The 72089-nt window shown below is 37.8% G+C and overlaps 2 protein-coding genes and 1 long non-coding RNA gene across 11 annotated transcripts in view; 1 reads left to right on the forward strand and 2 right to left on the reverse strand.

The window, feature by feature from the left end:
• Positions 1 to 1610: 1610 nt before the first annotated feature.
• Positions 1611 to 39279, reverse strand: lig1 (ligase I, DNA, ATP-dependent). Of its 8 annotated transcripts, none has more exons than XM_049476514.1 (28): positions 39129 to 39279; positions 37552 to 37614; positions 37265 to 37442; positions 36699 to 36864; positions 35926 to 36069; positions 35319 to 35371; positions 34679 to 35174; positions 33907 to 34018; positions 32954 to 33052; positions 32794 to 32850; positions 31853 to 31911; positions 29233 to 29346; positions 27957 to 28123; positions 27727 to 27803; positions 26058 to 26149; positions 25706 to 25805; positions 24313 to 24398; positions 24104 to 24219; positions 21300 to 21395; positions 20161 to 20271; positions 17823 to 17894; positions 15491 to 15635; positions 11663 to 11745; positions 11342 to 11494; positions 9842 to 9895; positions 9508 to 9651; positions 7922 to 8014; positions 1611 to 1871 (listed from the first exon to the last, which is right to left on the reverse strand). In XM_049476514.1, exons 1-28 carry the CDS (start codon positions 39143 to 39145, stop codon positions 1797 to 1799), a joined length of 3222 nt encoding a protein of 1073 aa, XP_049332471.1. In that variant the 5' UTR covers positions 39146 to 39279; the 3' UTR covers positions 1611 to 1796. The 8 variants fall into 8 exon arrangements, with proteins under 8 accessions (XP_049332471.1, XP_049332472.1, XP_049332466.1 ...); XM_049476515.1 differs by having other exon boundaries at positions 32954 to 33049; positions 34679 to 35246; XM_049476509.1 differs by having other exon boundaries at positions 34679 to 35246.
• Positions 39280 to 45488: 6209 nt separating this feature from the next.
• Positions 45489 to 71373, forward strand: zgc:152670 (uncharacterized protein LOC557059 homolog). Its single transcript, XM_049478416.1, has 14 exons — positions 45489 to 45563; positions 51283 to 51379; positions 52961 to 53103; positions 54844 to 54981; positions 56621 to 56860; positions 58279 to 58424; positions 60027 to 60203; positions 61325 to 61392; positions 68870 to 68969; positions 69880 to 69930; positions 70004 to 70057; positions 70175 to 70243; positions 70365 to 70461; positions 71056 to 71373. Exons 2-14 carry the CDS (start codon positions 51288 to 51290, stop codon positions 71124 to 71126), a joined length of 1446 nt encoding a protein of 481 aa, XP_049334373.1. The 5' UTR covers positions 45489 to 45563; positions 51283 to 51287; the 3' UTR covers positions 71127 to 71373.
• A 191-nt stretch (positions 71374 to 71564) lies between these two features.
• LOC125801058 (uncharacterized) overlaps positions 71565 to 72089 on the reverse strand; it is a 1946-nt gene continuing 1421 nt past the window's right edge. Inside the window, exons 3-4 of one of the 2 annotated variants that reach the window (XR_007438541.1) lie at positions 71919 to 72089; positions 71565 to 71747 (exon numbers count right to left, since the gene is read on the reverse strand). The exon at positions 71919 to 72089 is cut by the window's right edge and continues 264 nt beyond it. This is a non-coding gene — a long non-coding RNA (uncharacterized LOC125801058). Of the gene's footprint in view, positions 71748 to 71834 lie in introns of both variants that reach the window. The other variant, XR_007438540.1, reaches the window with a different exon arrangement.

Here is a 72089-nt window from a genome sequence, read left to right on the forward strand (position 1 = left end):
AGCACATACTGTTGCTGAACCTAAACCTGCAGACCAACTGCAGCAAACCCAGATTAGAGCCCCGCCCCTACAGGCGTGTACAGTAGATACTTGGAATAATTTGGTGTACCATTTCACCTGTCTTTCTCCTTACCCTGATGCTCCATCACTCTGGAACAGGGTAAATCTGGACTCATCAGACCTTCACTTGACCTTCGTCCATTACTCCAGAGTCTAATCTCTATGCTTCCTAGCAAACTGAAGCCATGTTTGACTGTTAGCCTCACTGATTAGTGTTTTTTTTAAGGCTACACAGCTGTTAAGTTCCCTTCACTACATTGTGCATGTGGGAATGCTCTTACTTTCACTATTAAACATAGCCCTCAGGTTAATCAGTCTTTTGGTACACAGCTGGAAAACTGCCAGTTTGTGAAAAGTTAAACTTACTAAGCGTGATAACTGTTTAATTTATGAAAAATAAATAAAAACTACAAACACACTATTTTAATTACTGCTTACAAACTTAAGACTAAACAAAATGTCTGTTCTGCCAAGCAAACACCCACACACCCGAACTGGCTCCAACAAAACACTGAATTCTATCCATACACCCACAACCGCGACATACCACACAACCACCCACCCACACTCACAAAACACATTCCCAATGACCCACTGATCTGACACACCCCCATGACGTCACTTAATTCTCTATGGGATGAACACACAACTGTAAACAATCAGACCACATCAGCCAGGTTTCAGCATTACTGTAGGGCAGGGGAGTCCAAACTTTTTTTGTTGGGGGCCAGAAGGAGAAATATATTTGAAGTCACGAACCACAGACTCTATAATAAAACAAATAATGAAATATACCACTTTAAATAATACATTTTCCTGATTATTTCATTTACACACCATTTTACTTCACTTACTATCTTTATCTTTGACAGTGTTGTGTAAACTAAGATTTTTACAATTGATGTTTCATTTCATGATGTCTCTTAATATTAAACTCCTTAATTATGGCAACTTTTAGACTCTTTGGTCCGTTTTTCTGCGCTAGAAATGCGCACCCTCTCTGCTTTTAGACTCTTTGGTCCGTTTTTCTGCGCTAGAAATGCGCACTCTCTCTGCTTTTAGACTCTTTGGCCCGTTTTTCTGCGCTAGAAATGCGCACCCTCTCTGCTTTTAGACTCTTTGGTCCGTTTTTCTGCGCTAGAAATGCGCACTCTCTCTGCTTTTAGACTCTTTGGCCCGTTTTTCTGCGCTAGAAATGCGCATTCTCTCCGCTTTTAGACTCTTTGGCCCGTTTTTCTGTGCTAGAAATGCGCAGTTTCTCCGCTTTTAGACTCTTTGGCCCGTTTCTGACACCTAGCGTTCAAACTTTGAATCTCACATTATAAAATCCTGCTTAACAGCGGGACAACTTTCATTCTATTTCTAAAATACCTCGTGGGCTGCTCCAAAAAAGGAAACCGCAAATGGCCCGCGGGCCGTAGTTTGGACACGCATGCTGTAGGGAGTTTGGGGATAAAATACACTGAATAAATCTTTAATCAATGCAAGGCCTTCAGTGTTTTGTGGCTCCTCACAGAGTAGTTTAAAGCAATCCAGCAAACAATCAATCATTCATTAAAGAAATGTTTATTTGAATTCTCATTTCAAAGCCTATTTACAATTGCCATTTTCACTTTCATTAAAATCCTCGCACATACTAACAACAAAATGATTCAATTATTCAATCATACAATTTATTCCCAAATTCCACATCAAGAGCACAGGCAAGAGGTCAGGTGACTGCCGGAGTGCGAGGATCAGTAATAATCCTCCAGATCTGCCTTTTCCCCTTGATTTTGAATCTGCTGCTGCTTCTTATAGAGATCAGCAATCTGAAAGAGAAAGAGAGAAAAAGAAAGTAAGAGAAGTTGTCTGTAAGAACAGCAAATCAGGGCTATAAGGGGTAGATTTGAACATGCGTATATTAAAATCTTAACATAATATAAATAAAACCCTCTACTTCCCTTTGCTACCCCTATACTCCATCCTGCTACTGTAAACTCCCCTATATAACAAATACTCCATATACTCCATATTCAGCTGATACTCCATATTAAAAAATACAAGAATTTTATCAGATTTGTTGCAGAAGTCAATCATCCAGAAAGTTATGACACTAATAATAACGCACTCCAAATATCTCCATATATCCAGGATTAAAGTAAAATAAATGATACTGTACAGATATAATCTGTCTCTAGTAGATATATAATGGGAAATAAAAACAGCGTGAATTTTTCTTTTGCTAAAAACAGCAACAAAAAAAAAAAAAAAAAAAAAAGTAGTACCCTAAAGTGATAATTAGGGGTGGGTATTTATATATTTATATACGATATTTCAGGGATATGATGCGGCACACTATATATACACACACACACTTCCCAATATGCCCCATACTATACAATGCTCACTATGGCAACATACTTCCCTATATTCCCCTATAAAGTTTATACTCCAAAATTCTTCCCTATACTTTCCAATACTACCCTATACAATATTACGCTCCATACTCCCTATACCACCCCATGCACAGCCCATATATATATATTACCATATGCTCCCTATATTACTCTTTTCTACCCCAATACTTCCTTCAGCTACCATATACAGCTCTGGGAAAATAAGAGATCACTTCAGTTTCTGAATCAGTTTCTCTGATTTTGCTATTTATAGGTTTATATTTGAGTAAAATGAACATTGTTGTTTTATTCTATAAACTACAGACAACATTTCTCCCAAATTCCAAATAAAAAATATTCTCATTTAGAGCATTTATTTGCAGAAAATGAGAAATGACTGAAATAACAAAAAAGATGCAGAACTTTCAGACCTCAAATAATGCAAAGAAAACAAGTTCATATTCATAAAGTTTTAAGAGTTCAGAAATAATCAATATTTGGTGGAATAATCCTGGTGGTTTTTAATCACAGTTTTTTTTTCATGCATCTTGGCATCATGTTCTCCTCCACCAGTCTTACACACTGCTTTTGGATAACTTTATGCTGCTTTACTCCTGGTGCAAAAATTCAAGCAGTTCAGTTTGGTGGTTTGATGGTTTGTGATCATCCATCTTCCTCTTGATTATATTCCAGAGGTTTTTCATTTGGTAAAAATCAAAGAAACTCATCATTTTTAACTGGTCTTTTGTTTTAACCAGAGCTGTAGTTCTACAAGAACTCAGAAGTTCAGAAGTTTGTATTTAAATGTAGAAAAGAAAAGATTTCAAATTAATTCATGCTTTGATCAGACAAAACAGGGACCAAATTCTTAAAGGAGATTGACCTACATACTCTACCACCACACAAGTTAAAATCAACTCAACACACAAAACACACACACACACACACACTCTAAATGCACCAATCAATGTGGCACAGAACGCAGAGTAGCGGCAGGAATTTGCTGAACATCCAGTGTGACTCGTTACTCGTTTCCTTCATACACTGCAATCCATTAACCCCCGACCAGATACTCCAGTTAACATCCTTTCATACAAGACCTTCTAGTCAATAATTCCAGCCTTTCTTTTTAATTAGACGCTCTGAATGATCTCCAGCGCTCTTCAAGCTAAAACCACATGTAGTCACCTTTAACTACACTCATCTTCACAGTTCATCCTGCTGCTTAACAAGCAGAGCTGTGGGCTGACTGCTGGTGTATTTTCCAGAGGAATATATATATATATTCAGCTGATGCTTCTTTTAGGATGTAGTGAACATGCTTATCTATGAGACCCCAGCCGATATCATCTATATATTATATACTATGAAGCTTATCAGCTACAAACAGCTGGAGACACAACACCTTTTTGTGATTTCCTCATTGAGAAAATGATCCAACCCCTTAAAGATTACCACTCTTAAGAACCGAAGTTTCAATCAGAACAGAAATTTTTATCCCATTTTCTCTCCAATTTACACGTCCAATTACCCAACCCACTCATTAGGAATCCCCCTTTCACTAGTGATGCCCCAACACACCAGGAGGGTGAAGACATGTGAAGTCAGACTCCGTCTCTTTTTGAACAGTTGATGATGCAGCACTGCTGAAAAGCATCATAGCGCACTCGGAGGAAAGCGCAGCAACTCGGTTCTGATACATCAGCTCACAGACGCAGCCTTGCGCTGATCCACATCACCCTAGGAGTGATGAGGGGAAAGAAAGCGTCATTTACCCAAACAGAGAGAGCGAGATCAATTGTGCTCCCTCAGGGCTCCGGCAGATGATGGTAAGCTGCATAACCAGGATTCAAACTGGCAGCTATTAGGCTTTAGATTTTTAAAAAAAGTCTTAGATACTTCAGCTGCTTCTAGAGAGTTAATAGTGTCTTTGCATCATGTTGAAGTCCAGGAGATAGCTGAAGAAGTGTAAAGAGGAGGTAACTGCTCCTTATAAGCAAGGATATGGGTATAAAAAGATAGCAAAGACATTAAACATTTTAAAAGACTTTTAATACCAGAATGAAAACACCTGATTTCTGTTTTTAAGAGTGGTAATCTTTAAGGGGTTGAATAATTTTGTCATTGAGGAAATCACAAAAAAAGACATTTGTTGGTATATTATACCACAGTTAGTTCCGACCCTGCAATGTGATTGACTGAGAGGTGTTCTTTAACAGTTCTGTAACAGGTACACATACTCATACAGGTAACCTAGCAACGATGCAGCGCTTACAAACCAAACAGTGCAGCTACAAACAGAGCAGCAATGGAACTGTTTTAACTGGCGGAGTGTTTATAACCAAACAGATCGTACTATCTTGTCCGGTTTAACTCAAAATCTTTTAATAAACAGTGATAATGAAACTTTGGTATAATCGCAATAATACACTCGAGGTGCGTGCTATAGCGTGTCATATTGGCACTGCTGTGCTGCTTAGCATTCACCTTGCCAGCACTTAGAAAATTCTTAGCAACCAACATGGCAAACGCTTAGCAACACCTTAGCAACCACCACAGACACTATTGCAACACCATAGCAACCACCGGGCAACACCTTGGCAACACCTTAGCAACCACCACAGACACTATTGCAACAGCTTAGTGACCACCGGGCAACACCTTAGCAACCACCATGGACACTATTGCAACACCTTAGTGACCACCGGGAAACACCTTAGTGACCACCGGGCAACACCTTAGCAACCACCACAGACACTATTGCAACACCTTAGTGACCACCGGGCAACACCTTAGCAACCACCACAGACACTATTGCAACACCTTAGTGACCACCGGGAAACACCTTAGTGACCACCGGGCAACACCTTAGCAACCACCACGGACACTATTGCAACACCATAGCAACCACCGGGCAACACCAGTGAATACGAACTGTAACAAATTAAAGAAAAAACAATGCAATTAAAATAAAACCACATCGGCTGTTTTTCCATTCCAGCATCCAGTTCAGCCCTCAGTGAGGAGAGAACGAGACAAACACAAAGAGCTGGACTGCACAAGGACAGGAGGCAGAGACAGACGAATGCAATCAAATGTGTTCTACAAAATGTTCCACGATGTCACAGTTCTGTCAAAGCGCTCCTGAACAGTGCAGACAGCATCGAGCAGTGAGATCAGCGGCCATGACCAAAACATTTTCACAGAGACTGAAACGAGTACAGCACTTGCTGCTGCTGCTGCTGCTGCAGTCACTCACCCGTGTGAATTACATCACCCTGCCTACCTGCACATTATACACCAGGTTCACTCTACCCCACTTTCAGAGAGTCCACACACTGCTCAACCTTCACCACTACACCACTACACCTCTCATAACGAGGGAAGATTTCAGTGGGTGTGGTTTTCACTCTGATCACGACTGTAATACACAATCTTTCACCAGGAGGAACTCTGCAAAGCGTCTGCCTCCTCACCAAAATCACGCTTTCTTCACAAAAAACAAAAAAAAAAAAAGAAAGTACTAGTAGTGGAAATCACTGGGCGTATCTATTAGTACCGACGCAATACTGTGAATTCAGTATCAATACACAAACAATACTTTTTTTCCCCCATAGCTTTCTTTCAACTGTAACTAGAAAAAAAAAAACGATAATTATTCTAATAAAGCCAATTTATTTATTTCACTCTCGTACTCCATCTTTCTGGATCTTGTCGGAGCAAAGTGAGCATGTTTGTCGCACTTTATTAAAAGAGAGAGAGAGAGAGAGAGTGTGAGACCGTGCTAGTGAGAGAGAGAGATAAGGCGCAAGTGAGAGAAAGAGAGGGAGACAGCGTGAATAAGAGAGATGGAGCGAGTGAGAGACAGCGAGTAAGAAAGGGACACAGCGCCAGTGAGAGAGACAGTGCGCGTGAGACAGCACGAGTAAGAGACAGAGCAAATGAGAGAGACACCGCAAGTGAGAGAAAGAGAGAGACAGCGCGAGTAAGAGACAGAGCAAATGAGACGCCACGAGTGAGAGAGAGACAGAGCGAGTAAGAGACAGAGCAAATGAGAGAGACACCGCAAGTGAGAGAGAGACAGAGCGAGTAAGAGACAGAGCAAATGAGAGACTCCTAGAGTGAGAGAGACAAGTGAAAGAGACAGAACGAGTGAGAGAGAGAGACAGCGCGAGTAAGAGACAGAGCAAATGGGAGAGACGCCACGAGTGAGAGAGAGAGACAGCGCGAGTAAGAGACAGAGCAAATGAGACGCCACGAGTGAGAGAGAGAGACAGAGCGAGTAAGAGACAGAGCAACTGAGAGACTCCTAGAGTGAGAGAGACAAGTGAAAGAGACAGAACGAGTGAGAGAGAGAGACAGCGCGAGTAAGAGACAGAGCAACTGAGAGACTCCTAGAGTGAGAGAGACAAGTGAAAGAGACAGAACGAGTGAGAGAGAGAGACAGCGCGAGTAAGAGACAGAGCAAATGAGACGCCACGAGTGAGAGAGAGAGACAGAGCGAGTAAGAGACAGAGCAAAAGAGAGAGATGCCACGAGAGAGAGACAGAGCGAGTAAGAGACAGAGCAAATGAGAGACTCCTAGAGTGAGAGAGACAAGTGAAAGAGACAGAACGAGTGAGAGAGAGAGAGACAGCGCGAGTAAGAGACAGAGCAAATGGGAGAGACGCCACGAGTGAGAGAGAGAGACAGAGCGAGTAAGAGACAGAGCAAATGGGAGAGACAACAAGTGAGAGAGAGACAAGAGTGAAAGAGACAGTGCGCGTGAGAGACTGCGCGAGTAAGACAGAGCAAATGAGAAACAGTGCGAGTGAGAGAGTCTCCGAGAGTGAGAGAGACGGCGCGAGAGAGAGACATTCATTTGAATATAGCGCCTCCATGTGGAGTAACGAAGCAGTAACTTTAGTAAGTCAAAATGAGGCGTGAATTTTGGGGAGTTTAGAGATATAAAATATATATATATATATTCTCTTGTGAATAGAATCATATGATGCCGCATATCTATATTGATATGCATCACAAACGAAAATCATACAATATATATATACACATATATACACAATATATCACAATACAGATATTCTGTCCCACCCCTAAGGAGAACTAATGTAATGCCACACATGAAAGATGTTCATTGTTAATAGCTGTTTATGACCTGATCTGCAGCAAAAACACACTAAATTACTGGCGCTGCTATACTCCTGAATATATATAAAACATATGTGGATGTATTAAGACTTTTTAAATTGGTGGCCCCCCCTTAAATGTGAGTCTTGAGTCTTTTCCTTGCCTCCGCGCTCACTGGGGCTTCTGTACTGTTTATATTTTATGTTTAATGTTTTGCCTGATTCTTTGTCTTGTGATCAAATTTGTGTAAAGATGCTTTGAGAGAACATTTCAGGAACGTTTCAGGATCATCTGAAGCTCTGACGCTGTGGTGTATTGTGTATTGTGTGTCCTGTGTTCTGTGGGGTAGATGTTACCTGTGCTCCAGTAGTGGCATCCTCTGGCTTCTTGTCTTCTCTGATGTGGAGGAATCGTGGGAAGCGTAGAGAAATTCCTTTCTCTGAGTCCACCTGGTGGACAAAAACAGCAGTTCGACTCAAGTCATGTTACATTTCCCCATAATCTTTTACATACTGTCATTAATCTGCTGTTCAGAGCTCCAGGCCCAAACTCCCAATCACAAACAGCCAGAGAGGGAGGAGGAGGAGGAGTCAAAATAACACAACAGTCAAGAGGAGAATTAAATCACCAAATCTCCAAATAAACTATAATGAACCTGTGATGCACCAACGTTTTTCAACAGGGTCTGAACTCCACAGACGGTCCCTTACAATCTCTCCTGCTGCCTGCTGTGGCAATTCTGAGAGTTCTGATTAAATGTTCCCTGTACACCGGACATGATGAAGGGGCGAAACATCTAATCATAAGGAGGTACAGCTTGTTTAAAAAGTCCATTCATGCTGGACGCTGGAGAGAGAGATTTAAATTACGGCTCAGTTTGTTACTCGCTCTTATAATATTGGTTTGTTTTTATTTGTTGACGAGTGTAACACATTTTGCCACAGTTATTTTTTTTTTTAATATCAATCGGTGTATACTTTTATACTTCTGATTTTCAATTGAGAATTCAAAACCAATTAAAAAAACGATTTATTATTTCGTTTTTTAATATATAATACCAAAAACAAAAAGCTGCTTGTTTTTTCTGTTTTTTATTTGATGCAAAAAAACTGAGTTAGATTTTTCACCAGCTTCTTATTTGTATTTTTGTTTGCTACACAGGCAGTCATCCTTCACCAGTAAAAGGTCAATTTCCTCTATTTTCTGACTGGAATTGGCTATTTATATTCCTTTGGTTGCAAAAAACAAACTTAAATGCGGCAGAAATCGCATTTCTTTCCCCCACACAGGAGGCTTCTCCCAGTGGGTAGTCGACGGCTAGGCTACTGATTGCGACGCCACCATGGAATATTGCGACGTTGTAATATTACGACATTATTCTCAATGTGAACTGTTTATTATTCTTTTTTAAAAGTGGCCCAAATAAAAACAGTTGACTTCGAGAATACAGTCGCAGTTTAAGAGTAGAGCAAGGAGGGATCTGTTACAGTGCTGCTGTGATTAACATCAGTTATTTACATTTTTTTTTCCTGCTGCTCGATGATAAAGTGTCCAGATTTTGACGTGGTGGTGTTGCTACTGGCAGCCTTGGCTTCCTGAGTGGGAAGAGCTTGTGTTATTTTGCACTATTTTGAACTTAAATACAGTCGATTCCAGACATGAATAAAGGAAATAAACATTTTACTGATGCAGGATGACTATCTGCGTGTTACTGCAGTAAGCATTTAGGGTGAAACTGAAATTCATTTTTGTTTGTATCATAATCGAAAATCCAAGTAATGAATTGCTTTTTCATTTTCTGATTTTGGATTCTCTTTGAAAATCAACAGAACGAATGATAAATGGATTAATATCTGTTGTCAGTTTTCATTTCTTAACTATGAAGCGTCGTAATACATTTGAACAGGCTCTGATTAATGTGAAGAAATGAAGTCGTACTGACCAAGCCCATTGCCGCCTTGTAGACTGGAGACAGCGAGAGGTCAGCACATTTCACCTCCCACACCTGCACTGCATCCAGCCACACATCGGGTTCTGCTGACTGATCCACCCGGTAATACGGCCGGGGCTTAGGGAGGATGTGCTCCTGAGAAGCACAGCGTGTGATTAATGCTTAATGACACGCAAATTAAATATCACACATTAATATTAAACATGTACACTCATTAATATAAACATTCATTAACGTACTACACAATACAATTACTATTAAATCAAACAGAGTACCAATTTAGAGTTAAATTAATGTATCTATTAGACATGTAAGGAAATGTTACCTTTAAGAAATTGTAATGTTGCTCCAGATCTTCATCCTTGAATCCTGTTCCAATCTAAACACACACACACACACACACAAAAAACAGTTTCAATTCCTCATGACTTAAGTAACAAAATACAGGAAAGATGACAAAAACCTGCACCGAACCAGCATTATACACAGGCCCCAACTTATAACCACATTTATCTACAAACTATTTAATCCAGAACATAATTATTACATTACTGTGGCTCCTAAAAATGAAATGAACAACATTTAGTATTAATTTACAAAACATAAGTAGATCCTACACCTAACCAATAAGGTTGCTGTGGCCATGTATGATCCAATCAGCAACACACATGGTGACAGGTTCACTGGATCACTGGATCACTTTGGTTTTGGGTCTGAACAGATTTAACAGTGAGTAAAATTATATTAAAGTGACAGCTTATATGTATTATAAGACACACCATCAATAAACTAATCTATTTTCTGGTCCAAATTATAAGGGGCATTTTAAGATGCACTATAGGAGACTTTTAATTCAGCAGGTCTCGCCACTGGGTGGTGGTGGGGGGTAGCTAACTAAGTCAAATAAAGCTAAGCTAAGTAAACAAGACTATAATATAAAAAAGACTTTCTTTTAAAGTAAAACAAGTGCATGGTGTTTGTTTATTTGGGTGAGTAAAGCACTTCTGTTTATTTACAGTAAGCTTAAGGTTACCAAATTTCTCCAGCACTAAGGCTGCAGCATTAGCGGCTAACAGCTCCAGCATTGCTTAGCATTGGTTAGGAGCAGACCACAGGCTGATAATACTCACCTCTGAACAGGTACGATAATGTACCTTATAATCTGGTGTGCCTTATTTATAAATGTAACCAGTCAGGTATTAAGGAGCAGTAAAGCCACTCTAAACGCTGAAGAGTTTCAGTGAAGTTTCTCCAGCACTAATACTGGAGCAGCATTAGCATTAATCGCTAACAGCACTAAGCTCTAGCTCTTTCACCATTCAGGGGTGAGTATTATCAGCCTGTAGCCTGCTGCTAACCCTGGTTAGCACTGCTGGAGGAGCATTAGTATTACTTGCAAGCAGCTAGCTGCTAAAGCTAATGCTCCAGCTTCAGTTGAAATCTGGAAATCTAAGCATACTGTAAGTAAACAGAAGTGCTTTACTCAGAAATCTGTGTAGATTAATATCCAGCACTTGTTTAACTTGTCTGTAATGTTTTCTTTTTCTTTTTTCGAATTATAGTTTTGTTTACTTAACTTGGGCCACCCCTGTTCCTTACGAGTGTCACATAATGCCTCTTATAATGTGGTGCGCCTTATAGTGTAAAAAATACAGTATGTTAGTTTGTATGTAGCATATTTGTTTAAAACAGTGTAAAATACTACTAATAATGTAACTGGTAGCTGTTCAAACTATATATATATATTTTTTTTTTGTTTCACAAATTATTGCGAACAATATAACATGGTACACTCCTAACTCCCAGTCACACAGATTCCTCCTACCTTACAAACTGACTGAAACTCCTCGTTCTCCTCATCATAGCAGGCCAGCAAGAATCCTCCATAGCTGCCCGCCCTCTTGCCTTTCCCCAGGTAGGCCCCGATCACACACAGATCCATAGTGTCCCCCACGCCCTCCAGATAATCCTTCTTCAGCTGAGGAGAGAGAGAGAGAGAACACAGAGCACAGAGCAGCAGTGAGACAGGAGATCAAACCTTCAGTAGAAAGCAGAGTCTGCCAGGTGGTTTTTGGCATTTGACAGTGAAAATGTCAAGTGAGTGGAGAGGGAGAGTGAGTGGAGCGAGTGCGTGTCAATCAGATACCTTAAGCCAGTTGTGGGAGCGCTTGGCGATTTCGTAAGTGGCGTCTTTCTCCAGGGTTTTCACCATTAAGCCTTCACAAGAGTCTACAGGCAAGAGGAATCACTGATTACAACACAACATGATCCAAAACAGAAAAATACACTGAACAAATCTAAAAAATAAATGCATTAGAGATGGACTGAGTGCCAATTTTCGTTCAGCTCCATCAAATATCAATGTAGTGTGGGGTTCTGAAGTATGCCGTACAGCAGGGGTTTCCAAACTACATTTACAGCCCGTTTCCTTTTTTTGGAGCGTCCCGCGAGGTATTTTAGTAATAGAATGAAAGTTGGCCCGCTGTTAAGCAGGTTTTTATAATGTGAGATTCAAAGTTTGAACGCTAGGTGTCAGAAACGGGCCAAAGAGTCTAAAGGCGGAGAGAGTGCACATTTATTGAGCAGAAAAACAGGCCAAAGAGTCTAAAAGCGGAGAGAGTGCACATTTATTGAGCAGAAAAACAGGCCAAAGAGTCTAAAAGCGGAGAGGGTGCGCATTTCTAGCGCAGAAAAACGGATCAAAGAGTCTAAAAGCGGAGAGAGTGCGCATTTCTAGTGAAGAAAAACGGGCCAAAGTTTTTAGACAAAAAAAGTCTAAAAGCGGAGATGTTGCGCATTTCTAGCGCAGAAAACAGGCCAAAGAGTCTAAAAGCGGAGAGGGTGCGCATTTCTAGCGCAGAAAAACGGGCCAAAGAGTCTAAAAGCAGAGAGGGTGCGCAAGAGTCTAAAAGCGGAGAGGATGCGCATTTCTAGCGCAGAAAAACGGGCCAAAGAGTCTAAAAGCGGAGAGAGTGCGCATTTCTAGCGCAGAAAAACGGGCCAAAGAGTCTAAAAGCGGAGAGAGTGCACATTTATTGAGCAGAAAAACAGGCCAAAGAGTCTAAAAGCGGAGAGAGTGCACATTTATTGAGCAGAAAAACAGGCCAAAGAGTCTAAAAGCGGAGAGTGCGCATTTCTAGTGAAGAAAAACGGGCCAAAGTTTTTAGACAAAAAAAGTCTAAAAGTGGAGATGTTGCGCATTTCTAGCGCAGAAAAACGGGCCAAAGAGTCTAAAAGCGGAGAGGGTGCACATTTCTAGCGCAGAAAAACGGGCCAAAGAGTCTAAAAGCGGAGAGAGTGCGCAAGAGTCTAAAAGCGGAGAGAGTGCGCAAGAGTCTAAAAGCGGAGAGGATGCGCATTTCTAGCACAGAAAAACGGGCCAAAGAGTCTAAAAGCAGAGAGGGCTAAATTACTAAATTAACTCTGTGTTGACATATTTGTAGCTCAAAATAGATTTTCTCTGTCGATAAATGGAGAAACAAATATTTCTAGACCAAATTTCCATGACTTTCCTAAAACTTTCTGGGCATTTGTATTGTTCCCAAAACTTTTCCAGGCCTTGCCCAAAACTCCATGACTTTTCCAGGTTTTTCAAGACTATACGAACCTGTTTAACGATGACTAGATAGTAGTGTTGTACACACTAGCATACATAGTGATGAGCACAACATTGGCTAGTAATTAGTGTGCGCTGCTGTGCATCAGCCCTGTAGTTGTAATCTAGTGGTTGAACAAGGAACTACAGTTTCCTGTGATAAAAAAGCTTCTACACAATGAGGCTCGTACAGAGCTGCTGTAATCCTTAACTCCCAAATATGATCTGACTGGCTCTCAGGATTCAGCTAAATTTGAAAGATATCAGTCGATCACATATAATGGCATTTAAAATCAGCATTTAAAAATATATAGCGGCTTGATCCTTCCATGTCTAGAATTAATTTATTTCATTTTCTAATTTACAATAAATTAAATATGCTTAACTAAAATTAAGGAGCATTTAAAAAAACATTTTTTAGAGACTGCACAGATTCAGCAGACAGAGAAGCTCCAGGAGCAACTGAGATGTTAGAATACTGAGCATTTCATAACACACACACACAGACAGACAGACAGACAGACAGACATGCTCCTGCATAAAATATTCAGTGTTTTATAAGACGCCAGGCATGTTTTGGAAAAGGTTACCATTTCAACAAAAAAAGTGAGTGAACCCTCTGGAATTTGCCTAGATTTCTGCACTGATTACTAATGTAAAATTCAGAAGACGCATCCGCACACTCAAATCTGCGTAAAAATCACTTTAATCTGAGAGCTTTGACTCAAAGCTCATAGAATAAAGTGATTTTAATGCAGATTTAGGTGTGCAGATGCGTCTTCTGCATTTCTCCTTCAGTATTTGTGGCTTTATCACCAAATGAGTGCCACTTCTTTTTGATTTGTGCATTCATTCATTACTAGTCGTGTCTTATTTTAAACACACTGAACTACACGTTCACTTTGCATGCTAGAAAAAATAAAGTAAGTGAGCCTCTGAATTTAATGTATTAGTCCGTATTATTTTGTTTCTAAACTTAAAGCAGAAGCATTTTTGAGTGGACAAGGATATGGATAAAATATAGTGTTTAATGGTACCAGTGGGCTGAAACTACCATCCCTGCTAATCCTAATATAGATTTATTTTAAAATCCGGGGTGTCCGGTTGCTTTTCACGGGAGTTCTTCTTCTGGCCACGTCACGCGTCTTTACGTACTTACGTCACACGTACAGCCTCTAAAAAAAAGATCCGGCTCAGTTTTACTGAACGCGAGCGGCTGGTGGAGCATTGGGGACTTCAGAAGAGGAAAGTCAAGAGCTCCGTAGATCATTCACTCATAGTAAAACCAAAGAAATGAAGGAGTGAAATTTCTGACTCTCTCTCTCTCTCTCTCTCTGAACATAACCTGGAATCGCATTCATCTGCTCTGAAAGGAGACCGCATCGCACCCGCCTAGTTTAAATCGATTCCTCCGCATTTTCGATGCAATTACCCATTCTCACCAGAAAGGGCCTAAATCACACAACTTACAAACATTTAACATACATCAAATGTGTTTTTTTTTGTTTGTTTTTTTAGAGCTGTATATAAGGCTTGTACAACACTGTAAATACATTTCTGACCATTCCTCTCAGCAAATGGTGTTTTGGTTCATCAATAATTCTGGGATGCCTTCAGAGCACAGACCTCTGCAGGTCACGCCGAGCAGCTGAAAGGGGTTAAGGGCTGAACTCTGACTTGAACGTGCCAAATCACAGATCTTTTTCTTTTTTTTTTTCCCTCAGCTATTCTTTAGTTGATTTATTTGTGAGCTTTGGGTCACTTTCCAGTTGAGTCAGGCAACTTCTGTTCAGCTGGAGGTCATGCCCTTACATGCTGCAGTACATTTTCTGTACCCCAATGCTCCTTTCGGTTTACTGGTAGTTTGACTGATCTCAAGGCATTAAGGCAGCAAAATAGCACCGAACTATGATGCTCCCTCCACCATGCTTGACAGCTGGGCTAAGGTTTTGGTGTTTGCTGCAATTTTTTAAAATGAAAAGGAGAAACACTGCACTCAGAGTACAATCTGTGGACTCTTCTTGTGATCATCACAGTGCGTCTATCAGTTTTTGGGTAAAACTGAGACGGAACGCAGTAGATTGCTTCTGTCTCATTCTTTTTTCCAAATGCAGTAATCTAGGTAATTCCTAAGGGTTCACTTGCTTTCCTTGTATAGACTGTATATTATTCACAGAGAAATACTTTTAAATAAGCCCATTAATCACAGAAGGCAACTGGGTACAATTCATTCTTGGGTCAAGTTTTAACAATGGATTGTATTGTAAAACTATCGCAGCAATTCTGAACAATCATTTCCTACAACCCTACGCACTTTCCAACTAGTGTGTCTCTCTCCTTCTCTCTAAAACACACACACACACACACACACACACACACCTCGTACAGACTGCTCCAGGAACTCAGCGATGGTGTCAGTGTTGTCAGAGTCGAGAGAACGAGCGAAGACAAACTCTCCCTCCTTCTCCACAAAACTCTCCTTCAGCAGAGCGCGGCGCCTACTCAGCGGCTCCCGCACCAGAGACTAGAGCGAGAGAACGCCAGAGAAAAGACAGAAGAAGAGAGAAACAGATTACACACATGAAAGCACCGCTCCATTTGAGAAGTGTGTTCTGTTTAAAATAGGGCTGCACAATTTATTGTTTGAGTATTGATACTACAATGTGAACAAGCAAAAGAGTCAAATCACAGGACATGCAATAAAGAGCCCTGTGATTTTATAACGCAGACAACAGGGACAGAATTATATAAATATAATCGACTGGAATAAAGAAACCTGATTTTATTGGGCCACGATCACATAAGGCAAATTGTACCATACACATTTACACACACACATATATATATATACACATATATATACATATATACATATATACACATATATACGTATATATACATACATATATACATACATATATATATATATACACATACATATATATACACATATATACACACATATATATACATATATATACATACATATACATACATATATATACATACATATACATACATATACATACATACATATATATACATATATATACATACATATACATACATATATATACATACATATACATACATATACATACATATACATACATATACATACATATACATACATACATATATATATCACAGCACAAATTATCGCAGTGTCAGTTTTTTGTCCAAATATTGTTCAGCCAATCACTTCAGCTTAAATAAAGCAACGATTTTGATTAAAAATCCCTACACTTCGGGCCCAATCCCAGCTTTACTTTACCACTTAGCCTTACGTCTACATTTTATACATTCTCAACTAGCAATGGGGCGTCCAGATACCTTTTGAAATATTCTATTTATAATTATATATTTAGTATTAATATCATTTGTATTTATTCTAAAGTTAGTAATTTACTGAGCACTGAGTTCTTTGTTAGTACAGTATAAAAACAAAAATATACATGCATTTTGAGCCTGATTTGGGAACCTACAGTCGAACTCCATACAGGGTACTATATATTCAGGCATTATAATTTTTTTTTTTTTTTAATTAATGTTTTTGGTGCACTTTCCCAAACAGGAATTAAGGTGTATAGTCGTAGACCATATTACTTTTATTTGAATGGGAAATCTCAATTCAAAATGCTTTACGGGAAAAGATTTTTGAGATATCAATTAGAAAGAAATCGAACAACGATTTTTTAATAAAAAGAGCACATTATCAATATTAAGTTTATGGGCTTTACAGTAAATTAGTGGTCCTTGTATTTTGAACAAAAAGTATTTTTAAGGATCTGCACATTAGCATCTACACGTCAGCATCTTTACAGTGCATATATATTGCATATATATAGGTATAGTGCATATTTACAGTACACTATACCTTCAATCACCACATTTCCCTACTTAACACACATATTTAATTAATTACCTAATGATTGGCATGAGCTGTTCACTAAAACAATGCATAACACTACAATACATAACACTACAATGCATAACGCTACAATGCGTAACGCTACAATGCGTAACGCTACAATGCGTAACGCTACAATGCGTAACGCTACAATGCGTAACGCTACAATGCGTAACGCTACAATGCGTAACGCTACAATGCATAACACTACAATGCATAACACTACAATACATAACACTACAATACATAACACTACAATACATAACACTACAATACATAACACTATAATGTATAACACTATAATGTATAACACTACAATGCATGACACTACAATACATAACACTACAATACATAACACTACAATACATAACACTATAATGTATAACACAACAATGTATAACACTACAATGCATGACACTACAATACATAACACTACAATACATAACACTACAATACATAACACTACAATACATAACACTATAATGTATAACACTATAATGTATAACACTACAATGCATGACACTACAATACATAACACTACAATACATAACACTACAATACATAACACTACAATACATAACACTACAATACATAACGCTACAATGCGTAACGCTACAATGCATAACACTACAATGCATAACACTACAATACATAACACTACAATACATAACACTACAATACATAACACTATAATGTATAACACTATAATGTATAACACTATAATGTATAACACTACAATGCATGACACTACAATACATAACACTACAGAATCTCCAGTTTCTATCAGCACAGCGCTCTTACCTCTCCGTTCAGGTACAGCAGGTCGAAGGCGTACACACACACCTGCACCTTTATCTCAGACGCATCTACATCCTGAAACACACACACACACACACACACACACACACACACTCATTAAAAACAAAAATCATAAGATTCCTCCTACGCTCCCTCCCTCTCTCCCCCTCACCATCTGTCCATCCTTCCACACCGCTTCCTCTTTTCTCTCACCTCTCCTCCCTCTGCACCTCCGCCTGCCCACTCCCGCTCTCGTCTATTCCTTCACCTCTCTACCTCTCCACTCTCCTCCACTCCCAACTCCCAGCCCACCTACCATCTCTCCAATGAACCAGCAATTAGCAGAGTTTTCACTTAATAAGCCCGACTGCTTTAAGCCCTAATTAAAACATTAAAAAGAAGAAGAAGAAGAAAAACAGATATATTTGAAATATTTTTTGATTTAAAGTCCTTGGTAGCACGTCGACTGGGATTGGACTCAGGCCTGCGGCTGACCGTCCAGTGAAAGTGAGCCGTGTTTTCTTGCCAAAACTAACTTTGTGGAAGACATCAACGTCTCTAACTACTTCTAAAAAGCTCCGCTAAAATCCCTTTTTACACAGCATTACATCTAATATCACTCAAAAAACTATGCTGCACAACTGAAAGCAACGTCAACGTAAAGCTGCAACTAATAGGAAGAGGAGCTCTGGGTGGGTACAGTGCAGTAGATGGCGCTCTCTCTTTCCCTACATCACTCTCTAGGGTGATGTAGATCAGCACAAGGCTGCGTCTGTGAGCTGATGTATCAGAACCACCGAGTCGCTGCGCTTTCCTCCGAGCATTAGCGCTGAAATGCTACTCGGTAATGCTACAGAATCAGCAGCAGTTTAAAAAAGGGCAGAGTCTGACTTCACATGTATCAGAGGAGGCATGTGCTGGTCATAAATATTAGACTGCAGGCTGCAGCATCGTCAGAAGAAAATAAAAACTATTCTTTTCCAACCATTCTCACCCAGCCTGAAGAAACAGGCAGTGAATCTGCTCTTCCTGTGTATATCTAGATCCTATATTGTTCCTCGTAGAGACGCACACAGATGGACAGCTGTTCAGGTCAAATGCTGTGCAGCACTCCTGGAGGGGTGGGGGTGGGTTCACACCAAGCCCCCCAAGCACTGGTCAGACACGACAGTAAAGCTGCTTTGCCTCCGGCTCACTGCCACCAGACGTGCAACTCAAACCAACACCCCTCAGGTTACTGCCTCACAATCAGCATCCGCCAAACCTCATCACATCTGGTGTGGGTAACGTTTTTAATTATTAAAAATTATTTGAATTCTATTAATGAGTAGGAATGATGGTCAGCATAAGCTGAGTTTCAGAGCATCACAACTTAATGAATCAGGTTAATACGTTTTAAATGAGCCGGGTTTAAAGATTAAACACAGAAAATGAAATCTCTACACGGATGCCCAAAATATCAGGTAAAAAAAAAAAATCAGGGGCCCCCTGCTGGCCAAAAGGTTGGCAAAAAGTGCCAAAAAATGAAAGAAAATTAAGAAAAGGAAGTCCAGCACAGCAGCTAGACATAAAACATTTAACGAGGGTGAGGTACCTGAGACAGTTAGGCTGTCGAAGTCAATATTGCATTTTGCTATACAAAAGAATCCATTTTATCAGGGGCCCTGGAAAAAAAAAAAAGATTGTTTGGGGCCCCAGAATTTCCAAATCTGCCCCTGAGCGCTAGCTTTTTTACCGTTCAGAGGTGAGCATCATCAACCTGTAGCCCGCTGCTTACCCCGGCTAGCACTGCTGGAGCAGCATTAGCCGCTAACCACGCTAAGTGCTAGCTCTTTCACTGTTCAGAGATGAGTATATATCAGACTGTAGGCTGTGCATTTACAGTGTTAAAACAAGCTACATGGGACGAACCTCTAACTAATATTGGACTGGCTTTCCAGAACACTTGAATGGGCATCATTTACTAGTGCTAGCGGTTAGTCGCTAAAGCTAATGCTGCTGCACCCAGCATTAGTGGAAATCTAAGCTTGCTGTAAATGAACAGAAGCGCTTTACTCACCTACATAAACAGTTTCAGGACAGAAATCTGTGTAGATTAACATCCAGCACTCTTTTGACTTTAAAAGGATTTTTTTCTTTAAGCACTTGTTTTGTTTACTTAACTTAAAAATGACAAAAAAAAATCAAGTTCAAATTCAGATCAAATTTTTCGTTAAAAAAAATAAATAAATAAATTACAAGACTATTGCAATTTCCACTGGGATCAATTAATCAAAGTTCTGTGTTGAATAAAGCCACTTTTCAACGACACAAGCAAAGAGAGAAGAAGCCTAATCCTCACCTTCCTCTTGCGCGTAGTGAGGACCTGGAAAGGCTGGATCTGTTTTTTCTCTCTGTCCCACGCAACAGCCTCCGTGTCCAACACACAGCAACGCACCGACTCCTTCTTTACCTGAGAGAAGGAGAGAGAGAATAAAAGAGAGCGAAAGAAAGAGAATCAGAGAGAATCGGCTTTGAGTTATGAGTGTGTGTAGACTCACTGATAAGGAGAACACAAGGTCTGGGTGAACTACTGCTGCTGCGTCTCAGTGTGTGACAGAGACAGAGGAGGGGGGGGCAGGGGGCAAGGAGCAGAGGTGAAGGGGTGAGGAGACAGTGAGGATGAGCAGAAGAGAGGGAGAAGAAAGCTACAGAGAGACAGAGGGAAGATCAGATACACTTCTACACATTCAACTTCAGAGTTATGAGTGTGTGCAGAACTGCTGATAAGGGGAACACCAGGACTGCCTCTGCATCTCACATCTCACACACACACACACACACACACACACACACTGCAAAGGAAAAGACAGGAAAAGCAGGAAGAGAGGAGAGAGAGAAGAGTAGGGGGGTGTCACGATTCTCTAAATCCGATTCAATTTTCTTTTATTATTTATTTTTTTACAGCAGAGAGGCCTACGCCAGTTTTAGATTAGTCTATGGTCAGTCATTGGTTTGATTCATCAAATTTACAATATCTTATTTCAAAAGGTGGGCTTGATATAAGTGATGCAAAGTGATACAAGTGATCTGTAATACACCACATTAGGCACTAATGGTCAAATTTAAATGATTTAATTAAGATATATATGTTATGCCATCTAGTGGCTTTTTATTGTAGCAGCAGTGTGCACTATTAAAACAGCAATGTGCAACATAACAAAATAAATAATAAAAAAATACAGGAACAGTCATGTACAAAATAATAGAACAATTAGAGCCTTAACAAACTGAACTCTATCCTACTATAACAGTTCAACATGAAAAATAAGACTTTAAGACTTTTTCAGTTCCTGAGAATTAAAGAGAGAGAGAGAGAAAGAGAGAAACAGCCAGGAAGATAAAGAGAAACGGACAGAAACAGTCTAGGACTGAAGGCTGTAGGATTGAAGAACTCACTGCTGACTGCTAAAATGGTGTGTGTGTGTGTGTGTGTGTTACCTGTGGGATGCGTGAGATAATATCGGGGTATTTGCTGGTATTGTCTTCTTGATTTCTGCTGAAAATCCGAACCTCTCCATTTTCAAGAATATGGATCTGTCAAAACAGGAATTAAAATTTAGAAATAAATAGAAATGTAGGTCAGCTCAGCAAATGTTACCATCCTAGCCCTGTACAGCTCGTAACCTTCAGCTGGAACACAATTAATGTTTGGGAGAAGCGCTTTTTATTTTTATTTTATTTCATTTATTCAAGTAGACTTTAAAAACCCCTTTTTTCAAAATGTTTACACACCCAATTACCCAACCCACTCATTAGGACTCCCCCTATCACTAGTGATGCCCCAACACACCAGGAGGGTGAAGACTAACACATGCTTCCTCTGATACATGTGAAGTCAGACTCCGCCTCTTTTTGTTCTGCTGCTGATGCTGTAGCATTACAGAGTAGCATCACAGCACTCTCAGTGGAAACCGCAGCAACTCGGTTCTTATACATCAGCTCACAGACGCAGCGTTGTGCTGATCTACATCACCCCAGGAGTGATGAGTTTACTGTACCCACTCAGAAAGAGCAAGGCCAATTTGTGCTCTCTCAGGACTTCTGCAGCCGAGGCAAGCTGCATGACCCGGCGATGTCCTGATCATAGTGGCAGCTTTAGACTGCTGGACCTTTAAATAAACACTAGTATGGACTTTGAATAATTTCTGCTGAATAATGACTAATGTATTTATTCATTTCACATATACAGTTAAAAAGAGCTTTTTTTTTGCCCATTGTTGGATAAAAATGTTGATAGCCAAGTATTAAATGCATCCCTACCAAATATATTCAGATTAAATCAAATGTACCATGACTTTAGAGACTCTTAGTCCTGGAGGACTCCCGCTCTGTATATTTGGGTATTTTCCCTGCTAAAACCCTCCCACTTGATTTCACAAAGGCCTTAATTCATTGGTTAAAGCTGATTAGTTGACCAGATGTGTTTAAGCTGAAATCACAGCATTAAAAAAAATGCCAAAGACAAACAGCTTTGGCTCCTCCTAGTGGTGTGACTTTAAAATAACATGCATACAGACAGGTCAATTTAGTCAATATGAGAATAAGAGCATTGTTTTCAGTAAGGTCTTTTTTTTTCTGTAAATGTACGGAACCAGTCAAAAGTTTGGACACACCTCATCTTAATCACTGTGTTTTCTTGACTTATTATTATCATTATTGACTTAGAATAATGATGTATATAGAGTAGTAGAAGTTAAAGGTAAAATTATTTTTAGACAGAGCCTAAAGGAGGTCAAAAGGAAATAATGGGAAAGAGGAGTGAATAAGGGGAAGAAGGAAATAAGGTTAAAAGTAGTTAGTTAGAGGTGTTAGGAGAGTAAGTGCTCTTTGAAGAGCTCTGTCTTCAGGAGTTTATTAAAGATAGCGAGAGATTCTCCTGATCTGGTAGTAGAAGGTAGTTAGTTAGAGGTGTTAGGAGAGTAAGTGCTCTTTGAAGAGCTCTGTCTTCAGGAGTTTATTAAAGATAGTGAGAGATTCTCCTGATCTGGTAGTGGAAGGTAGTTAGTTAGAGGTGTTAGGAGAGTAAGTGCTCTTTGAAGAGCTCTGTCTTCAGGAGTTTATTAAAGATAGTGAGAGATTCTCCTGATCTGGTAGTAGAAGGTAGTTAGTTAGAGGTGTTAGGAGAGTAAGTGCTCTTTGAAGAGCTCTGTCTTCAGGAGTTTATTAAAGATAGCGAGAGATTCTCCTGATCTGGTAGTAGAAGGTAGTTAGTTAGAGGTGTTAGGAGAGTAAGTGCTCTTTGAAGAGCTCTGTCTTCAGGAGTTTATTAAAGATAGTGAGAGATTCTCCTGATCTGGTAGTAGAAGGTAGTTAGTTAGAGGTGTTAGGAGAGTAAGTGCTCTTTGAAGAGCTCTGTCTTCAGGAGTTTATTAAAGATAGTGAGAGATTCTCCTGATCTGGTAGTAGAAGGTAGTTAGTTAGAGGTGTTAGGAGAGTAAGTGCTCTTTGAAGAGCTCTGTCTTCAGGAGTTTATTAAAGATAGTGAGAGATTCTCCTGATCTGGCAGTAGAAGGTAGTTAGTTAGAGGTGTTAGGAGAGTAAGTGGTCTTTGAAGAGCTCTGTCTTCACGAGTTTATTAAAGATAGCGAGAGATTCTCCTGATCTGGTAGTAGAAGGTAGTTAGTTAGAGGTGTTAGGAGAGTAAGAGCTCTTTGAAGAGCTCTGTCTTCAGGAGTTTATTAAAGATAGCGAGAGATTCTCCTGATCTGGTAGTAGAAGGTAGTTAGTTAGAGGTGTTAGGAGAGTAAGAGCTCTTTGAAGAGCTCTGTCTTCAGGAGTTTATTAAAGATAGTGAGAGATTCTCCTGATCTGGTAGTAGAAGGTAGTTAGTTAGAGGTGTTAGGAGAGTAAGTGCTCTTTGAAGAGCTCTGTCTTCAGGAGTTTATTAAAGATAGTGAGAGATTCTCCTGATCTGGTAGTGGAAGGTAGTTAGTTAGAGGTGTTAGGAGAGTAAGTGCTCTTTGAAGAGCTCTGTCTTCAGGAGTTTATTAAAGATAGTGAGAGATTCTCCTGATCTGGTAGTGGAAGGTAGTTAGTTAGAGGTGTTAGGAGAGTAAGAGCTCTTTGAAGAGCTCAGTCTTCAGGAGTTTATTAAAGATAGTGAGAGATTCTCCTGATCTGGTAGTAGAAGGTAGTTAGTTAGAGGTGTTAAAAAGAGTTAGAGGATAAAAAAAAAACACTCAAGTAAATACATTGGTGATTGCTAATGCCACACACACACACACACACACATATACACACACCTGTGCTCTCTCTCCATCATACTTGTACTCGCAGGTGAAAGCAGCCTCATCAAACCTCTTCATCACCTCCCCGACTCCTTTAGTGGGGTGAGCCAACATGGGTCTCAAGGGCACACCTATAGAATCCAACACACCCACATACAGTCAGCCACACAAATACAACACACATGACTGAACTCTGAGAGTGCATCAATCTGATTGGCCAGTACCTGGAGTCAGTTTGCAGTGCTTGGGCAGCTGGTCTATTCCCTCCTTTACCAGGACAGGGATGATAACATCATAATTTGGCATTTCACTGGAAGAGTGAACAATAAAAAGACGGGTTAAATAAGTGGAATCACGTCACACTTTATTGCATTTCTTAATTCAGCACTGATATAAAATAAATAAATACATTAGGTTGTATAAATGAACATAAATAAATGTGATTTCTAAACTAATACCTTTTTAATAAAGGCAATCTGGAATAGGCTGCTTTACATTTTTTGCAGACCTGTGTTTTTTCTTACTTTTGATACATTTCTCTCTTTAATTTCATGCTATTAAAGAGGGGACATTGTTTAAGAATTTAAATGGCGAACATTTAAATATATATATATATATATTGGAAACATGCCAGCTGCATTATAATGGTTCAAAAAGAATAGTAAAAATATATTTTTTTATATTATGCTAATTAACAAATAATCTAAATGGGTTGAGCTTCATATTCCAAATAGCAAAGTTATACAGTATAATAATATATACGTATATATTTTCTTTTTTGTTTGAGAAAAGGCCTCAAAATGTATAGCTCTTTTTAGTGCTTATATATAAGAAATATAGTTTTTACAGTAATTGTATGAATTATTCATGCAAATATATATTGCCGTGGTCACTTTGCATGAACTCGGTTTATATAATTGATAATAAAGTCATCTTCGCAAAAAAGCTTCATAATGTGGTTTTGCGACGTGACGCTGCTTTACGTTATTTGATGGACACTTAAAAAAATATTAATTGAGTTTATTTTGATAACTCTTAATTTAAATACCTGCATAATTTTGAAAAAAAAAAATATATATAGCTACTGCATTTACCTCATCTGTTTTCATTTAATTAATATATATTGCTGCACTGCAAAGGTAGTAATTCTCTCATTTGTAAAAGTTTGGTTTAATGTCACTTTGAAATAAAGTGGGGGAAAAAAGTGAGCAATGATATTATTTTGACTTTATTTTGATTTTTCGAAACTAAAAACATACTTAAATGTGGTATATCATGATATATATCGTTATCGTGATATAAAACATTCCATATCGTGATATATGATTTTTCCCATATCACCCAGCACTAGTTCTTTTATATGAACAGGCCAATGAATGTAATTTTTGATACTGTACCAGCACCAAGTGTTTGAACCTTAATCAGTAGAAAAAAAAGCAATACAGCTGGGCCGCTAGCATGGTTACTACCAGTCACTATAGTATCAAGGTGGTTGCTAGGTTGTTACTATAGATTTTTTTTTTTTCAGAATTTAAACACTTCTAACAATAACCAAACACACAATCAATAAGTCCCCATAATGCTCTAGTTTAACAGAGTTACTGATGCTGTAAGTACCAGTAAGTCTGTTTAAGAATGAGTGCCTTCTCCTCCAGCCACGCCCTCCGGCTCTCTGTGCTCATCCCCTTCCCAGCATCAATCACACTCGGCGGGAACTCTGAAACACACACACACACACACACACACACACGCGCTGATATACAGGGGTCTACACCACAGCACTGGGCTAATACATATATGTCTAAACAAACATATGTCTAAAAAAGAAGAACGTTTCCAGGCCCCGCCCTCGTTTTCTTCATGTCACACATGACACATCAATTCTGTCCCAGGCAGTATTTTAGCACGAGGTTAGCTCGACACATTAATATAAAACGTTAGCAGTATGTTATACAGATACAACATTTACCTTGACCTGGTGGGGTCAGACACACAGCCTGACTCAGAGCTGCCAGCACACTCTGCTCAGCCAATCCGATCCTCAGCTTCCCTGCCAACGACCTGTCAATCACATTACAGCCGTGTCTTCACTGTTCAAATTAAAACATGCACCTTTATTTTTCTCCAGAAATTTTGACATGATAAGCACCTTGTTTCTTCTCCCATTATCCATTTTTTCCAGCTCCACCGATCACACAGGACACTTTGTAGTTCTATACTTTTAGACTGTAGTCCTGTATCTGTTTCTCTAAATACTTTACTATTATTCTCAGTACTGCAGTGATTAACACTTATAAGCATGGTGGTAGAGCTGGGCAATATGGCCCCCCCCAAAAAATAAATAAATAAATAAATAAATAAATAATATACATGTTTTTGAAGCTGTAAAGGAGTAACATTGTGAGAGAGAAAAAAGTGAGTAAAAAAAACACTCTAAATATGTTAGAAATGATACAATTAACTTCAACAAATGAACAACTTCTGTGGCTTTTTAAATAGGCAGTCACGTCTCAAAATAACTATTTTTACGTAAATTACATAAATCAGTTTTTGGCCGTGTTGTTAAATGTTATTATAAGAGCAGATTTTTATTTTACTAATTATTATTATTATTATTATTTTTTTTAGCTTTAAGTTTTCTTTAGGGAGAGAGGGGCGGGGCTGCGTGCGGGACGAAGGGGCGGGGCTAAGCTTAGGGGAGCGTCGGTGGTGAAAATTTAAACTCAGAGAAAAACGATTTTCATAAAAACACATCGTCCTTAACTATAAATTCAAATTAATTGATAAAATCGATTAATCGCCCAGCTCTACATGGTGGTGGTGTATGAGGTGTCAGATACAGCAGTGCTGCTGGAGTTTTTAAACACTCACTGTCCTCCACTTTATTAAACACTCCTACCTACAGCTGCTCCACCCTGTAGATACAGTAAAGTCAGAGACAGAAGATCTGAATCTGTAGCTGCACAGTTTTTGTTGGTCCTGTCTCTAGTCCTTCATCAGTGCTCACAGGACTCTCCTGGTGGACTATTTTCAGTCCAGCAGTGAATCTGAGATGTTTAAATAATAATAATAATACTGTTCTGGTAAGCCAGGGTGATACCAACTAGCAGTTCATCCCGTGTAGCTGGTTAGCAGCTAATGCTAATGCTGCTCCAGCAGTGCTAGCTGGGGTTAGCAGCAGGATACAGGCTGATAATACTTCCCTTTGGTGGCCGAAAAAAAGCTAGCGCTTAGCATGGTTAGCAGCTAATGCTAATACTGGTGGAGAACTAAACTGACTTTACTGCTCCTTAATACCTGACTGATAGAATTCACACATAAATGGTGCACACTGATGATTTTGGGGAAAAATTTAATGATTTTAAGTGCGCCTTATAGTGTGAAAAATACAGTAATAAAGTATGTAGATAATCAGTCTGTAATTATAGAACTACAGTGTGTCCTATATGATCAGTGGAGGAGAAAAAAAAAAAAAAAACAGTCAAGCGTTTCTATTGGTCCATTTCTCAAACATTTTGACACAATATAAATATAACTACAGCCAAATTCAAACAGTCAAAAAATAGATACTAAAATATGTTCATAAACAAGAAATGAAATGCAATAAAAAAAATAAAGAAATCAAAGGTGTGACTGACCGTACGATGAATCTGGCCTCTGAGAAACGACAAGCCACAAACAGACCCTTAATGATGTCAATTTTCTTATTCATAGCCTGGAGGAAGAAGAAGAAGAGTGAAGGTGATTTCAGGTGTGTGTACAGCGTGTGAGAGGAAACAGCTGAATGTGTGTGTGTGTGTAAGTGTGTGTGTGTCAGCATTCTTGTGTTTTTATTCATCAGCAGAACGTTGCAGCGCTCTGTACTCACAGAGTTGCCGCTCATGTTGCCGATTTCCTTCAGTTTGTTGAAGACTCCTGCTGCATTCAGACTGGCTGGAGCAAACATCATCCGCTGGTTGCTGCGGGAACTCTCGGCCACCAATCCCAGGTCGCCTTTCTCCTGGGCCTCTGCCTTGATTTTGTCCAGCTGTCGCCCTGGTAACAACAGTAAAAAGAGCAGGAGTGGTGTTTGTTGGCTGGATGTGATTAGCTGCAGTGGATGTAGTGGAGGAAGTGGATGGACCTGCAGCAATTATCAGTAATGAAGTATGAACTCACAGAAATAATGTTAAATAATGTTCATTTTAAGACCCATGTAAGCCACTGACATAATACTGGTACTATAAAATACTACAGTATTACAAGTATCACACTGTAAAAAAAAACTATTAACTTCTATTCAATAATACTTTGGGACATGCACTTTTTAGACAATTCATACTGCCTGTAAACTAGGGCTGCAGCCATTGATTATTTTAGTAATCGAGTACTCTACCGAAAAATCGATTCGATTAATCGAGTAATCGGATAAAACATATTTGTTTGCTTCCTTTTTTAGATACGTTATATATTTTTTTTTAAATTCACAACATACATTTCCAAACTGTTAACAACAATTCGAAATAAATAAAGAAATAATAGTAATAATTTCATAATTAGTACTTTAATAAATTAAGTTAAATTATTTTCAACAAGGATTTCTTGTAAGTATTAAAACTAAAACCGGTGACATGTATTTATTAGTTTATAAACTCCTCAGCGCTGTGTTCACTTACATAAAGCCTTTATTAAGTCCAGAATTGTCTTTTTTTTTTTATAAACTAACCACACTATAAACAGTATTCCTATTAATCTGTTATTAAGCTACAATAATGTTAATCTCATTGATTTGTTATAAGTTCTATTATCCACCGCTAACGTGCAGCAACTCGTAAGTTGTCGCTCTTTCCTAGAGCTGGACGATTAAGCGATTTCATCGATTAATTGGAATTTACAGTTCAGGACGATGTGTTTTTATCCCTCCCTGATGGGTTTAACCTAATTCTTCTAATACCACTTTTAAATGCTAGAAGTCAGTTTTAAATTTAGTTTATAGGTTTCGTTTTTTTTTATTTAAAAGCAAGAGAAAAAAAAACATTTGATATTTAATTACATTAATAAGCTTGAATTGTGTATTGGCTAAGATTATTAGCTGAGATCGGCATGTATGTGTGTGTGTGTGTGTGTATATATGTCTGTATAAATGTGTTTATCATTAAACTGACCGGTTGCCTGGGCAACAGCCTTCATCAGCACCGTCTCTCCAACACCCAGCTCCAGCCCCTGGTAGGCTGGACCAAGCTGATTCAGGCACAGGTACACACAGCACAGCAGATCATCTATAAACAGAGAGAGAAACTGACTAGTTACCCCAACAGCATCTTACACCTGTTCACACCTGATCACTTCATCCGTTTCTGTATCAGGATACAATCAATCAATCAATCAATCAATCAAAGAAGAAACATTGAGGGTGACCCTCATTTACAATGTTGCCGAGCCTTTATAACATCAAAGGGATTGAACACTTTTATTGATAATTTAGAAATAATAAGAAATAAAATAGTAAAAAAATAATTATACTATAATAAATAAAAATATGCATTTTAAATCAACATTTAATAAAAATATATATGTAAAACTGAAAATTCTAAAATGCCATAAAAAAAAAAAAAAAAAGACATAAAAATAAAAAATGTAAATGTATAAAACAAGTAAATAAATAATAGTAAAAGTAAAGTATATATATATATAAGAAAAAAAGATAAACTAATAATAAAAAAACAGTTACAGGCTTTCTGATGATGATTAAAAACCTAAAAGTTTAAAATGGTTCAGTGATCCCAGCGTAGCTAAAAGTAGATTTTCCCAGTTCACTAAAACTCTTGGTACCTGACAATTAAATTGCCTAAAAATGCAAGTGTGAACACACAAAATAAGCATTTAAAACAGATACAAATCCCATCACTAAAATCACTTTAGAGGGTTGTCTGGGATGCATTTAAAACAAACACAAAAAAGGCGACCAGATCTATTCAGAGTCTTAGTGTTAAGATCACTAACTAAAGATACAATGATCTGGGGAACACCTGAGCAGTTCGGACAATATAACTTATAAATTAAATTGAAATAAACAAAACTGCCATTTTAAAAACTGATTTATTCCACTAAAACACTGCCTGACTCCAATATGTGGTTGGACCATTTTTAGCTTTAATTACAGCACACAATCACTGTGATATCATCTCCACATCATTTCCAATCATCTGAAAGATCCCAACTTTTTGTTTTCTGTTCAGTGTTGCTTTAAATTTCCCCAAGATCATGGGGTATTATTGGAAGATTTAGAGCACTGCACAAAGCAGCTCTTCTCCATCCAGCACTTTATCCCAAAGATTCTCACCGAGGTAAAGATCTGGACTCTGTGCTGAACTCTCTCTCAATCCATGTGTGAAAATGATAAATGATGATCTCATGCTCCCTGAACCCTGAACTCTTTCACAATCCCAGCACCATCAATCCTGATATTGTTCATCTTGGAATATGGTCGTGTCATCAGGGAAGAAAAAAATCAATTCAGGTAGCCAATAATTCGACCCTTCTTTACCACGATTACAGGATGTGTTTCCGCACTTAAGAAAATAAGAAGCTACTCACTGCATCAGTTAGGGTTATCGTATTTCTTGCACTGTAAGGTGCACTGGATTAAAAGGCACACCATCAATAAAAGTCTATTTTTATACATAAGGCGCACTGGATTACAATTTGCACTATTAATAAAAGTCTATTTTCTGGTCTATTTTTTTTTTACATAAGGTGCACTGGATTATAATGTGCACTATTACAAAAAGTCTATTTTCTAGTCTATTTTTATACATAAGTTAAACCGGATTAAAGGCGCATTATGCGACACTAGTAAGGAACAGTGGTGTCGTCATGTTTTCCTCCTAGTTTAAAGAGTCAACAAACAGGTTGCCTCCCCAGTACTTCTCATGTGCTGATTCCGCAATAGGCAAGGTGAAAAATCATTACACGATTGCTGTCCGACCCTCATCATTTTTGCTACTAATTCAGCTGGTCTCGCCACTAAATGGCCATGGTTGAATTTGGCTGTTTGAGGCTGTAGACAGGCGTCTTTAACGATAATGAGGTTAAACATGTGCCATTAGTACAAGTAATGAGTGGAGGACAGAAGAGCTTCTTAAAGAAGAAGAGACAGGTCTGTGACAGACAGAAATCTTGATCGTTTGTGGCTGACCAAATACTATATATTTTCCATCAACATTTACAAATAAATTCCTTAAAAATGCCTTTAAAAAATGAGATTTCCTGGATTTTTGTCTATCTACAGTGGAAACTACAGACCTTACATAATCAGTGGCTGACTAAATACTTTTTCTCCTCACTGTATAAATAAAAAGCCTTGTTTTTAAAGTCATTTTGAAAAAGTACATAAACAGAAAAGTGATACAGAAACAGCATTTTAAGTTAAGTTCAGAGTTGTAGCTAAAACCCCTCTTAAAATGCAGCTTTATAAAAACCAGCTAAACCAATAAAAATATGGAGACCCTTCAAAAATCTGCCAGACTGTCCCAGCTATGCTCCATGAGCTGACTGACCGACAGGAGGAGGAAAAAAATAACATGAATCTCCAAACCCCTTTTCTATTCATCTCTCTTCTGCACAACGCCAAACTCTCCCTCCATCCATCAAACACAACGGAATAAAGGCGTGATTTCCGCCTCTCTCTTTCACTGCGCTGATATTCATCAAACTGCTCATCCATCATAGAACAGGAAGCGAAACAAATCACGAACTGCAACCCAAACACACACACACACACACCTGGAGAGAGGAGGATGACGGATCGCAGCAGGTTGGACAGCGTCTCGATGTTCCTCAACCTGGTCATGATCCGACACAAGACAACACAGGTTAATCACACACAGTCCTCCGAACACATGAAAACATAAATCATACCTACAAACACACACACACATCATATTACACCTTAGTGTAAAAAAAAAAGACTTTTAAAGTCAAATAAGCTCTTCCATTTAATTACAGTAAGTTAGTAAGTTAAGCGCACTTAGCAGCAGCACTTGCCATGGAACCCTGAGTGTTCCAATAACCCAGAATGCTATTAGCTATCGGTTCTTCCCATGCAGCTTTTTTAACACGGAAAACACACAGACTACAGTCCAGCATACTCACCCATAAACAGCGAAAGAGCTAGCACTACGGTTAGCGGCTAATTCTAATACTGCTCCAGCCTTGCTGCTGGAGAATCTTTACTGAAACTCCTTTATAAACGCTGGACTTTAGTGGACTTACTGCTCCACACAAACTAATTGGTAAAATTCAAACAAAAGGTGAACCGGATTATAAGACTATCTATTTTTTTTTTTTTAAATAAGGATTTTATTTAAGTGCACTTAATAACCCACCTCCATTCTCCTCAGTGTTATGGCCACCCTATTTGGTCTCAGTGTGTTTATAAAAAATTGCAATTCTTCGATTAAAGATGAAAACTTTCTAAATCAATAAAACAAAACTCAAACTGTGGGAACAAAATAAAATACTGCCCTTGACCCCTAATAAACATCTTTGCAACCATATGAACCCCACATTGCAGGCGGGGCACGATCTGTGATTAACAATAGAATATGATTTAATTACGGATGCCCACCTGATAAACTCTTCAAAAACTATTCTATTCAAATAGAGCTGTAAATAACACACTCTGATACGTAAAGGGAACATGATACTGAATGTGGAAATCCTACCTGCCGGAATCTTCCTCAATCTTCTCAAAGGTACGAGCAACAGCCAGATACGGAACTCTGGAAAAACAGGAAAGGAGAAAAAAGATTTTATAAATGTACTTATGAAAATTAAATAAAAATATAGTGCTAAGCAATATAAAATAATATTGTGTGTTTTTACTTCTGTCCCTTCTTCCAGCACGCATCATCAATGGGATGGTAATGAGCTTTAGAAGGATCATACTGGCTCTGGTTTGCAGGCTCCGCCCCCTTTTCACTGCTACACAAAGCATACATAAACACACATTACACTGACAGCTTAGCAATTAACACCTAATATACAGTGAGTTCGGACGCACTTTAAATTCAGTGTTTTTTCATTATGTTATAATGTTCTGAATTGTAGATTAATTTTAAAAACATCCAAACTAAAAAAAAAGATTTTCTCAGGTAGAATCACCTGGAATTCAGGCTTTCAGTTAACAGCTGTGCTGAACTCATCAAGAGTTAATTACTCGAATTTCTTGTCTCTTAATAAAGTGTTTGAGAGCATCAGTTAAAGTAAAGTAGTGAAGAGGTAGAGTTACAGGTATACAGTGAATAATAGGTGAATAATTCAGTAAGGTTCGAATCCAGATTATGAGAAAATACTTTACGAAATGAAGATCAGTCTATCAGAAACATTTCAAGAACTTTGAAAGTATCCTTAAGTGTAGTTAAAAAAGACCATCAAAAACATTTTGATGAAACTGGCACTCATCAGGACCAGGAGTTGATAAGAGTTACCAGCCTCAGAAACTGCAAGTTAACAGCTCCCCAAAATAAGCATTTTGATTTGTTTTACACTTTTTAAGTTACTGCATGATTCCTCATTGTGTTCATTCATTGTCTGGATGCCTTTCACTATTCATTAACAATTTAGGAAAACAATAAATAAAAACAGTACGAGAACGCGTATACGTTTTGACTGGTACTGTAGATAAATATCACTGTGTATCATCTGCATATTGTCACTTCAGCACACATTAAATATTACATATATTCTCTTTAGGAAGAAAACTGCATGAAATGCCAGCAAATCACTTTCAGGAGCAAAACCTCTCAAATTTAAATAAATGTTTTCTGCACTCATACCTTTTCTTCCCTTTCTCCTCAGAGACGGGCGAACTCTTCCCTTCGTCCTTCTTTTTCTCACCATCATTTTTTTCTTCTGATTTTTCCAGCTTTACTGCAGCCTTTCTGGGGGCTAAAGGGAGCAAAGATTAAGAGAGAACTGCGACCTGCTTTCCGACCTTTAGTTCTAACAGTTCTACAAGAACTACTGGTTCATTCTTTACAAACTAACATACAGACACTCTGCTAGGCTCCAGAAGCTAGAAAGAGACGGAATATGTCTGTGAAAGCCAGAAAAAGAGAAAGAGAAACTAAAATCCGCCTGAAACATTTATTACACTCTACAACTGTGGGGGGAGCCCACGAGCACAAAATCTCAATCCTACCTAGTGGAGCTTTAAGTGTTTAATGGTGAGTGTTTAAATTTAAATAACAGGATAAATATACAATTTGCTAAATGAAATTATGGTGTCAATCGCAAAAAAAATAATCTTAATAATCAAAACAAATTTCTGAAATTCATAAAAATCATGATTTATTATTATTATTATTATTTTGATAACTGTAGTTTCCCTGACAGACTACAGCCATTATACTTTATAATATACTTTATTATAATGTCTGAGGGTAGTTTACGCTTAAATTACTAAATAAAACCACTTAAGTCACCAGGCTCTGTAAACTTTGCAAAGTAATTCATTTGCATAAAAGAAATTGTTCAATTAAATGTGTAGATTAACTGTGTGCGTACAAAGCAGGAGTAAAAACACGAAAATAAAAAAGTAGAACTTACCAAAAAAACTGCTGATGGGTTTTTTCTTAGCAGATCCCTCTTTCTTCTCCTCCTCTCCATTCTTCTGTTCTTTCTTAACTCTTTCGGGACTGTTTTTTTCCTCCTTGACTTTATTCACTTTGTTTTTATTCTTCTCCTTCCTTCCCTCCTTTTTTTCTTTTTTAACCTTTTCATCATCCAATTTCTTGGACTCTTCATTTGTGTCATTAGTTTCTCCTTCATCCATCTTTTCCTCATCATTTGATTTCTGATCTTCTGCCGCCTTCTTGTCTTCTGCCGCCTTCTTGTCTTCTGCCGCCTTCTTGTCTTCTGCCGCCTTCTTGTCTTCTGCCGCCTTCTTGTCTTCTGCCGCCTTCTTGTCTTCTGCCGCCTTCTTGTCTTCTGCCGCCTTCTTGTCTTCTGCCGCCTTCTTGTCTTCTGCCGCCTTCTTGTCTTCTGCCGCCTTCTTGTCTTCTGCCGCCTTCTTGTCTTCTGCCGCCTTCTTGTCTTCTGCCGCCTTCTTGCCTTCTGCCGCCTTCTTGCCTTCTGCCGCCTTCTTGCCTTCTGCCGCCTTCTTGCCTTCTGCCGCCTTCTTGCCTTCTGCCGCCTTCTTGCCTTCTGCCGCCTTCTTGCCTTCTGCCGCCTTCTTGTCGTCTACCACACTCTCACCATTTACGGTCTTATCTTCCACTTCCATTTCCTCTCCTTCATTCTCTACTTTTAGTAAAACAAAAAAGAAGGATTTTTTTTAAACAAAAGAATAATGGTAGACTAGCTTACTGAAATACTTGGATTTTATGCAGTTAATTAAAACACTGGCACAAGGCTGCAGGCTCCATTTGCAGCCGCACTGTTTGGTTTGTAAGCGCTGCATCGTTGCTAGGTTACCTGTATGTGGCGGAGTAATAGATCGAGAGTCTTTGGTTACAGTGCATTAACGGCTGATAACAGCACTCATAGAACACCTCTCAGCCAATCACACTGCAGAGTCAGAACTAACTGTGGTATAATAGTGGATAAATAATGCAATTGCATTAACTGCATTATTATTCAAACCTGATACAACTAGTTTTTTTTTTTTTTTTTGGAACAACGGTCAAAAGCTTTATGGGACACAGGTAATGTACCCCAATTCTAGATTAATGCACAAAGTCAGACATAATTTAAAAGAGACCAGACTGAATCAGAAATTCTTCCACAGCAGCAAAATCAGCTTTATGAAGCTTCATACATAAAAGATCACAGAGAAATATTTAAACTAGACTCACCTGTCTGATCAGCAGACTCCTCTATCCTTGCTCTTTTACTCTCCTGCTGTTCTTCTTTCTTCTTTCCATCCTCTTCGGCCTCCTCTTTCTCCTTTTCTCCATCACTCCTGCTGTCCAACTTCCTCTTGGGGAAATGCTTACGAGCTAGAAAGTGAAACAGTATGAAAAACTAGACATGTATACAACTAAAATACAGACAAACTGGAGAAAAGTGTCCTTAAAAGTGAAGGCAGAGTGCTCTCTTTCCGCTAGGTGGACTGTTGCAATCTGGCAACCCTAATATTAGAGCCCTGTTAAATACAATGCTGGCAGTGAGGCAAAAATGTAATGCCAATATACTTTTTATTTATACTTAATGTATTACTTATGCTTGCTATCAGTTTACAAACTCCTCACAAACTGTTTTCCAACTGAAAGATAAGGAGCTGTACAGGGCTAGGATAGTAATATTAGCTTAGCAAACTCACAATTCTGGATTTATGTTGTCTCAATATGGTTTAAAATTCAAAGTAGTACTGTTAAAATGCTGCAGGGCACATTATAGCAAACACTGTATGGCGTCTGTCCATTGAAGCATGCTAGCAGTTTGTGATGAGCTTTGCCCTATATTGTGAATGTTGTTCTAAAATGTAAAACCAAATATTTAACTTGATATTAGCTAGTGTAATACACTTTTCTCCAGTACCAGTACCACAGCTGCAGAACCTATGTAGCAGAAACACTGCAGTAACTATGAAAAAGAAATCCAATCCAACGTGCAGACAGACACTCACCAGTCCTGCGTTTTGGAATTCCAGAGGGTGAGGTGGAATTTGGAGTAGCAGGAGTTCCAGGTGTGCCTGAAGCTGCAGATAATGCTGGAGTTGCCGGCGTGGCGGGGGTTGTTGGGGTAGCGAGGGGCTTTGGTGAAAGTGGACTGGCACTGACTTTAACATCGGCCTATCAGTGAAAGAAAACAAAAAAGAATGGAAGTTTGTTATTAATAACAAAGCACTAAAGCAGTGAATAAACAAAAAGAAATGTAATTTAATAACATTAACTACCTTTGTTTAGTACTTATCCCAATTACAACTTAACATAACTTTGCATGCAAGACAACACAATTCAGTTACTCACTCTTGAAACCAAAGAACTATATTTAGACCTATTTAGGTTACCAACTCACCATGCAAGACAAACATGAGCTCAACCATTTTTACCTCAATATTACCTATTTTGAGACACTCAGCATTGAGACCTTAACAATTAAAAGTTCATTGCTCAATGTTATAAAAACCCTAAGGGTTTTTCTGCAGTCCCATTAAACACACTGTAATCAGGCGAGTAAAACGCGCTGTACCTTCTCCTTGTCCGGCTTGGTAGCTTGTTCTTCCTCCTGCTTGGAGACCTCGTTCTTTACTGTCGGCTGTTCTTCATCATCACTGTCGATGATCGCTCGAGCTCGTTTGCTTGTCTTCTTTACAGGAGAATCACAGTCTCTCTCACCATTCTGAGTTTTCAGTGGGCTTTTGATTGGTCTGGGTGGCAAGAAAGAGTATAAAAAACAGCAGATGGCGAATATTTACGCAAAGCCTATATTAGTATAGAGATATTTAAAAAAAAAAAAGGCTGGGCAACTTTACTTACTCAGACTTCACTTTAGCTGGTTCGTCTTTCTTCTCCTTACATTTCATCGGCTGGAAAAAAGACCTGAGGAAGCAGATGCACGAATTAAATGAAGCGACATAGTAGCATAACAATAATTTAAGATACAAGGGGAAGATTTCCAGAAAGGGCATTAAGTCTAGTCTGCATTTTCAACAGAAAGCAAAACATAGTCTTAATCGATGTCCTGGAAACCGACCCAAAGTGTTCTGAAAGCTATGTACATTTACTAGTAATCTGAAACCTACAGATCTATATAGGAGGACAAGCCCTTAATGTAGTTTTAGTTATATATAAAAAAAAGCCAGTCAAATCACAGATCATGCAATATCTTTAATTAATGTGTAAAAAAAATAAATTGGTGCCTGATTTAAAAGGAAAATTTGCAATGTTCTCATAATTAATGGCATATCTACCAAAGGAAAATGATGGCCAATATAATTTTTCACTTCAATTGTGAACATAAAAAGTATACCCAATCCTAATCTTAAATGATAGTTCACGAAAGTTCATTATAGTTTTTTCTTTTTTACAAGAAGGTATTAATAATAAATGTATTACATTAATTCAGGACCTTTCTAATGTACTTTTAACCAGCTTAGAATAATAAGTATTCAACACATGAGCAGTTTTGGGTGACTAATACAATGACTGATCTGAAATGAGTAGAAACTGCATTACAGAAATCTGTGAGCTTTTAGCAGTAAAAACAGGATTCAGGGTTTGTACCGATGGTGCTATTTTAGGCTAAAGCATCAGGTCATGTTGCAGATGTTCTGATTTTGAGTTGTTTGAGTAGCAGAAATTAATTCTGACCAGTACAAATGCGAATAAAATCTTTCTAATTCAGTTCTGACAAGTTTGTTGTAAATTAATGAGAATTTCACACGTGCCGTTTTCGGGCACAAGAATACAAATTACATCTGAAATTGGAGTAAAAACTGCATTACGGAAAGCCAGAAAGTGTTCACTAGTAAAACGCAATTACAGAGTGTAATTTATGTGGCTAAAACTCGTTTCAGGCTAAATCAGCCTGCAGTTCACTAACAGCACAGCTCTGAGGATCTGTGAGAGAGTCTGTTCCTCGGTTTCAGCGAGATTAAACTCAGGCTTTAACCAGGTAAAATACTCTGTGAGGGTAAACTGACACTAGTTAGCTAGGATAGCATAGCTTAGCTTAGCTTAGCTTAGCGTAGATAGTTAAATAACTTAGCTAACCAACGTTAGTTATCTTTGTTCCCCAACGGAAAATGCTGCTTCAATTCTCCATTATCAGGAGGTTCAGTTAGCCACGGCTAAACCCAGCTAGCATTATCTCAACTTTTCTACCTACAGTACAGTTATTTAGGTAAATTAACATAGCCAGATATTTGTATAGCTAAGCTAACTTAACTATTAGACTAGCCTAGCTGGAGTTTAATATTCACAGCAGGGCTAACTCAGCTACTCTATCAGTGAAAAGTTCAGCTAAGCTAACTACAGAGTTTATCTCCGGACACTGAGTTATATTAGAGTTATATTGGAGTTATATTAGAGTTATATTAGACGAGGACACTCACGCGATGCTACGCTGCATGGTGACTCCTGAATTAAATTCGATTTAAGATCAGAATTCAGATAATCCGTTTCTACAGCAGCTCCACTGTTTCCATCCGCACAATCTCCCGCGCGCTCAAACCCCGACCATTCGGCGCCAAACTGACGTCAACTGAATCACTCTTTGAACCGGTTCTTTTTCGTGAGCCGAGGGAATCAGCGATTCAGTGATTCAGTAAACACTGGCAGAAGCTTTCAGTACCAGTGCTTGGTACTTTACTGTCCTTCCCGTTATTAATGAAATGTACAATGTATATTGATTAAAATAATTGAAAAAGTTCTGTGATTCTGATATTAAAATGATGGAGGATATTTCTTTTGGTAGCTAGTATTTCTTCTCAAACATTCTTCTTTCAAGGGTGAAATTTTAAAGAATATTGACAAAGTATTTTTTTTATGATTTATGTACCATACATTCAGTTTAATGTATTATTCTTTTATTTTATGTGATTTATGTTGTTTAACCAAAAATGGCAAATTTTGATAATTTGATATTACAAAAAAAAATTGGAAGTGCGTAAGCTCTCAGGTTATCCACTTCACTTAAAAGCCTTGGCTACAGTACACAGCCCTCCCAAGTCTCCCGGAAATTGCGGGAGTCTACCGCATATCATTTACGGCTCCTTGATGCTCGGAATCAGTCTGTTTTCATTGGCGGCCAATGGAGTCGGTTCAGACTTGAGTTGGTGAAGAGTTTACACTACCAGATTACCCCAAAAATTGACTTGAAAACATCAAACATTTGATTTTATGTGACTGAAGTCGGTTTTTGAAGCTAAAAATCGAGTCTCAGGCCATTAAACAGTACAAGACGTTCACTCTGACTGCAAACTAGAGCCAACTAGTACAGACTCGATCATCACAATTCAAAATCAGGGGGTAAAATTGTGCTGAAATGTCATTTAGTGCGATTTCAGTGTTACACAGGTCCAAGTTTATGCTTATTTTCATTTGACTTTAAAAAGTCAGAACTGTGGGGTGCTTCTGCAAAAAAAGGGTTTTAGGAAACTAACTAAATAAATTGATGAAATGTCTAAATTATTTTAAAAACATCTGTGAAACATAAAAGTCTAAAATTTAAAACATTAATGAGCAAATATAAATAAAACATGCAATCATGTTCGCTGTTCTGAGTCTACAGCACTTTATACTGTAGTGATCGACACAAACTCCAGCTGTTTATTCACTCCTTTATACTCTATCTTTATTATTTTATTTTCACTCTTGTAGTAAAAAGCTTGTAATGTTTATAAAAACGTGTAGAAAGATGGCTAGACGTTCAATGAGTCTTTGAGTCACTGATTCACTAAAAAGAGTCAAAGGAGTCGATTCGGAATCAGAATCGAACTTTCTATAATAAACGCGCGCCCCACGGCCTGGGAGGGCGCGCGAGCTGCAGAGTGCGCCGCGTGCTGGACTGGAGGAGAATAATCATAAATAAAGCATTGGGATTTATTTCTTATGATTCATGTGTAATAATGAACTGATTCACTGTAATAATGACAAATGCAAAAAAATATTCAAAATATATATATATTTTTAATTTCCTTAAAAATATCAACATACGATTGTGTGTGTTTTAAGTAAAACAGTACTTAAACACACATTTATTTATTTATTTATTTACGTGCCATTCCACCGAATAAGTGCCATTTCCTTGTTGTAACTCTTCCAATTTTTTTTTTTTTTTTGAAACTATGAATCTAATAACATATATTTAACTATTCAAAACATGTACTTGTCAAACTCAGGCAGCTTTACTTGTTTTTTTTTTACAAGGTTTCTAATCCGAAGATGGTCATAAAACTAATGTGACATTTAAAAAGCATATGTAAAAGCAAGTCCACTCAATTCCATTGAGTTTATTTGAAGAAAGTCTTTATTTTAAAGAAATAGTTGACAGCATGTTCAAAAATTGATATTTAAGACGAAAAAACAGTCCTGTTACTGTCACTCACTCCTGTTACTAGAACTTCTCCATATATATATATATATATATATATATATATATATATATATATATAGAAAAAACAAATGAGGGATCTTCAGAATAACCAGCTGATGTCACTTCCTGTTGTAAATGATAAGGGGTAATGTGTTACGGTAACAGGACTGAGTGAAACCCAGGGACACAACAAAATGTTTAACTTAAATATTATGGATTTATTATGAAAAAAAACACATTTTAAAAAGATGATTATTTTAAAATGCAAAATAATCATATCTCTGAAGGATTTTAATAATTATATTTCATGGTAAAATTTATAGTTAGAGAGTGGGGACAGGTAACAAATGCTATTTTTTCAGTGTTCTAAATAGTTTTTATTAAAGTTATTTTGTGTGCACATTTATATATGTAATTGCATGGGAACAGAAAAAACACAGATTCAGTGGAATGGCTCTTAATCTAATTCACATACTGTATGTATTTAGTCCTTAATTATTGACTCACATCTTTTTTTGCCTCTTGTTCCACTAGGAGGCATAGGTTCCAAACCTTTGGCCCAAAGTGAAACTGCGCATGTACATCTCTGTCAGAGTTTAACAGAAGTGTAGAAAGTATTCACATTCATGACTGAGGTAAAAGTGTAGATACTAGGGGTTAGAAATACTTAAGTATCTGGGGTATCAACAGCTTTTTACTCAAAAATAAAGTGTAAAAGTACTGGTTTCAAAACTACTTCAAGTATAAAAGTAAAAGTACAGTGGGTTGGAAATGTTGCATCCTTATTTGGAGAATGTAGTATGCAAAACCTTTTTTTTTAAATACAACATTATTTTGTACTACAATAAAAGTCCTCAGTTCAAGAGAAAACAGTCAGTCCTGAGAAACTGCTACTCAATATTCAGTGGCCTCCTCCTTCTCCTCCTCCTCGGTAAAACCTTCAACTTCTTCTTTGACTTCACATTTTTGGAAGCGGATGAGAACAGATAGCCTCACTCTACATTCAAAACAGAAAATAAAACAAAATTATGCTAAGAGACACAGAATCACAGAATAACTAACATCAGCTAATATAAAACAAAATCCTTTCAGTGATTTTAGTGATTTTTTTTACTGAGTGAACAATATAAAGGAGACATAATAATTAATGAATTAATAAACTAAACCTAGTAAAACAGAGTCCCTGTTGAGTACTATGCTCTATATTTGCGAAGCCTGTGTTTGTTTGGTGTGTTTAATGGGTTTCCTTAACAAAAAAAATGCTTCAATGTCTTTTAATCGTATAAGCATTTTAACTGCTGTTAAAATAAGAAACAACAACACAAGTTTTATTCAGGTCTAACTTGAGCATTATACAGTTTCTACAATTTCGCACATTTAAAAGCATAACAAATATATAGTGTTATTTGAATTTCTCTGAAATCATGCATTTGGCAATCCGATGGAAGGATCTGGTTCATATTATCCATGAATAATAATTGACACTAATAATTTTCACATTCTGTTTACATGTATATAAGTATTGCATAATCTCACTACGTGCAGATTTTCAATTCCAGGAAAGTTCACAAATTTCCACGAAGGCATTCTTACCTGCATTGCTGTCAGTTGATGTAACACCAGCAGCATATCACTTCTCTAATCATACTTTCACTTTTGTTTTGGCGTGTTGTCTCATGTTACAGAATTGTTTTAATCAATTAAAGTCAATTAAAGAACGAATAAAAGGAATGAAAACATTACTGTAACTGTAATCTGATTACTTCCTGTCTCTGTTTCTATTAGAACTGGTTTGGAAATGATGTAAATGAACTGTATTTGTTTTGTAGCTACAGTATATTATTGTTTGTGGCAGTGAGAAATGCCAATGGCAGCACCGTAAAAAGTGCTTTCATTTCATCTTTGACGGGAACAGCGTTCTAATGACCAATCACATGATGTGCCACACCAAGCTGCCTTCTGTACTGATTCATTATTTAACCCTTTCAGGCTCCCAGTGTCAGATTAAATCCTCCCCCTAAGATTTGAGACAACACTTCAAGCACCCGATACAGATATAGCTAACTATAGCAGTGGAGCGCTAAAGTTCAGCAACCTAGCTGCTGCTGCTGGTTAACTAGTTAACTTTAGGGCTTTATCATATGTTTTCAGAAGGGGGGGATTGTGATGGTGAGCTGAAATTAGCTTTGATTAGCTTTTATTTTACGTTTTCTTTTTTTTATTTCTACATTCCGCCTTAAATGATGCAGCCCCTGCCGTCTGTTGCACTATTTAAGGTGGAACAGGAATGTTAGCTAGCAAGCTAGCTACTGAGACAAACTACTACCGATCTTTATTTTTGCTTGTTATGAAGAATTTGGCCATAAACATTAAAACTACACATTAAACTCTGGTAATATAGAGCTAATCGTCACTTTTAACAAGAAAATTATTTACATTTGTGTTTTTTTTTTTTTTGGTCGCTTGTTTCGCTATCTTAGCAGTGATTCTCGTAACCCTCTGTTTGAAGTGTGCAACTAAAAAAATTTGTATGAAGAGCTAACAAGCCCTATTCCTTCCCCTAACCTACCCCTCCAACCTAACAAGAATCAGGGCACCCCTACTTATTGGCGTAAACGTGCAAAACAGAGGGGTAGAAGTATGTGCTAGGGCCAAGGGGTGAAATGGGATTGGACCAAAGTTGATAACCTGGTTTTACACACATAAGAGATGTGGGAGGAGCTATTGGTAGCCCACCAAGCTTGGACATTGAACCCACAACCTTGTGGTTAATAGCTCACTGCTCTAACCACTGAATCACCACTACGCTAAGCCAGCATCATTCAGATGTTAGGACCAAAAACTGTATAGCCTTAATTTTCCCATTCGATTCAATCAACACAAACAACTGTCCAGACAGTTTCTTCTTTAATTTCTTCAACAGAAATAATTTTGCCCAGTAATCATTTTACAAAAAATGTCACCTACTAAAATAACTGAATGTACTGCTGAATCATATGTCTGTATACTGAATCAAAACAAAAAAAAGGCTCTTAGTCTTTGAATAAAAAAATAAGTTTGTATTAGGATTCTTATCTTCTGCAAATGAATGTGTCCCAAACCAACAGTGGCAAACTCACCAATGACAGGTATTAAAACGTATAACCTTGTCTTTCATGGCCTTGTGCTCTAATCACCAAACCACCACAGCCCTACAAGCTCTACCCTCTACTCAGATGAGTTCCATTTCTTAATTAATGCAGCCATAAGATATTTAACTAAATAGCTGAATTTACAGTCTGTGGTTGCCATTGTTCAACATTGTTCATCCGTTGCATCCAAATCAGAATAGAATTTACAAATTAAAGGACTTTGCACGAAAGAACAAGTCATAAACAAGCTAAAAAGCTTAAAAAAGACTACAGAGATGATATTAATGTGATGTTTTGACAGTTCCACTAAAACTGGTGGAAACACAGGCTGGTTCACTGAAAAGCACCACGGTTCAGCGCTAGTTCTGGGAGAAAACTCCTGTGCTAATCACTCGTATCTCATTCAAACACCAGCTTCCACCTGTCTTTATAAGATCTCCCCTTACACGCTCCTTCTTTGCATTCAGGCGCTGTTTTGTTTCACCTCCTTCCTCCCCACCGCCTCCAGTTTAGTCCCTACATACAGCATGATCTGCGAGGGTCCAGATGCTGCAAACCGTGGCCGAAGACAGGGCCTACTCCAAATACTTACTTTACACAAATGAACTAATACATTGTTAATACTATCGAAATTAAAGCTGTTATTATTGCACGCTTGCCTCTGGAGTCCTCCTGGTAGAACCGGAGTTATTTTGGTGGACTGGTATGCAGCTAAAAACAAGACTAAAATCATTAGAGACATAGATTAAACCTTGGGATTACCAAAGTCAAAAGTTTGTAATAACATTAGGAAGAAAAAAAATTAATAAATATGGATCTTATTAATTACAAAGGGACTGCTACGCAAATGAGGTCTTTAGATAAAATCCTTCGTCTTTAAATATTGTGCTAGTTGCACTGGTACATGTACATTTCACAAAGTGAAAGGAATAATAAAGTAGGAGGACTGTAATAACAAGTACCGGACGTGTGGCTTTCTCAGAAATCACCTCGCGCTTCACGTTATCATCAGCATGACTATGTAAATGGGTTCAGTGGGAAGTGATGATGTCTGTGAGGATGATGTTGGGTTTTGGTTTCTGTTCTGTGTACCTGTTGGGCAGTGATGGGAATGCCAGCAGGGGGTAACTCTATGGGTGTGGCTGTATTTATATCAGATGCTCAGAGCTGTTTTACAGAAGTCTTCTGTAGAGTAATCAAGAGACAGCATCATCTTCAATTAATCCATAGACCGAGCATCGCTGGAATGGACCCAAAGACCCTTATCCTGTTGTTGGGTTTGGTCGTCTGGGTCACAGGGCATGAATATCACTCATCCACAGGTAACATTTCATCCTCAGCTCTTTCTCTTTCACTTTATTGAAAAGGTTTTCTTCATAGAAAATTGGGTAAAATTGTAGATAATCCAGCTTAAGCCAACACAGCTACACACTAATATCTGGTAGTGAGCTGTACATTTGTCAGATGCAGAGATCTTCATTCACCAAACCATCTCTTAAATGAGATTGTCTTGGCATCAAATCAGCATATCTAGCGTTTCAGACACAGCCCTGCTAACATTTCCAAGAATGACCTGTTGTTTGGCTCCTGTGTGAACAGTAGCGCAGGTGAAAGCGGAAGCTGATTGGTTGAGAAATCATTGTAGCCCTGTGATTGGTGTTTCAGTCTATCCACTCTTTTACTCTGCTGCTAGGTAACAATTTGATTTGGGTCCCTATAAACCAGTGAAAAAAGGGTAGATCATGGTACACTAAGGATTGTTATGCTATAGTGCACTAAAGTGTTTTCTTGTAGCCACTTTATTAATCAGTATATTTAAAGAGTGCTAAAATACAACAACTTTTTCTGTACTTTAATTGTATAAAAGTTAAATCACTTAAATTGTGCTAAGTGTACTTAACTCTACTAAAATGGAACTATGTTAAATATACTTGTCACGGTTGACCCAGGCAGGGAGACGAGGAGGCGGACACAAGTGCAGGTAGGGATGAAACGAATAATTTAATAAATATGTATATATATAAATAACAAAGATGAACAAACAACAAAGAACACGTAATACTAAAGTAAACCAAAACAAACGAGAGGAACTAGTGAACATAAACTCAACAAACAAGAAGTACTAAATATATATAAATATACAAACAGGGAGTAAATAAACAAAGAAACAAACAAAGCTAAGAACATAAACAAGGAATAAACAAGAAACAGGAAACTACCAAAATAACCAAGAAATAACCAAAACTAAACAGGGCAGGGATATATATATATATAGACAAGGAATATACTAGAAACAAAACACTAAGCAGAGGACTGGGAAACGAGGAAAATAAACAAGAAACTAGAAAACATACACAAGAGATAAACTGAGGTAAACACGGGCAATGACTAGGACTATGAAACACGGAAGAACACGGAGAGACAAAACAACAGGGGAAGGTGCAAAGACCGACAGAGGACAAGGTGGCAGAGGAGGGCTATTTATAGAAACATAAAACACACTAGAATTGGAAACACCTGGGGAAGGGGCGGAGCTACAAATGAGACACAGGTGGAAATCTACTAAGACGGGAGACACAGGGGAGCACAGGTCACGTGGGGAAGACACACAGAGACACGAGACAGGGCTAAGACATGACAATACTTAAGTAACATTTAAACATTTAAACTACTTCATGTATGTAACCCCATATTTTAAATATGCTTACAGTAAAATGATAATACATTAAATGAGTTGTACAACTGTATCACTATTATTATACACCAGGTATATTAGAAAAGTACTAAGAATTGATTTTAAATATATTTGCATTAGAGTACAAGTATGCTTCTTGTTCCTGTCTTTTGTAAATGGCACACTTCTAGTATACTTCCTTGGGTGTAAAAATATATTTTATATACTGCACTGTATACAATTTTTAGCATGTTACAAATTTACTTTACTTTTTTTTTGTTTGACAATTAAATGTTTTTTTTAACACTGTATCCTATAATTTACTATTATTAATATTTATATGTTCCTAATTAAAATGACAGATCACTGAAATACAGTTTAACTGTTATATTAATGTAATACCTAAACATATATTTAAAACATTTTACCAAAGCAGTAATTTAATTTACTTTCTAAATAGTTACATGATACATTGTACTTTAAGTGAACTACTTTAACAGCTGTTTTTAACACACTTTGCTAAAAACGTGCAAAAGTATATTTGGAAATAAGTGTTTTACAAGTATATTGAATTACATTAAACTAAAAGTGTACTTCATAGTATGTCTGTTTTTTTAAATCTGTTTTTAAGTCTGTTTATCTTTTCTACCCTTGTAAAAGAAAAATACATTTAAGTATATATTTTTAAAAGTATACTAAACATGGAAAAGTTAATACTTATTGCATTAAAATGAATGTGTACTTAAATGCATACTAAATGTACTATTTTGGAACAACTTATGGCAACTTAAGTATATTTCAACTGTAATAAAGCTATAATTAAATACAGCATAAAAGCATAAGGTTGTGCTTTTGAGCGCTTTTTTCATATAACTTCAGCATATTAAGTAGATTTAAGTTTGTGTTTTTTAACATCATTTTTAATACATTTGAAGCAGTTTGAAGTATTGATGCACGTGTTTTGTATAGCTTAATGACACTGAAAAAAAAAATGCACTAAAGTGCATACTTGAAGCAGTATTCAATGTCACTGTATATATTTGCTTAAAAATACAAAGAAAGTATATTTGATGTGTATTTTCATGAAGTATATTAAATAGAAAATGTTTATAGAAAAATAACATTGTGACCGTAGAAGAGCCCCAACCACTCAACCCATTTAAAACAACCGAATCAATGTCAGGATTTCAACACTCTTGCATATGATAAATGATAATAAATGATAAATCAGGTTTGTTAACAGGTTGTTTTTCCACCATAAACATTAAAAGATGTATTTCCACCAAACGTTTAAACTATAAGGTATGGTAATATAAAGTTTTACACTGTAAACCCACAATTAGCTGAACATTTGTCAGCACATATACATTCAAACTGAGATTTTAGTCAGTTACTATGGGCAGCTTCTTTTCCATTGGCTTCTGGCACAATCTGTTTGCATACTGGGTGTGTGATCCCCAGTACTGTTTTTCTGAAGAAAAAAAGAAAAAAAAGTGAGAGGTAGTTTGGGAGGGGCACTGGGTGATGTATGGGTTTAGAGGCAGGGCAGGAGGGAGAGCTGATTGGCTGAGCTGCAGCAGCAGCAGTGTGCCTCTGACAGCGATGAGAGGCAGATGGTTGGTCGTCAGCTGGGGGGCAGTATTATTGATAAACTTATGTAATATATATATATATATATATATATTGTGATTGTTCTGAGTACCAAAGTACAGTTTAAGAGAATCATTTACGATTAATTGGTATTTACCAGAGATTCAGATAAATTATATTGAATATTATATCATATTTATATTGAAATAAAGTAGGATGGGGGCGTGGACTGGGGCGTGGGTTCTTCTGCTGACTGGTGTTTTTTAGCCAGTGTCTTCGACTTCCCCTTTTAAACTCCCTCATGTTCCAGTGAGTGTGATGATTTATGTGCAGCAGAGTGACGATCTGTGTGCAGCAGTGTGATGATTTGTGTGCAGCAGTGTGATGATTTGATTTGTGTGCAGCAGTGTGATGTTTTGTGTGCAGCAGTGTGATGATTTGTGTGCAGCAGTGTGATGATTTGATTTGTGTGCAGCAGTGTGATGATTTGTCTGCAGCAGTGTGATGTTTTGTGTGCAGCAGTGTGATGATTTGATCTGTGTGCAGCAGTGTGATGATTTGTCTGCAGCAGTGTGATGATTTGATCTGTGTGCAGCAGTGTGATGATTTGATCTGTGTGCAGCAGTGTGATGATTTGATCTGTGTGCAGCAGTGTGATGATTTGTGTGCAGCAGTGTGATGATTTGATTTATGTGCAGCAGTGTGATGTTTTGTGTGCAGCAGTGTGATGATTTGATTTGTGTACAGCAGTGGGATGATTTGTGTGTAGCAGTGTGATGATTTGATTTGTGTGCAGCAGTGTGATGATTTGATTTGTGTGCAGCAGTGTGATGTTTTGTGTGCAGCAGTGTGATGATTTGTGTGCAGCAGTGTGATGATTTGATCTGTGTGCAGGAGTGTGATGATTTGATTTGTGTGCAGCAGTGTGATGATTTGTGTGCAGCAGTGTGATGATTTGTGTGCAGCAGTGTGATGATTTGATCTGTGTGCAGCAGTGTGATGATTTGATCTGTGTGCAGCAGTGTGATGATTTGATTTGTGTGCAGCAGTGTGATGTTTTGTGTGCAGCAGTGTGATGATTTGTGTGCAGCAGTGTGATGATTTGATCTGTGTGCAGCAGTGTGATGATTTGATTTGTGTGCAGCAGTGTGATGTTTTGTGTGCAGCAGTGTGATGATTTGTGTGCAGCAGTGTGATGATTTGATCTGTGTGCAGGAGTGTGATGATTTGATTTGTGTGCAGCAGTGTGATGATTTGATTTGTGTGCAGCAGTGTGATGATTTGATCTGTGTGCAGCAGTGTGATGATTTGGTTTGTGTGCAGCAGTGTGATGATTTGTGTGCAGCAGTGTGATGATTTGATCTGTGTGCAGCAGTGTGATGATTTGATTTGTGTGCAGCAGTGTGATGTTTTGTGTGCAGCAGTGTGATGATTTGATCTGTGTGCAGCAGTGTGATGATTTGTGTGCAGCAGTGTGATGATTTGATTTGTGTGCAGCAGTGTGATGATTTGGTTTGTGTGCAGCAGTGTGATGATTTGGTTTTGCTTTTGTTTTCTGTGTACTGGTTGGGTTGGGATGTCAGTCAGCTGATGGGTATTTTCCCAGGCGTTTCTGCGTCAGACAGTCATGTGATCAGTGCATTGTTTCAGCACATTGTTTGCATTTTATAATCCAGAAACCTGTCTACCGTAGTAACCAGTGTGATCAGAGTACAGGACATTCTTAAATCAACCTGACCTGAAATAACACTTACCGTATGTTCCGACAGGGTTATCTGGGTCAAAGGTCATGAATTCTACTTGTATGCATTTAGTTGTTTAATATTATCTATATTATTATTTTGAAATCCTTGAATTGATTGTATTGCTGTTGTTGTTATTAGGTTACTCACATTGAATTAATGTTATGTCTTTTTATTTTTGTTTTGTCTGATGTTTACACTTTAATCTCTATAATTTATCTTGTCATTTTGGATTATCAGTATATATTTCTTACAAAAATACAAAAATACACTCTGAATTTGTTCATTTTGTCAGTTATCAGTTTCTCTTAACATTACATTATTTTGATCTCTCTTGATCTTTTCTATTTTTATTTATGTGTGATCTGTACAATTATGTACCATTTACTAACTTACTCAAATATCCCCAATACATACTGAGAAATCGTTTTTTTTTTTTCAATTTTTGAGTGTGATTCTGAATCATAATCAGTTTTATTAGCCAAGTTTGCTTACACATACAAATTATTTGTGTTTGGTTAAAGTAGCTCACACTGTATGATAACAAAGAACACACACACACACTGACATGCACACACATATAGGGACCTATTGTAGCGATCTACAAGTAACCGGTCAGTGGAGCTCCTGTATTTTCCACCACCTGAACACTGAAACCTCATCAGTGTAGATATATTCCTGAACTCTGTTGCTTTATTAATGGGCACGAGCACAAGGAGTGAAAATAGGGGTGTAAAATAGCAGAGAGCATCGCGACACGCCTTGCGCAGGGTGTTCAATAAGGGCCCATTGTGTTGCCTGAAAATGTCAATAAAATAAGAATTTTGATGTAAAGTGAGTATGAATTTTTATTAGAGCTTGTTGATTAGATTTTAATGTTTTTTTTTTTTACGCCTAGCATTTTAGCACAGCAGTCCAGTAATTATAGAAAGCAGTTAATTACAATCTATTATACAGTAAAGTCACCCTGAAATAACAGTACCTTGTTTGAATGCAATAAACAGTAAAATAATTGTGTCTGTGTTTGATCTTCAGCTCAAATGGACGTTCTGAAAAAGAAGGAGGACGAGCTGTTGGACACCTTCAGTGCTTACATCAAAGCAGAGGAGAAGCATCTGGCTACACTCAGAGGGTTAAATTATTTACTATCAGTATTTACTATTTACTTGTTAATCATTATTTGCTGACCAATAAATCAACAAAAATATTACAACGATATCATTATATAAGCTCAGCTTTTATTTAGCGCTCAAGGAAACAATACTAACTGTGCTGTAATAATGTGTCTCTTATCCGTTAGGTATACGATAAAGAAATGATTCAGTTTTGCTGTAAAAAGAAAATGAGATTCACTTACTTTATTATACACTGTATTATAAGTGTTAGTTCCTTTTAAACAAAGCAGCAGTAAACTGTAATATATACTAGTGCATCACAAAAGAATAAAATATCATTGAAAAGTTACTTTATAATTATGGGTTATAAGTTTAGAATGTGAAACTCTCTGTATTACAAACAGAGTGATCTATTTTAAGAGTTTATTTATTTTATTGTTGATGAAAAATCAGTGTCTCAGAAAATTTGATTATTATATAAGATCAACTAGTACATCTGGTAAGCAGTGTGGGCAGTGTGCCAAGTCCTGCTGGAAAATGAAATCCACATCTTGATAAAAGTTGTCAGTAGCAGAGAGAAGCATGAAGTGCTGTAAGATTTTCGGGGAAAACAAAACTGCACTGACTTCATCATCCATCATTGACCGTGACCATGTATCATAGCCATTGGTACCCAGACCCACACATGCAGCTGTATATTTAAGCAATAGAACACGAGAGGGAGTGTGTTATCGCGAAATAACATCACGGCTGTGATTCGGTCGCAGGCACGAGCCGAAGGCGAGTACAGTAGATCATCACAGCCGTGATGTTATTCGCGATAACACACGACCTCGAGTGTTCTATTGCTTTTATACAACAGTTTCTTTTTTTACTAAAAAAAAAAAGAAAATAAATCAAAGAACTTTAAGAAATTCAGTTTGAATATGCTTTAATATGGACTGAGCCTTCCGCCAAAAAGTAGTTCCACCACAACTTAACTAACGTTACAAACAGTGTATGGTTCAGGCAGACTAACACCACCAAAAGTTAGCTTGAAATCTAAATTGGGAATAAGTGAAGATGGTAACGTTAGGAGCGTGAAATAACGCTAATACTCTCCTCTCCTGCTCCGCGGAGTCGTCTTCAGGTGAAAGCCGCGAATTTTAGCATTTCTGCTTGTTTTGCTGGGTGGTGTTGCTTTTAGCTAGCCGGCTGGACTGTGGTTAGGTTAGCGTAGCTTGCTTTAGCTCAGCGTTAACTTAGCTTAGCCTAGCCTGGCCGGTTAAGTTAGCATTCTGGCTGTCAGACGGCATTAACCGAGCGATTTTCGTTCCCTTTTTTCCACGAAAGGCGAGTCAGCGCTGCGGGTGAGCGTGCCGCGGCTGAGCGCTAGCCTGTGCTAAGCTAACGCTGCTGCGGGTGTCCTGTGTATATAAATACGCCGTTACTCGGCAACGCGTCGGCGGAGTGATACAGGTTTAGTGTGAGAAGGCCGTGATGTTATCACGAATATCATCACGGCTAGATCACTTCTTGTATAAAAAATAATAAGTGTCTGATTAGTTCAGATCGCACTAGATTAGAGTGTTAAAATGTTAAACTACTGTTTATATCTGTTCCAGGGTTCTTTTAGCTCTTTACCTCCACCAGATAGGAGATGGGGAGGGAAGCGAGCCGCTGACAGCGTACCAGCTGATGCAGAGACTGAGAGTGGAATGGGCTACTATAATGAAATTCACCAAAAAGAGCCTTTTTCAGAGTGAGATCTTCTATCTGTTGAATCTAGTTTTATATATAACCTTTTTTTTTATTATATTACTCACCATTATCCTTATACAAAATCAGTTACTGTTCATCAACACTGTACTGACGATGCTTCTCTGATAAAAGGGTTTATGATATTATATTTATTAATATGAATCATACAGTACGAAGTAAGCTTTAGCATTTTAGCACAGCAGTTTTTCAGCCATTGTAGATAACAGTTAATTACAGTATAGTATAGAGACCTGTCAAAAACAGGTTAAGGCTGATGTGTACTGTAAAATGACCATAAAATACTTTTTCTATTGTTATTATTACAAAATAATGATGCAATTTTACAATGCACAGAAAGTGGTGTGAAAAAGTTTTTTTTTTTTAGTTTTTAATATTTTCCTTAATAAATCATTGGTTGTTTGAATCAGCAATTTCAGTTAAATATATCGTATATCAGATGAACACAATGATATTTTAAAAGTGACATTTTTGCATAAGTTTGGGCCTCAACAGAAAAATTGCATCAATATTTGGTAGCTCCTCCTTTTCGAATATATTAACGCCGATGGGCGTGGTGGTCTGGAAATGACGTGTGTTCTATTCCCTGCGCCCTGCACTCCAAAATACCCCATACCCTCACTTCCTCACCACAGAAAAATACATCTATATAAACATACATCTAAATAAAAATAAAATATAATCCGCACAGTAACTATAAATTATTATTAGTTATATTTATTCCAGTCAGACAGACAGACTTAATAACTGTAACTTAATAAAGCAGACACAGGCATTCTGCTGTTCTGCATCAGATGCTTATTCTCACTCAATATCTGGAGTTTTCTAAATGAAAAATTAAAAGAGAAAAGAACTTTGACTGAACATAAACGTATTTTATTTCACTTTTATAATTTCTTATCATTCTTTCCATTTTTACTATAATTGTTTTCTTCATAAGATATAAATTCTTTATGTTTTATGTCATTTTTTATGACCTTTTTAAAATGTCCTATTTTTCCTTTTTTACGTACATATTTTATTTGTCTATGGTAAATGTCAGTTTTTATTTCTAATAAAAAAATGTTTTTTTTTTAGCCCTTTTAAACCGTAAATGCTCAGCGGCATTGTAAACGAGAGTCCCCCTCCAGTGTAAATAATCGATTGTACCTGCGTCTTAAAGGGGATGGATACTGACACAGTGATTGGCTTATTTCACGTTACTTTGAAAAAAACACCCATGAATAATTAAGAGAATTAAAACACGCCTTTTGGCGCCGTTGGAGCTGCGCAAGGCCTATTTTTCGCGCGCTCACGATACCAAAGACACAGGACACGCCCCTAAATCCAGCAAAGAAAAGGCTTTGAGAAAAGATGCAAAGAGGAGAAAAACTTGTAATGGGCTCGTTTGTAGGTCAAGGGTCAATGAGCTTTCCAAACTAATGTTGTGTTCCAATAATTAGTGATAAAGGTGTTCAAATAAATAAAACAGGTGCCCACATTTATGCACCTGCCTAAATGTAGTTTAAAGGATTATTTCACCATTTCTGTAAATCCTATTTAACTAAAATTGCTGTTTTCATACCACTGCACATTAAAACGAAGCTCTTCACACTACCAGTGACCCTCACTGAGCAGCTGATCTCCCAGCATGCAGTTTTCTTTTTTGTAGCTTTAGAACAGTGAGTATATGTCATCCTTAGTTAATAATACATTCATTTTCCTGTGTCCAACAATGATTCAGACTATCAAGACCTGATGGAAGAGGAGTTCCACGAGCTCCCTACCGAGGACGATGTAGACGGAGCTGCTCTGGGCATCATTAGACTACAGGAGATGTACAAACTCTACCCAGAGAACATCACCACCAACCCCCTAACAGGTCAGAGCTCTGGATCAGTGTCCATCAGCCCTGATCCTGGAGGACTTTCCCTTCTCCCAACACACCTGATCCAACTAATCATTTCATTTACAAGCCCTTTCAGAGATTAAATCAGGGGAACCACAGCATAGCCCATCATTTTAGTATGTTACATTTTTATTTAGCAAAAACACACGCTTCATTAACAAAAATCAGTTAAATCCGTCAAAAACAACAATTTATATTAAGGGATGTTAATCTAATCTAAAGCTAATCTCTACCAACCACCTATGGTATTCTGTCAGTTATATGTTTATATGTTATATGTGTTTAATTAGATAAAGGGGGTATAGTTGTAGTGGTGGGTCTACTGGTGGAGCGTTATAGACCCTCTTGGTGTTGGGTTGGAGAGTGGATAAGGGTCTCTACAAGTGGGCGGCTCTTCTACGAGAGCTGCTGCTTCTTTGGAACTTTTTCAGGGTCTTTCCTGTTCTAAATAATGTGATAAATAAAAAAAAGAAGCTTGTAATTTATAATGCAGAATTGCTAGATTTTTCCATGGTCTGCAAAGTTTTTTACAGCCTGTTCTCCTGTCACACAAGACCAGGATAGTGAATCCAAACGCAGGTTTTATTAGACCAAAAACAGACAATAATCCAAGTAACAAGGCAGACGAGGGAAATCCAAAAATGGAGGTCTTAAACAGAAAAAAGTCATATAATAGCAACAACAAGATGAGAAAACGCTTCGAATTGCAGGAGATATAGCAGACTGATTACAAGGTGAGATCAGGTGACACTGAGGCGAGAGCGACCTCCTGTGGCGTGGAGGCCCATTACCAGGGTCACTGGTGACGTCTCCTGTAACTTGAACTTTAAAATGATGATTTTAAAAGAGGGTTGTTCTACCTGTGGGGTATTTTGTATAAACACTGGTTATTATAAAAAAGAGTTAATATATTATACTGATATGATTACACTGTAGAGAGTGGGACCATTTGTTAAACGAGACAAGGCTAAACCATATTTTGTATATAGCTGGACAGAGCATCGTCTCTTAAAAGTGAAGCCACCACAGGTCGGGCGCCCCCTGCTGTTCGGCTGCAGAAAGCTGTGTAACTCCACCCATCCCCATAGGTTTCAATGATAAAACAGAACAACTTTCAATCACGTTTTTTTCTAATATACTGTAATTCTACCTCCTTTATTTAAATGCAGCAGCTAGTGTAACCTCTGCTTATATTGTTAAATTGTTATATCCCCACAGAATTCATTTTTTAAAACGTTATTCGGCTCTATTCAAAAAAGGTGTGGTTATTGTAAAAGGGCTGGTTATGGGCGGGACCAATAACAGACCGTCAGCTCCGCTCCGCCCCGCTCTGCAGCCTGTGACCTCGAGGCAGCCCTCAGGGGCGGGGTTATTTAAATGAGTAGGCGGTCTCTCCACAGTCTTTCTCCCTCCTCTGGTCTCTACTGCGCTCTACAGACTCGGGTTTCAGGATCGCCAACATGGAGGAAGATTTGGGCTTCATTTTCATTGAATGAATGGGAACGGAGACACGGCGTCCATCTTTTTTACAGTCTCTGGGCTAAACTCTTTAAACGTTAATTAAACACTTTTAAGTGTAAATAGAATGTGTGTGACTGTTAATGCTTTACAGGGATATCCTTCGATTTAAAGTGGGAACGCAGCTTCAAACTGGGGAAAGTGGCGTACTCTCACGAGAGCTACCAGCACGCCTTCCTGTGGTTCTTTAAGTCTCTGCAAAAGTTGGGGGCAACTAAGGAGGAAAATTCAGACACTTACAAGAAGTTGTTGTTGGAATATCTCAGCTCATCTGCCTACGAATTCGGACATGTGCCTCTTGCAGTCTACTTCTCTAAACAGCGTGTTAATATTGGTAAGTGACGTTTGCTGATTTACAGCTTAATTTTCACAGCCTTTAAATGTGTAAATACCCCAATCAGCCTTAAGATTAGCACCACTTTCCTGATCAAAAGCCCAGTCAGGATTAGTTTCTCAGAGGGATGTCTGTTACTCGGTGATAAAACTCCTGCATCCGGACTGCAATTGAAAAAACAGGAGGACCAGTGAGTTTTTAGGCTTTCTCAGTCACAACATCCCGTTGTCACGTCATATCAGGTTTTAAACACGGAGCACGAAGGCAGCGTCTAAAGCAGAGAAGGTCGCTGATTCTTATTTCGGTTTGGAGCGAATCCATTGAAGAATGCCTTCCATCAGTTGTCTCGATCAATTCTCTTACAAGCGTTAACTAAATAGTAGCCCTGGTCAACAGTACTACACACTGATAGTGAGTAAGGGGCGGAGGACACGTCCGTCATGCAAATAAATGATGGCAGGAACCAATATAAAAATTGGTGGATTTGTCCGCCCCAAAAATGATACTGCAGAAAAAGTAGAAATTGTTTTAAAATAAATGTTATTTTGAAAGCGCGCCGAAATCTGTACCCCCACCATGAAAAGCCCCCTCTCGTAGGAGCTCGTTCACTATGAGCAGAAGGTCGCAGGTTCGAACCTCCGCTCATGCAGCTTTGCCATCAAGCTGCCGGCGCTCAGAGGGAGCACAGTTGGCCCTGCTCCCTCCGGGTGGGTACAATAGATGGCGCTCTCTCCACCCACACCACTCCTGCGGTGATGTCCACAGCACAGGGCTGCATCTGTGAGCTGATGTACGCGCTGGCTGCTCGTTAATGCTGCATCAGCGGAAGCATGTGTTAGTCTTCACCCTCCTGGTGTGTTGGGGCATCACTAGTGATAGGGGGAATCCTAAGGAGTGGGTTGGGTAATTGACCGTGTAAATTGAGGAGAAAAAGGGAAAAATTAGAAATAAAATTATAAAAAAAAAAAGTTAACTGAAGCGATAGTTTCTGCTTTTATTAAGGAGAGCATTAAGTTAGCATTTCAAATCCCATTTTCTAGTAAAGTAAAGTTAAGTAAAGTTTTTAAGCCAGTATTTTTTTTAAATAAAACAGTGGAGAAAATGTAAATATACAAAAAATATAAATAATAGTAATAATAATAATAATAATAATAATAATAATAATAACCAAATCTCTTGTTCTATTATTTTAAATAGGTGATAACTGATCACTGATATATGTATTTAATTTAAACATTGCACATATATATATATATATTTTTTAACAACAGTACATGTTATGTGGAAGAACATGTTTAGGTTGTAAAGTCACTTTTGGTTGGATTTAACAAATAATAAACAGAAAAACAGAAAAAATATATATTTATATATATATATATATATGTGTGTGTGTGAATGGATTGTTCTTCATCCTGTAGATCCCGGTGACCTGCAGGCTAGACTTGATCTGACCGTTTACAAAGGCAAACTTTCCCAACACACCAAAACTCCTGACATTTTCACGCTCAGTGAAACCTCCACCAGCACCTACGAGGCTCTCTGCAGGGGGGAGGAGCTCAATATGGCAAGTAGCACATTAACGTTCTGCAATATAACAAATTATACACTATCTATAACCCCAAATCAGAAAAACACATCGGCACAGTATGGAAAATGCTAATAAAACACAGTGTTTCTTACATTTCTTTGACTTTTATTTGATTGCAGACAAGTTTTTTTTATGTTTCATCTAAAAAATTATATATTTTGTGTAAATTAACAGTAATACGGCTATTAGGTCATTCCATAACAGTAAATATATAATTGATTATCCTAAAACATTTTTTTCTGTCAAGCTATGGAAATACCCACCATTATCCTGCTATTCACTCTCTATTAACACTGTAAATATGTTTGTTGAGGTTGATAAATATAAGTTAATTGTTTAAAATGTTCAGTAAATAGTTGAGTAATTGAGAAACAGAAGGAAAAATCTAAAAAAAAAAAAAAAAATTGATTGATTACATAATGTCTGTATTTCCCACTCCATAACTCACTTTTGGGTCTTCAAGTAATATTTAAAGGAGGGATGAAACAAAAAATCGTGCCTACATTTTAACTAATTCTAGAAGGTGAAAAATTACCTGTAAAATGTACTAAATTCATTTGCACTCACTTTGTTTGGATATAATTCACCCCATATTTTGAGTAAAGAGCTGCAGTAAAAGTTTTTTTATAAATAAAGTACATCATTTATTAGCAAAACGGGTTCATCCCCCCAACTTTTACCCACCATCAGTGTGTAGTCTTGCCCACCAGGGCTACCATCTGTATTCTGTACCATGTTAGGGTTTACAGTCTGTCAGTGGTGTTTTAGGCTGTATTTTTCACACTGTAGTGCACACCGGATTTTAAGACACATTATGTGACACTAGTAAGAAACATATGTTTACCTTCTAATTAAGAAAGTCTAACTCCTGCTGGGTAAGTAAAGTAAAGCTAAGCTTAGTAAACAAAACTGTAATTCTTTAGTGCTGGATATTAATCTACACAGATTTCTCTCCTGAAAACTGTTTATTTGGGTGAATAAAGCGCTTCAGTTTACTTACAGTAAGCTTAGATTTACAAATTTCCACTAAGGCTGGGTGCAGCGGCATTAGCATCAGCAGCTAACCGCTAGCCGCAGTTAGAGCTAGTAAACGCCACCCAACAGTGCTACACTGAGGAACCCTGAGTGTTCCAGTGAACCAGAGCAACATTAGCTAGTGGTTTATCCCTTTTAGTGTGTTTTACCACGGTAAACATGCTGGCTACAGTTCAATATACTCGCCTCTGAATGGTGAAAGAGCTAGCACCTAGCACAGTTAGCAGGCAATGCTAATACTGCTCCTGCAGGGCTAGCTAGGGTTAACAGCAGGCTGCAGACCAATAATACCTCTGAACAGTGAAAGAGCTAGTGCTTAGCCCAGTTAGCGGCTAATGCTAATACTGCTCCAGTCTCTGTGTTGGAGAACTAAACTGAAGCTCCTGTATTATAACTCTGTACTTCAGCAGAGTGACTTTACTGCTTCTAAATACCTGACTGTATTAGTGTTCTTTAGAGATCTTTAGAGAAAGTTGTTTCATTGAAAAAACATGTGTTTTATGTCATTGTTATTTATGTCATTTTTTCAATTGTAATCCCCAGAAGTCCAGAAGAAGGAGACAGCTAAGCTGTAGATACAGCACAGGTGGAGGGAATCCTAGACTCATGTACGCTCCAGTGAAGGAGGAAGAGGTGTGGGACGACCCTCCAATCATGACATACCATGACGTTTTCTCAGAAGCAGAGATCGAGCAACTGAAGAACCTCTCCAGGCCTTGGGTAAGCACTGCTTTACAGCATCAGACAGATATTACTAACGTAAAATAAATCCTGGCGTTATATTACCATATTTTTTGCACTATAAGTCACACTTAAAATACTTTAATTTCCCCAAAAATCGACAGTGCGCTTTATAATCCGGTGCTCCTTATATATGAATGCTATCAGTCAGGTATTAAGGAGCAGTAAAGACACTCTGTTAAAGTACAGAGTTATACAGGAGTTTCAGTGAAGTTTCTCCAGCCCTAAGGCTGAAGCAGTATTAGCATAAGCCACTAACGGCACTAAGCGCTAGCTAGCTCTTTCACCATTCAGAGGTGAGCCCCTAACCAAGGCTAGTGCTAGCTGTTAGCTGCTAATGCTAATACTAATACTGTTTTTAAAGAATTACATTAAGTTTTGTTTACTTAGCTTAGCTTAGGTCAACTTAGTTAGCCCCCGCCACCCAGCAGCGAGACCTGCTAAATTAGAAGGAATACAACAATAAAATTATTTTGAATCAATTTATAAGGCTAATTAATGCAGAGATATATGTCTTGGAGAATGTGATAAATGTTAATGTATTACTCATTAAAGGTCTAAAAGATTTTCTGATCACAGTATTAAACAAAAGCAGCTACTGTAAATATTTCTTTTTTATTGTGGACCAAGACTTATATTTAACAAAGATGGAAAAAGTACTGAAATTTGTAATTAAGTAAAAGTACCTTTACTTTGCTAAAATTCTACTCGAGTAAAAGTAAAAAAGTACTCAATTTAAAATGTACTTTGAGTAAAAGTTACATAGTTACTTTTAATCATTTGATGTAAAAAAGTAAAAACAAATCATAAATTAAATAGTTTTTAACGAACTATTATTTCACATAATTGTTTTCCAATGAAATTGGAATTAAATTACTTGTGTCAAAATGTAATTATGTAAAAGTAAAATGACCTATTTTAAAAACTACTTTAAAAATGAGAAATTACTCCTAAAATCTGCTGAATTACAGTAACTTGAGTAAATGTAATTCATTACTTTCCACCTCTGATATTTAAGACTTTTGTGTATGGTATGCTTTTCATACGAATTTATTTTATTTAATTAATTTACACATTAATTATCTTTTCTTTTTCCTAAGCTTGAAAGGTCTAAAGTTTCTACTGAAGATGGATATGGAGGAATTTCATATAATCGCGTGTCACAAACGTTAGTCATTTTATTTTTTTTAAATGCTTCTCACAATACATACTTAGCACATAGCATACTTAGTATTTATGCAAATATATATATATATATAGTCACAGATATATTTATTTTCACAATCAGGTTGGTGGTGAATGGGTCTTGTTGGTTGGTGTAGTATAGTGGGTAACAGCAATACATCACCCCCAAAAGGATAAACTATAATTGTAAAAAAATATATATATTTTATAGACCCTCTATAAAAATAGTTTAATAGAAGGATAGCTTTTGTGTTTGTTATTCATACAGGACAGAGCACCCCTGCTTCCCTTAATCATGATTTTAACAGTGATTAATCACAGGCTATAATTGGAATCAATGCTATTATTATTATTATTATTATTATTAGGGGTTCGAGCACGTAGTGCTAGAAACCCTATTGTAATTGTTCTGATTATTAGGGGTTCGAGCACGTAGTGCTAGAAACCCTATTGTAATTGTTCTGATTATTATTATTATTATTATTATTATTATTATTATTATTATTATTATTATTATTCTTATTCTTTTTCTGCCATAGAAGTGATCGGGCAGAAGAAACCGTAAGGCCTACAGGGCTGAGACTTGGTCATATGGTAGTACTTCTCACCGCTACTCAGATTCAAAAGATGAGCCCGATCGGCCTCAAGGGGGCGCTATGGCGAAGGTCAACGCGTTAGGCCTCGTAACTGCCACGCCCTGATAGCTAGAGCAAAAATTCTTGCACTATATGATTCCTTGGTTAATGGCAAATCAAAAAGGTCAATAGAACCACTAAGCTCCGCCCACTTAGATTTTTTGCTATTTAGCATAATATGCAAAACCTACTTTTGAGAACTTGTCCTAGGGTCATTGACCAATCCTGTCATATTTGGTGTCAAACAACTCAGCAGAGTCCCAACCTCAATAATTATCAAAAAAATTGTGAAATTTGTAAACAATATGGCCGCCATATGCAAATTAATCTTACCGTGGCACACCCAAATTTACTCTAACAGCTGTAAGTTTTGAATGCTTAAACCTACACTAATGCCACTTTAGACCGTTGATGCCAACATGATTCTGAGGTAGCCCGTCAATCTGTGTAGACATACGCCCCCAGGGGGCGGAGCCAAAGCTAAAAATCTGTTTCTCAGGAACCGTACAAGCTATGAAGCTCTCCTTTGGCATGGATCATCTATGGCCTATGTCCTAATGTTTTACAGAAGGAAAATTTGATATGCAAATTTTTGCGATCGTTATTAGCCAATAAGTTTCCAGCAAGCTTTTGACATGCTAAACAATGACCAATCAGGACGATACTTATACCCTACATGTATCTCAGGGCCTTCTATCATCCATTAAAATATGGCGTTGATTGGCCTCAAGGGGGCGCTATAGCAGAAAATCAGTTATATCTAAAGGTACAAGTGGCCTAGGCTTGTTATTCTTTTTGAGTTGTATACTTTGCTGTAGCCTTTACAACTTTGTAATTACATGTATTTACCAAAAATGGAAAAATTTTCATCAGTGGCCAAAAGAGTAAAAATTGCTCTTTTCGAACTTGTCTTTAAGTCCTTAATCAATCAAAATAACTTTGGTCTTGATGCAATCTTGAGACCCTGTAGGTAAATAATTATCAAAAAAATCTTGACATTTTAACTATTTGAGGCCCATAAACCTTGATCAAACATGTACGTGAAAGCCTTTTCAGAGTTATTTGGCCAAAACTCTGTCAAAGTTTAAAACATGCCAAAACTTTTGAAGCTACTAATTAACAATGACATTTGAAGCACATTTGCCAAGTATGAGCCAAATAAGTCTTCAGTAGGCTCTACAGTGAAAAAATAACTATTTTCAATTTATTCTATTTATCGCTATTTTCCAACCTAAATGGACAGAAGACAGGAACCTTTCACCCTATCAACACACAAATTTATACACATATATAGACTGATAATCTGATCTTGATTGCAAATTTTCAGCCAAATCGGACATGTTTTCCCTCTACAACGGCTGGAAAACTACAGCGATTTTGTAGGCCTCAAGCCTGTATTATCGCTTTTTTCAAACCTAAATGGACATAAGTCAGGAACCTTTGACCCTATCGACACAGAAATTGACATACATATATAGACTGATATTGTGATCTTGATTGCAAATTTTGAGCCAAAACAGATATTTTTTGCCTCTAATATGGCCAAAGAGCAACAGCCATTTTGTAGGCCATAAGCCTGTATTATCGCTTTTTTCAAACCTAAATGGACAGAAGTCAGGAACCTTTGACCCTATCAACACACAAATTTACACACATATATATGCAGACCACTTAATCATGAGTACCAATTTGGAGCCCAATCGGACTTTTCTTCTCTTTTTAATAAATAGAAACACACTGATAGGGAATGTTCTGTCTTACTTATAGAGTGATAGATTTCCAGCAGGTTATATGTGGTCTCTTGCTGCGCTCTGGTGGTCATTTGGTGAAACAGCTACATTTGAATTATTCTAAATTAAAGCTCTGCTGAACTTATTTAATCATTTTTGTCTTGCTTAATTGAACATATTTATCCTTCTTGGTCATGCTAGTCAGCCACCTGGGTCATTCTTATTTATGCTCCACCCACTTAATTTTTTTAAAATTTGCATAATATGCAAAACCTACTTTTGAGATCTTGTCTTTGCCTCCTTGACCAATCATGACATGTTTGGTGTCAAACAGTTCAGCAGAGCTTACTCCTCAATAATTATAAAAAAAAAATCTTTACATTTATAAACAATATGGCCGCCATATGCAAATTAGCTTTACCATGGTGCAGTAAAATGTCTTTAACACTTATAACTTTTGAATGCTTAACCTGACACTAATACCACTTCAGACCTTTGATCATTACATGATTCTCAGATACCCTGTCAGTTTAAGTAGACATACACCCCCCCAGGGGGTGGGGCCAATGCTCGATAGCTGTTTCTCTACAACCATACAAGCTATCAAGGTCATCCTTGCCAATTATCATCTATGGCCCATGCACTAATGGTACACCAAATGAAAATTTGATATGGACACTTTTGTGGTCACTATTAGCCAATCACATTCCAGCAAGCTTTTGACAGGCAGAATGTTTATCAGGTCAAAACTTATACACTATATATGGGTTATTTATATGCCCTTTTTATGCCTTGTGTTTTTTGAATTTAAGAACTGAAGTTGTTTCACCAAATGCCCACTAGAGTGCAGCAAGACACCACATAAAACCTGATGAACACTACAGCTCAATTTATCAATGCTTTTCAACTAGTTTACTCACACCACTCATCTAGCATTGTCATTTTGGTCTTTATGGTCACGCTGGTTACCCAGCTTGGTTATCCAGTTTGGTGATGACGGTCAACCAGCAACAGGTTTTAAGCCTAACTGGCCTCCAGGGGCCTCTTTGCCTGTGACGCTCGAACCCCGTAAATCGCCGCTTGCGGCTATATTTATTATTATTATTATTATTCTTATTCTTTTTCTGCCATAGAAGTGATTGGGCAGAAGAAACCGTAAGGCCTACAGGGTTGAGACTTGGTCATATGGTAGTACTTCTCACCGCTACTCAGATTCAAAAGATGAGCCCGATTGGCCTCAAGGGGGCGCTATGGCGAAGGTCAACGCGTTTGGCCTCGTAACTCCTACGCCCTGATAGCTAGAGCAAAAATTCTTGCATTATATGATTCCTTGGTTAATGGCAAATCAAAAAGGTCTATAGAACCACTAAGCTCCGCCCACTTAGATTTTTTGCTATTTAGCATAATATGCAAAACCTACTTTTGAGAACTTGTCCTAGGGTCATTGACCAATCCTGTCATATTTGGTGTCAAACAACTCAGCAGAGTCCCAACCTCAATAATTATCAAAAAAATTGAGAAATTTTTAAACAATATGGCCGCCATATGCAAATTAATCTTACCGTGGCACACCCAAATTTACTCTAACAGCTGTAACTTTTGAATGCTTAAACCTACACTAATGCCACTTTACAACTTTGATGCCAACATGATTCTGAGGTAGCCCGTCAATCTGTGTAGACATACGCCCCCAGGGGGCGGAGCCAAAGCTAAAAATCTGTTTCTCAGGAACCGTACAAGCTATGAAGCTCTCCTTTGACATGTATCATCTATGGCCTATGTCCTAATGTTTTACAAAAGGAAAATTTGATATGCAAATTTTTGCGATCGTTATTAGCCAATCAGATTCCAGCAAGCTTTTGACATGCTAAACAATGACCAATCAGGACGATACTTATACCCTACATGTATCTCAGGGCCTTCTATCATCCATTAAAATATGGCGTTGATTGGCCTCAAGGGGGCGCTATAGCAAAAAAAATAAGTTATATCTAAAGGTACAAGTGGCCTAGGCTTGTTATTCTTTTTTAGTTGTATACTTTGCTGTAGCCTTTACAACTTTGTAATTACATATGTTTACCAAAAATGCAAAGATTTTCATCAGTGGCCAAAAGAGTAAAAATTGCTCTTTTCGAACTTGTCTTTAAGTCCTTAATCAATCAAAACAAATTTGGTCTTCATGCAATCTTGAGACCCTGTAGGTAAATAATTATCAAAAAAATCTTGACATTTTAACTATTTGAGGCCCATAAACCTTGATCAAACATGTACGTGAAAGCCTTTTCAGAGTTATTTGGCCAAAACTCTGTCAAAGTTTAAAACATGCCAAAACTGTCGAATCTACTAATTAACAATGACATTTGAAGTACATGTGCCAAGTATGAGCCAAATAAGTCGCCAGTAGGCTCTACAGTGAAAAAATAACTATTTTCAATTTATTCTATTTATCGCTATTTTCCAACCTAAATGGACAGAAGACAGGAACCTTTCACCCTATCAACACACAAATTTATACACATATATAGACTGATAATCTGATCTTGATTGCAAATTTTCAGCCAAATCGGATATGTTTTGCCTCTACAACGGCTGGAAAACTACAGCGATTTTGTAGGCCTCAAGCCTGTATTATCGCTTTTTTCAAATCTATATGGACAGAAGTCAGGAACCTTTGACCCTATTGACACAGAAATTGACATACATATATAGACTGATATTGTGATCCTGATTGCAAATTTTGAGCCAAATCAGATATTTTTTGCCTCTAATATGGCCAAAGAGCAACAGCCATTTTGTAGGCCATAAGCCTGTATTATCGCTTTTTTCAAGCCTAAATGGACAGAAGTCAGGAACCTTTGACCCTATCAACACACAAATTTACAAACATATATATACAGACCACTTGATCATGAGTACCAATTTGGAGCCCAATCGGACTTTTCTTCTCTTTTTAATAAATAGAAACACACTGATAGGGAATGTTCTGTCTTACTTATAGAGTGATAGATTTCCAGCAGGTTATATGTGGTCTCTTGCTGCGCTCTGGTGGTCATTTGGTGAAACAGTTACAGTTGATTTATTCTAAATAAAAGCTCTGCTGAACTTATTTAATCTTGCTTGTCTTGCTTAATTGAACATCTGTATCCTTCTTGGTCATGCTGGTCAGCCACCTGGGTCATTCTTGTTTATGCTCCACCCAATTTTTTATTTTTTATTTGCATAATATGCAAAACCTACTTTTGAGAACTTGTCTTTGCCTCCTTGTCCAATCATGACATGTTTGGTGTCAAACAGTTCAGCAGAGCTTACTCCTCAATAATTATTAAACAAAATCTTTACATTTATAAACAATATGGCCGCCATATGCAAATTAGTTTTTCCATGGTGCAGTAAAATGACTTTAACACTTATAACTTTTGAATGCTTAACCTAACACTAATACCACTTCAGTCCTTTGATCATTACATGATTCTCAGATACCCTGTCAGTTTAAGTAGACATACACCCCCCCAGGGGGCGGGGCCAATGCTCGATAGCTGTTTCTCTAGAACCATACAAGCTATCAAGGTCATCCTAGCCAATTATCATCTATGGCCCATGCACTAATGGTACACCAAATGAAAATTTGATATGGACACTTTTGTGGTCACTATTAGCCAATCACATTCCAGCAAGCTTTTAACAGGCGGAATGTTAATCAGGTCAAAACTTATATACTATATACGGGTTATTTATATGCCCTTTTTATGCCTTGTGTTTTTTCAATTTAAAAACTGAATTTGTTTCACCAAATGCGCACTAGAGTGCAGTAAGACACCACATAAAACCTGATGAACACTACAGCTCAATTTATCAATGCGTTTCAACTAGTTTACTCACACCACTCATCTAGAATTGCCATTATGGTCTTTATGGTCACACTGGTCACCCAGCTTGGTTATGCTGGCCATCCAGCTTGGTCATGCTGGCCATTCACATTGGTCATTATGGTCATGCTGGTCATTCAGCTTTGTCCTCATAGTAATGGTGGTCTTCCAGCTTGGTCATACTGGCCAACCACCTTTGCCATGCTGGTCATCCAGTTTGGTCATTATGGTCTTCCAGCTTGGTCAATATGGTCAACAAGTTTGTCATCCAGATTAGTCATGCTGGTAATCTAGCTTGGTCTTCACGGTCATGCTGGTCATCCTCATCCAGTTTGGCGATGCCGGTCAACCGGCAACATGTTTTAAGCCTAACTGGCCTCCAGGGGTCTCTTTGCCTGTAACGCTCGAACCCCGTAAATCGCCGCTTGCGGCTATATTTATTATTATTATTATTATTATTATGTATTTCAATTGACACCACTAATATAAATATAATTCCTTTTCTTTTTCTTTTTTTTACTTTTAGACATTTTTTTAAATGGTCTGTGTTATAGATTAATACTACAGTAATCTAAACTATAAAGAAAAACATGTGGAATTTTTCAGTTAACAGCTGTGCCAAGTAAAGAAATTAGTTTAAGAAACGAAGCTCAGTCAATCTGAAAAATTTCAAGAAGTTTGAAAGTAGGGCTCCAGGTGGTCCTGTGATTTAAGGCCCTGCCACTATGATCGGGAGATTGGCAAAATTAGACTGGTTTGAATCCTGTTTATGCAGCTTGCCATCAGCTGCCTGAGCCATGAGAGAGCACAATTGGCCTTGCTCTCTCTGGGTGGGTACAGTGTACAGTAGATGGCGCTCTCTCTTTCCCCTCATCACTTCAAAGGGTGATGCTGATCAGCACAAGGCTGCGTCTGTGAGCTGATGTATCAGAACCGAGTCGCTGCGCTTTTTCCTCCGAGTGTTAGCACTGTGATGCTACTCGGTAATGACACTGACACTTAACAATACTGCACAGGAATGAAAGACCACATTTTACCAGCCTCAAAAACCACAGGTTAACAGCTTAACCCCAGATAAGAGCATCTAAACGCTTCACACAGTATTATTTTGGTTTGTTTAACACTTTTAGTTTACTACATGATTCCTTATGTGTTCTTTCATTGTCTGGAGTGTGTCTAAACTTTTGACTGACACTGTATATGCATGTGTGTGTGTCTGTGTGCATCAGTGTTTGGCTGAAAGACGAAGATGCCCCTGTTGTTTCCAGCGTGAGTCAGAGGCTGTCTGATATAACAGGTCTGGGTATGGAGTCAGCAGAGCCACTGCAGGTTAGTTCAGTTCACCAGTAAACGATCACTGAATCACAAACTACTGTTTTAACTGACTTATCAACATTATAACAATCTAATGTAATGATGTGTATGAAGTATAATAGTATTTCTTACTAATCTGGATGATGTTGTTTTATTTTGCATCTATGCTACGTTCTAATTTTTAATTTTACTTTTATTTTCCAAATCAGAAAAAGTACCACAGTATTAACAATGCAAACAAAAATAAACATTTATTTTTATGCATCCATTCCTGCATTTCAGACTTGCAGCACGTACAGGGGACTGTATTTATAATTGGCAATAATTGGTAATAATTTGGGGGAGTAGAGAGACTCTGAGGAGTAAAGATGGGCAGTTTGTAAGAAATGTGTATCTATCTATCTATCTATCTATCTATCTATCTATCTATCTATCTATCTATCTATCTATCTATCTGTCTGTCTGTCTGTCTGTCTGTCTGATGGTGAATTAGGGGTGGGGATACCCAACCATAATGCAAATAAATGATGTCTGCAGCCAATAGGAGAGATTTGAAAGCTTTAGCATTTTAGCACATCAGTTTTCCACCCATTCTCAAAAGCAGTTAATTACAGTATATTATAAAGTAAGGGCGCTGTAAAATAACAGTAGCATGTTGGCATGTACTGTAAAATCCCCAATAAAACACATTTATTCTACTGTAATGTATTGTCATTCAATAAACAGTCAAATATATAGCACTATATTGCAGAAACTATTTACAGTGTTGTTAAGAGACTTAACATTTTTATCAGGAAATTTATTCTCAGAAAAACTATATGGGGGCCATTTTTGCATTTTTCAAACTGTTCTGTTCACTTTTTTGGATTTGGGATTGTACAAAACAACAAAACAACTTTTTTCCCCTCTTTTTAAAATGTTTCAGGTCTTGAATTATGGCGTTGGTGGACACTTTTCACCACATTATGATACTTTGGTAAGGAAGAACCTGTAGCGATATTAAAAACATAGTATTTCTCGTCTGTTTTCTAAAGCTCTGTTTTTTATAGGAGCGCTCCAGCGACAGCCTTGATGGCGACCGAATGGCAACCATTATGATCTATGTAAGATCACAGGTTTATCTCTCAGTACAGAAGCAACTGTAGGTTGTTGGCTTGAGTCTTGAGTTTGTGAAATCACAGTAAATCTCATAAAATATCATGTTTCCTTCTCCATTACAGCTGAGTGATGTCAGCTATGGAGGATCCACTGTGTTTCCTGAGATAGGAGCTTCAGTAAAGCCGCAGAAGGTATACATACATACATGAGCTGTTATATTAAACCTACACTGTAATTTTTACTGTGTGAAGATTTTGTAAATTAAAAAAGGTATGGAAGGCAAAAATAGTTGGAAACTGTTCTTTTTTTTAGGGATCTGTGGTGATGTGGTATAATCTCCTGCGAAATGGACAAGGAGACTGGAGAAGCCTGCATGGTGGATGCCCAGTCTATCAAGGAAGCAAATGGGGTAAGTCTCTCGTGCTCTACCCAAACTCTGTTTAAGAATAAAGTCCCGCCCTTCAATAGAAAGAGCCAATCAGATTGCTGCTCACACTGCCAGTGACTGGGGGGTCAGCATATCCTCTCTCAGTAAATAGCATCATCATGTAGCTTCAGAGTTCATCACTACACACCTCCAAACGTCATGTAGCTTCAGATTAGATCAACAACAGCAGAGTGTAGAGAGACTCATGGAATGGAGAGCCATTCCTGTACCATTGGCTGCATCCAAGCCCAAGGCATGATCCATCCACCCCCATGTTTAACAGTTGGAGAGGTGTTCTTTTCATGAAATGCAGAACCCTTTTTCTCTAAACATACCTTTGCCATTGTGGCCAATGTTTCTTTAATATTTACTTTTCTAATGATATATTTGTTGTATAATATTTTTTAAAAATAGGCATCTGACATAGGTCACGTCCTCAGTAGGGACTTTACTGTGAAGATTCATTCGTCAAAGTTTAATTTTAACTTCATCAGTCCACAAGATGTATTAAGCTACTGAAAAATGTCTAAAGCTGGATTTTGTGGTGAAATGAGGTGTGTATTTTATCTTTTCTAGTTGCTGTTAAATGGGTTCACGAGCGAGGCCAGGAGTTCAGGAGACAATGTTCTCTGTCTGAGACAGAGTGATGATTCTTTATCTCCATCTCTGGGATCCTTACGGATGTGCCTACAAATCTGTCTACCAGTGGAAGAACATTCTGCAGTCGTACTGTAGATAATAAATCTGTATTTTTGATGTATTTCATAAATTAGCACATGAAGGACTTGTTAACTATATTTCTATTGTCATTGTAAACTGTTGTGCAATATAACATAAAGCTGAATGAACCTGCTTTAAATTGTCATATAATAAATCATGTCAGAATATTTTGAACCCATCCTTGTTTCTACACTCATTGTCCATTATTATACTCATTTGACCCTGTTCTTCAACTATCAGAACCCCACAGAACAACCGCAGAACAGCTACAAATGGATCAGACACAGCAGTGCTGCTGGAGTTTTTAAACACCTCAGTGCCAAGCAGCACTGCTGTATCTGATCCACTCACTGTACCAGCTCAACACTCACTAACACCTCATACACCACCACCATGCTAATCAGTGCTAATCACTGCTGTATCTGATCCACTCACTGTACCAGCTCAACACTCACTAACACCTCATACACCACCACCATGCTAATCAGTGCTAATCACTGCTGTATCTGATCCACTCACTGTACCACCAGCTCAACACTCACTAACACCTCATACACCACCACCATGCTAATCAGTGCTAATCACTGCTGTATCTGATCCACTCACTGTACCACCAGCTCAAAACTCACTAACACCTCATACACCACCACCATGCTAATCACTGCTAATCACTGCTGTATCTGATCCACTCACTGTACCAGCTCAACACTCACTAACACCTCATACACCACCACCATGCTAATCACTGCTAATCACTGCTGTATCTGATCCACTCACTGTACCACCAGCTCAACACACACTAACACCTCATACACCACCACCATGCTAATCACTGCTAATCACTGCTGTATCTGATCCACTCACTGTACCACCAGCTCAACACTCACTAA

The sequence above is a fragment of the Astyanax mexicanus genome, chromosome 4 (assembly GCF_023375975.1).
Source record: "Astyanax mexicanus isolate ESR-SI-001 chromosome 4, AstMex3_surface, whole genome shotgun sequence".
Taxonomy (NCBI): Eukaryota; Metazoa; Chordata; class Actinopteri; order Characiformes; family Acestrorhamphidae; genus Astyanax; species Astyanax mexicanus.

Bases quoted from the DNA above. Each gene is read 5' to 3' on its own strand.
- lig1 (XM_049476507.1), bottom strand. The intron at 33,053-33,906 runs GTATGAGTGCAG...TGCTTTGTGTAG, and splicing joins GAGGAGAAAGGGAAGAAAAG to CAGTGAAAAGGGGGCGGAGC. The intron at 15,636-17,822 runs GTAAGAGCGCTG...CTCTCGCTCTAG, and splicing joins TGCTGTACCTGAACGGAGAG to TCTCTGGTGCGGGAGCCGCT.
- zgc:152670 (XM_049478416.1), top strand. From the start codon at position 51,288: ATGGACGTTCTGAAAAAGAAGGAGGACGAGCTGTTGGACACCTTCAGT. The intron at 54,982-56,620 runs GTCAGAGCTCTG...AATGCTTTACAG, and splicing joins CACCACCAACCCCCTAACAG to GGATATCCTTCGATTTAAAG. The intron at 70,462-71,055 runs GTAAGTCTCTCG...TATCTTTTCTAG, and splicing joins CTATCAAGGAAGCAAATGGG to TTGCTGTTAAATGGGTTCAC.